At 37.6% G+C, this 72089-nt stretch overlaps 1 protein-coding gene and 1 long non-coding RNA gene across 2 annotated transcripts in view; both read left to right on the plus strand.

Annotated features, from left to right (window-relative positions):
- The window catches only part of LOC135155846 (uncharacterized), a 9328-nt gene extending 5775 nt beyond the window's left edge, over window positions 1-3553 (plus strand). Inside the window, exons 2-3 of the long non-coding RNA XR_010294972.1 lie at window positions 1150-1269; window positions 3486-3553. This is a non-coding gene — a long non-coding RNA (uncharacterized LOC135155846). The remainder of the gene's footprint in view (window positions 1-1149; window positions 1270-3485) is intronic.
- Window positions 3554-33613: 30060 nt separating this feature from the next.
- LOC129269848 (uncharacterized) lies at window positions 33614-37921 on the plus strand. The gene is made up of 2 exons (XM_054907311.2): window positions 33614-33915; window positions 34377-37921. Exons 1-2 carry the CDS (start codon window positions 33766-33768, stop codon window positions 35379-35381), a joined length of 1155 nt encoding a protein of 384 aa, XP_054763286.2. The 5' UTR covers window positions 33614-33765; the 3' UTR covers window positions 35382-37921.
- Window positions 37922-72089: the final 34168 nt, after the last annotated feature.

Here is a 72089-nt window from a genome sequence, read left to right on the forward strand (position 1 = left end):
TCTGGTTCACTCTGGCATCAAGCAATAAGCATGTATGAATTTGATATAGTCACCACATGTACATTAACAAAAGTTGACATAAATACCAGGAACAACATGACATCAGTTTATCAAGGTAAACTAGCAAAGATGGCTGGGTTTTTTTATTTACAAACTTGACAAATTTAGGAAGTATATATGATATTATTAAAAACACAAAAAATTTAAAATACAATGGCCCGTATTCTGAAGTCAGGTTTAACTTAGACCATGGTCTAACTCTGTGCTAAAATTATGGGGAGCCAAAAGTGTCAAAATTTTAATTTAGTTCTATGTTTCTTATGTTTACTGTGCTCTTTCCTGATTCATCAATGGTGAAGACAATCATCTATCTATACTTCATAGACAATTATGAACGATTTGAGAGCCAAATGAGCTGAAATATGATATCTCTACTGTTAGTGATTTATGTAACAACTGGCTATCCATACTTAAACCACAACTTTAAACAGATTTTCACTGATCTGTTTTGATGCATGCAAATAATCCCATATTCTTGCAGTGACATGTACGTGTACATGTATGAGCCTGCATAGATCTGTACTTTGTAGGTTGGGGCAATGACCAGCCTGAAGTGTAGAGCATAGCTCCAGCTCTCCTGTCTCCATTATAAAACCAATTGGTTTAAAGATGCTACTTAATACATGTCGAGTCACGGAATTGGCGTACGCAAAGAGTTCAAGTACTCTTTATAAGTGGATAGGAAGTCGGTGCAAGCCGAGAGATAAGTGCAGAGAAAAGGCATGAGGAGAAACCAACTTTAGAAGAAAGAAAAATGTTGAAATGAAAACTATCTGAGGTTGGCAGGACTTAACATGGAACAAAATATGTCTGTAAAGAAGCGACTGAACCTTGCATGATGATAACCAAAAGAAAAGATCAAGAAAGATTAAGTGAGACAAAGAGAAAGTTCAGATGTTTCCATTGTTAGAAAGACTATGGGGCTTTATTCATAATGTAACAAGGAAGTTTGGTGGGATTTTTATGTTAGACAGACTGCTACTGTATGAATGACTTTAAAAGACAGAATGGTATCCGTCTCGGAGGTAAGACAGATATTACATACACGTACACACTTGCTATTAACCTCACTATCTGCTCCACTTACAGGCTGTTTTTCATGTGTGGATGAATATGATGGAACCAAGATGTTAACCTTCAGGAACACCGACCCTTGTAGCAAAGGACTATACAGGGGCTGTCCCTCTGGTGAAGAAACCCAGTTATAAGGTAAGACTTTACACAATAATAGAATTTCCTTGTTTTTGTTATCCAGAATAATCACAAAATTTGGTTTTGCAATCATTTCTTTTGGTGGGAAATCGTGTTATACATGTAAATCCTATTAAAATAGGGAATGTTCCGAAGGGCTGACCCTCTTGTATTGGAGCAATTGAGCTTCTGATAATCTATGTACAATGCATTCCCTGATTTATACCTGGTGTTGTTTTCCTTTATTCATTTTCATTGTTTTGGCTACCAGGAAGAGAGGGGCCCAGGGGGGCATACAGACTTTGTACCAGACGTCAAAATGTGATCCAAAGCACTATTAGAAATAGATAAAATAAACAGATTCTGAAACAAAACCATTTGGGTCATTGACAGAAGAGTTTTGTAACATTTCAAAATGTTTTCAAGCGTTGAATTCATGTAAACCTCAAGAGTTTGTCAGAGGCTTGTCAGACATGGCAGTGGTGTTTATGAGTTTAATACATGTAACTTAGTTTTCAGCATTGTAATAATAACTGAATGCTTTCTCATAAATAATATTTTTCCAGAAAAAAAACAATTTGAACTTATTTTCTGATATCCTTGTCTACATTGTTTAATCTGTTAATGTATTGGTAAAATGCAATGTTCATTTTACATGCATGAAGTTGTAGGCTTTTGGACAGCATCAATTTTGTTAAAGCAGATTTACAGACCTGTGTATGGGAATCAAGTTTTTAGAATTGATTCAAGTTGATTTATTTTTTAATAAGTTCTATTTCATCGCAGATCAAATGAAAGAATATAATATAATGTGTGAAAGATGCAGTCCCAGATGCATTATTTAGAAAATTGTAATCAATCATCAATGCTAACAAAATTGTAATGATCGTAATCCCAACAGATTTTTCGTTTTTGGTATGAGCTCACTTAAAAAGCATAAAATGGGACAAGAGTTTCAGGATATAATTATGAAGCCTACATATATTGACATTTGTAGGCCAATTACATAATGTAGAATATACTGTAAAGGCTCTCTTTAAAATAAACTTGTAAAAAGTATGCCATTCTTGTAAAATTCAAATTTTCATGAAGAATCTTTCAAGGAAAAATGATTTTTGAACTTTGTAACATAGGAATGAAAGTCCAATGTACAGTAGTTCACATTGAACCTTCATAAAAACAAGCTTCAGTATCGAGTAATGCAAGATTTGAAAAAAATGAACTTTGATGCTCCAAACTATATATACGTCTATCTACTTTGTTGATACATGTACTGATGTATAAAAGTCTAAGGGACTTTTTTTTAGGTTTTGCCAAGTAATCTTTGTTGTTTATATGCATATTAATAATTGCGATAATCTCACACTCTTCAATAGAAAACAGACACACATTTTCCTTGTGTTGCATATATTTTGGAAGATGGAAAATAGTGTTGTCTGTCTTGATATATCAACTCTTTTGGTATGAACATATAATGCAGATCTACATCAACCTGTTATGACTCTTGAGTCTTGAACGATGAACAAGATTAATATTTACCTACCCGATTTTAATACCTGTACATCTTCTGCACTAAACAAACATTGTCGAAGGACAAACTCTAATCAGGAACATGCTTCAATATAACACCATGCTTTGATGGTATTTTTTTTCAACAAAGAGGAATACCAATCATATTTACTGAAAGCTTATGTTAGATCAGGGCCCCGTCTGACAAAGAGTTATGATTGATCCAATCAATCGTAACGCTATGGAAATCCATCAGTGTCATAATTTTTTCTACAGAAAATTTGCACAATGTCCTTTGTAAACACAGAGAAGCATAGTGAATTTTCAAGAAAACATTGAATGCATGAATATACATCATAGTTAGAAAATATTTTGAACAAACGTACATAATAGATGTTGACGTTGCTGGCCGTCCATAGTTGTGATTGATTGGATCAATCGCAACTCTTTGTTAGACGGGGCCCTGATGCCTATAAAAGCTAGATGTGATGCACACATCTGTAGGAAATGCATGATGGCGATGAGCGATTTTGCCCTCATTATAGCACAAATTGCCCCTACAATTCTTAAAATGCATGCTTTGATGCAACTTTTCTTTCTAGAGTCGCCCAATGACCTGTCACAAACAATATTCAAGATTATTTAGAAAACTAATATTCTAACTATGGCAGAATAATGATATTTGCTTTTTCTGCATTTTATTGCTTTTTACCCCTAAAATGTAGCCCTTATGAGAAATGGCCACCAAAATCTCGCATTGGGCTCAGCGTGGAAAAAATACCCCCTGAAGGTAAAAATCATTTTCTACCCTGAATAATTACAATATGATTTGTATCTCACATCACAAATAATTATATTTTCAAAATCATAATGGATATTGCATATAATATGAGCAATTCATTTGTTTTTCCTGACCTAACAACACAAGTACGCCTTTCTCTTTCTGTCTATTGAAGTGTTTTAAAAATAAAAAGGGTCATTGCAATAGAAATACAATTAATATGAAAAATGTGTATTGTACAATACATGTAGGGCCTACATGTATAAAAAGCCTTTTTATTTTATTTTTGTGCAATGTGCACTCAGAGACATTTGGACGTAGATATTTTAGATACTTTTTATTTTGAATCAAAATGATAAATATAACTCTATATAAAGGAAGTATGGGATAGAGTGACACAGAGGAAGGAAATAATGTCTCCAGATTCAATATGCAACACACATCACACAAAATATATCTTGACTTTGTTTACAAATTTTAGATGCAATGTTTTACCCAGGGGGCTTCTTCAGGAATATCGGATCAAAACTTTTGCCACAAAGTTTTTGTCTCACCTGCATAGCAGAGTGAGACTATAGGCGCCGCTTTTCCAACGGCGACGGCGGCGTCAACACCAAATCTTAACCTGAGGTTAAGTTTTTGAAATGACAGCATAACTTAGAAAGTATATGGACCTAGTTCATGAAACTTGGCCATAAGGTTAATCAAGTATTACTGAACATCCTGCCTGAGTTTCATGTCACATGACTAAGGTCAAAGGTCATTTAGGGTCAATGAACTTAGACCATGTTGGGGGAATCAACATCAAAATCTTAACCTAAGGTTAAGTTTTTGAAATATCATCATAACTTAGAAAATATATGGACCTAGTTCATGAAACTTATACATAAGGTTAATCAAGTATCACTGAACATCCTGCATGAGTTTCACGTCACATGACCAAGATCAAAGGTCATTTAGGGTCAATGAACTTTGGCCGAATTGGGGGTATCTGTTGAATTACCATCATAACTTTGAAAGTTTATGGATCTGATTCATGAAACTTGGACATAATAGTAATCAAGTATTACTGAACATCCTGTGCAAGTTTCAGGTCACATGATCAAGGTCAAAGGTCATTTAGGGTCAATGAACTTTGGCCAAATTGGGGTATTTGTTGAATTACAGCCATAAATTTGAAAGTGTGTTGGTCTAGTTCATAAAACTTGGACATAATAGTAATCAAGTATCACTGAACATCCTGTGCGAGTTTCAGGTCACATGATCAAGGTCAAAGGTCATGTAAGGTCAAAGAACTTTGGCCACGTTGGGGGTATTTGTTGAATTGCCATCATATCTCTATAAGTGTATTGGTCTAGTTCATAAAACGTGGAAATAAGAGTAACCAAGTATCACTGAACATCTTGTGCGAGTTATAGTAGTTTTCAAAATCAGCACTGCTGCTATATTGAATTGCGTGATGCAGGTGAGACGGCCAGAGGCATTCCACTTGTTATATCAATTGTTTGATTTATTGTTTAGACTTAAACTGTGCAGAACTTTTTTTGTAGGTTTGATGTTGTTTTTAGGCTGAGACCTATAAACAATATTGAAAAAAATACAGGTAAGCAGTTGTACTCACAAATAATGCAACATTTATACCACTTTAGTAATACAAATGTTATAATGCTTCAGGGTGACCATCTTTTCTAAAGCCACCTGAGGTCCACTCACTGCGAATTCAGTAGTACATCATTGTAATATTCATATTTAGACCTTACAGTGTAATTCCTGTTGTGCAAAAAAGAAGCCTTCAAAATGAACGAATTACCCCAATGTGAAAGAAAATTAGCCCCTAAATATATAGAAATTGGTATTCTACCCTGATTTGTAGAGTCTGATGCTGGGACATGCTCTGAAATTGAATCCCTTAGTGGCAGTGGCGTAACAGGCGGTGGGGGAGGGGCAAGCTGCCCCCCTGGCAGATTACACAAGGAAAATAAAAAGAGAAAAGGAAAGAAAGAAGAACATGTGACAAAGAGCAAAATCACCCTGAAATACTAACATTAGCATGATTGGCAGGAAAGGGATATAAATTTAAGATGAAAATTGGCACGGGAAAAAATGGTGGGAAAGGGGGGAGGCAAAAAGACAAGGGAAATGAAGGGAGAATAGACCGAGCCAAAAGCTTAATTGGAAAATGAAGAAAAGGGACGAAAAAAAGGAAGAACTTATTACCTGGCTCACAAGGATTGAAAATAAAGAACGGGAAGAAAGATGGATGGTGTATAACTTTGGGTATGAAATCCATTATACGCTTGCTTAATTTTATGCAATAATATTCGCAATCAGGACAAAAAAGTCCTCAGCCAAGGACGAGACATACCCTCCTAATACATGTTATGGTCAAAATTGACTTAGGTGGTTTTTATAACCATCGGATGAAAACATGGTTTATGCAGATTTTCTGTATGCATCACGCTTATTTACCATGTATATTAAAAAATGTCCAATGCTGATGGGTAATTTTGTCACAGTGCGCCAAATTGACGCATGTTGCCATGGTTGAGTCCGCTATTTTATTCATGAGTCTACTATTTGAAGAGTGGACTCATGTTGTGCAAAAGATATACTTGCTATTTGATTAAAAACAGCGGCCATCAATAAGGTTTAAAATGGCTTGGTATCAAGCAGATATTGGTATCAATACCGGACCCTACCAGCATAGCACTGGCGTACTGATGGAAGGGTTTGGCTAATGGCCCCAAATGTTCTACAACCAACAACAAAAAAGGAAAGGAGGAAATTAAGAAAGACAAGGAAAGGAAAAGTTTTATATGATATTTTCTGAATATCATGTCAAGATCTATCTCCAAGTTAGATTTCTCATGGGAAGGTGATTTTTTTCTCACTCTCTTCGCTCGCTCGAACCCCTTTAAAATCAAATTTTTGCTTAACACGCCATGCTGTACCCCTCTTTTTATTTTTACTCATCATGCTTCTGCCGCATATAGAGCTTCATCTTAATGCTCGCGCACAATCTTAAAAAGATCCTGTTCGTACCATAATTATGACTGGAAAATTTTTGGCTCTCCCCCCCCCTCCCTTTCCGGCCAACGACCCCTGTTACCCTGTTACGCCACTGCTTTGTGGTTTCTTTGGTACAGTAGCTCGTCAGAAAAGTATTTTTTGAAGAAAAAAAATGCACCTTTATAAGCCCTTAACCCTTTTTTCGAAAGTGGCAGCCTTATCAACTGGCCCCTCGTTGCCCCCCCCCCCCACCCCACCTCCAGTAATGTAAGTGTATCATGCACATGTATGTAGGACTCTTCTAGACATGGACAATATAATAGTAACTAAGAAAATAGAAATACATACAGTTGTCTGCTTGGCATTGGAATATAAGAACCACAATTGGTTATAGTAGGATGCCATCAACTATAAAATGTAAATCGCAATTCCTACTTATCTCATGCCCCTTCACAAGGTATTCTTGGAGCATCAATAAAATGCCCTATTGCTATTTATGGTTTGTGAGCATTCAGCATATTATGTTATTCGCGGAGCTGTAGCTTTGAAGGGTCAGTTTCAATCTAATGTGTATTGACATCGGTATGGAGGCTGTCAGGTTCAGCTGGACCATGAAAGAAAGACAGGACATCATCTGGTCATAGACAGACTCTGTGCATGAATTATCATAAATAAAAATAAAGTAGATTCGTTCTCTCACACAGTGAATGCCTTCATGTATGAAACAACACTGCCAATATTTCATGTGTACACTCTGGGGGTGTTTCATAACGCTGTTCATATTAAAGTTATGAATGAGTTTTTTTATGACCTTTTTATGCCTCTTTCTGGGGTGCAATCACTATCTGACCTAGCACCTATTAAACATGTTCTAGTCATGCATGCGTAAAGTCATGTAGCTTTTTATGAAACACTTGCTTTATGAAACACTTCCCTTATTTCTATAACATGCAAAGTGGGGAGATAGTTAACAAATATACCAGGCTTTGAGTAAGTATATTCATAATTATTCATCCAAGGTTGGACTGGCATTACTATTTTTCCCGAGGGGCCGAGCGAAGCCCCGAGGGAAAAAATGTGATTTTGCCCGTACAACCGAGGATGAATAATTCCCTCTACTTTTGAAATAAAGTGACATCAATAATAGAATAGTCAACTATTCCATCATTGACATCACGGAATAGCACATTTTCTTCGGTGGGCGTTTCATTTTCAGTATCATCACGAAATAGTGAGAATATGTTTGGTCACATGATGCTATTTAAACCAATCAGCATACATGTTAGGACATAATATTAAAAGTAAAGTATAAGTGAATTGATACATGTAGATAAAGGAAATTGATAGTGTCTCTAACCAGTGATATTATTGATTGAAAGCAAAATCATCGCAATGGGTGAAGGTGGTGAGAATTTTTTTTTTTCAAATTTGATTAAAAAGTCATTACATACAGTGTACATATATAATTACATTCATTATACTGTAAAAGAGATTCGCTGTAAATTGGGTTCGATGTTGAACGGTTTTCTCCTCATCCCTATTAGGATAGGGCACCTACATGTAATGCTCTCACTTCAATAATAATAATAATATTCCGCATTTATATAGCGCTTAACACATCGGAACGACGTCTCTAAGCGCTTTACAGATATATTATTACCCCGGTCATCGGATCCTTGCATGCCCGCATACAATGTATGCACCTTCTCCACTCCCTGGGGAGCATTCCAACAAGAGTTCCAAGACTCAATTGCTAGGCATACTACATAGGCTTTCGCATCCTACCGGGTACCCATTTAGCACCTGGGTGGAGAGTGGCAAATTGTGGATTGACGCCTTGCCAAAGGACGCTAGGCCATGGTGGGATTCGAACACACGACCCTCTGATTACAAGGCGAGAGTCAGAACCGTTACACCACGGCGCTTCAAGGCTACGTTGATGCGCATAGCTATCATATGGAAGCAACCTTCTCTTTTACATTGTACTTTCAATTATCTTTTAGTATAAAATAGTGGTGCTGTCAGTTGACAGTTTTCTACATTTTCTGTATTGCGAGCAACTTGCTTTCAATACTCTGTACTCAGGAAGTATTTCAACTGTAAAATGCCTGTATATAAATAATGTATTCAAAAGGAAATACATGTAACGTTCACTTTGGTTTTAACAGGAAAATCAGAACAAAGCTGATATATTGCATTCAGAATGAAGCATATATTGCATTCTAAATGCAATACATAAACATTTCTTATTTCAAAATTCAATGCTTGAATGGAACAGATTGGTGCTGAACATGATCACGGGGATGTGAGCGCTTTGCAGAAAAAAATCTTTAAAGAGGCACTGTGAATTAGAAGAGGAATATGCTCCCATTTTGTTTTAATTGGAAGAGGGGAGGGTTTCAGTCTGCTGTGATCCCCCAAAGCAGAAGAAAAACGTCGCAATGAAAAGCTGTTCATACAGTTTCTATCTTCCAGGGTAATAATGTTTGCTCAACATAATTTAAGTTTTTTTTATTGTCTGCTCTGCTTCCATCAAATTTCTTTTCATGTAAGTTACTGTACACGGTTGCTTCGCAAATTATTTTCTCTTTGGAGTTTGCCTCCTTAATATCCAAACTTGTATCTGATAGAGTTGTACCAAAATAACATGTACTGTACTGTCCAGTATATGTACATGTAGAATTTGTGATCCATTTCACAATGGTTGTATGATTTTTTAAATGTAAATTGGAATTACAAGAACAAAATAGAATATTATTTATTTATTTTTTTATTTATTTATTCATTTATATATTTGTTTATTAATTGATGAATTAATGAATTAATTAATTAATTTATTTATTTTTTAGACTAGATCTGTTTCCAATACATATCCCTATTTGCTCTACCAATACTTACTTTTTCTCATACTCTTGTACTTGTATCTTTTAATTAAGTTTGTTCCTATTACTTTCAGTTTAATCAAAGTACTAATAATGTTTTGAACACACATTTACTTCAATAAAGAGAGTGAAACTAACATTATTCTTTCTGTCAATCTGCTCATTATCCCTTTGAAATACTGTGCTGTTGGAATAATTTGATTATTAATAATAATTAATAATTAATCAAATTAATAGTTAAACCGGTTTAGTAGTACATACTTGTACATTGTATATATTTTTGCATTTTCAAAGTATTTCTTTCCACCTTAGCTTTTTCGAGCAACAAGTTATAAGAGGAATCGTCTTGTCAAGTATGAAGTGATTCAAATTTATATGTATACATCTACAATGTATAAACTACATGTATTGTACATTTATTGTGGGGGGGGGGGGGGCGGTCCTAGGCATTTTTATGTTATATGATATCATGTATTTTCATGAATTCATGGATGGGGCTTGGATGTGAATCAGTTGGGGGTTATTTATCAAGTCTTGAATGGTCAAGGACCAGAAAAAGCAGCATTTTTTAGTTCTTATTTTAGGAGGAAACAAGCCACACTCGATCCGAATCGAATCCCTCAAACATATTCGACTTTGCATGAGTCTGCAGAAATAACTCTAAACACAGGAACATTCCCATTCTGGAGAAAAGTGAAAGTACATGTAGTAGGCGTATATGTTTTTATTCATAATACATTGTAGATTACATGAGGTGGTTTCAAATCGCCTCAGTCACAATGATTTTATCAGGCTAAAAAAATACTCGATAATTATTTACGCATTCACACCACCCTGAAATAACACCCTCGGGGAAAGTTCTGAAAGTTACAAACATGCGCAGTACGTTCTGATAAGCAGGCAAGGCGCAAGATTGAAAATCGCTAGCTAAGCAGCCACGCATGTAGTCTAGTTCTAGACGATTTTAAACGAATCTATTCGCACCGCGATGTATACGTTCTATTCCGTGCGTACGCCCAGCCGAGTGTGCGCGCAAAACCGAGAACCTGTACTCCGAGGAAAAATCGTCTAGACCAGTTGCTCTGCGGTGACGTCACTCCCTCAGATTTTTGAGGGAAAGTCGTTAAAAGTGGACACGCCTCCCGTTCAGCCGCTAGTCTTTGTTAACAGCAGGGAAGATTACTCGGTTGAGAAATATGGTGTGATCTACCGATAAAATGAATATCAATTACCTTAGAAAGGACTTTTTGTTATAAATAATTGATAAAAGAAATCAAATTAAACACACAAAAACATCAGAATTGAATCGTATCGTGTATGTTTCCCCTGATACCTACAATAGGGTTTATAAGCGTAGACTATCGTATATGGATTACAGAATCAATCGGATCGCACAAAGCAGCACAACATAAGCCATAGATTTGTGTACTGTATCGTGCTGTTGTATCAGGGAGACTCCCTGGTTGTATTGCGTATTGTATACTGCGCGCGGTTTCCAAATTCAGTTTTTGCTTGTTTACCAAATCAGCTATAGTGTGCATACAGGTCTTAATCACTTATCTTCGTTTTTTTTTATATGGTGTGATGGCGACGGATAATGAACGTCATTCTATCAGAGATTCCATCCTGCATAGGCCTATGTCCAAACAGTTGGGAACAACGACTTTGATAATCCAACAGAACAAAGTTCTCTCGAATTAAAAAGTTTCCTCCGAGGCCACGATGTCTTCTTGAGTGTTCCTACTGGGAGGGTAGCAACTTTTTATCCTTCAAAATTGACCATCCCCCTTGATTTGGGTTAATTATGTAAGCTCTTCATGATGCCAGTTTAATTGAATTCACATGGCCCCAAGTATCTTTAAAAAAACAAGAAATTCTATATTTCCACATGTAAAATGACAATGACAATTTTACTCATTTCCTCATAAACTTGTTCCACAGAGTTGCTTCCTTTGTTCACATGGCAGTAATATGGCAAAGAAAAAATTGATTTTAATAAATAGAGAAAAATCAAACATGAATAATGCTGAAAATTTCATCAAAATCGGACGTAAAATAGGAAAGTTATGACATTTTAAAGTTTTGCTTATTTTTCACAAAACAGTTCTATACTCAACTCATTGAGTTGCAAATGAGAGAGTCGATGATGTCACTCACTCACTATTTCTTGTGTTTTTTATTGTTTGAATAATACAATCTTTCAATTTTTACGAATTCGACAATTAGTACCCCTTTGCTCGAACCACAAAATGTGAGAATAATGGAATTACATGTGTTCAGGGAGGAATGAAACTTTGTTTCACAGACAACTTTGTTTCACAGACAATGACGAGAAAATCAAAATATTTCATATTTCATAAAATAAAATACAAAAGAAATAGTGAGTGAATGATGTCATCGGTCCCCTCATTTGCATACTTACTAAGATGTGCATATAACTGTTTTGAAAAATTAAGCGAAACTTAAAAATGTTATAACTTTCTTATTTTACATCCGATTTTGATGAAATTTTCAGAGTTATGTTTGTTTGATTTTTCTTTATCTATTCAAGTCAGCTTTTTGTTGAGGTGGACTTGTCCTTTAACTGGCAAGTTTGATCTGAAATGTACAGTTTTTTCATAGTATGGCTGACCAAACAATAATTGGCATTTGCAGTAGAACAAGAATACAGTAATTGTCTCAATTTTGCATATGTTGAAGTGGACTGAGTAAACTCTCTCTGGAACAAAAAAAATCATAAAGAACCATGACCTGAATGCGGTAAAACAAAACTCGAAACAAGTCGGTCATATTTGTACGTACAGTATATCACTTTAATCACTTTAATCTCGGTCAGTTTATGTATAACTATAACAACAACAACCTCCCAAATGTATTTAATTCAATGTTTCCAAAAAATCAATCCATTCACAACTATCCAACAAGGCGATTGGGTGAATTTCATTTACCACTTTTAAGAACGTTGCGGGCTCAGAACACATTTATATATGATGGACCGAAGTTATGGAACTCACTTCATAATGATATAACAAATGCAAAATCTTTGAACTCTTTTAAGACTAAATTCAAATTATCTCTATTAAAACCTTATAATATACTCCCAAATTAAGTTTAATTCATCATCTCTGTCAAGTCATCATTATTACTTTAAACTACAATTAAAACATAAAATAATTATTATCCTTTTTTTATTAAAAAAAAAAAATCTGACACAAGTCCTTCTCAGATGTGCTCATTATTGTGTATATCCTCTCCTCTATTTTCTCATCTCCTGTCCGCTTATCCGCCTTCCTACCGGTTATTTGTTTACGGCATCAATCATATTTTTTGTGCATTATATTCTTTCCAGGTTATTTTATATATTTTTTCTCCTTTTATACACATCATTGAATCCAGTTTGCTTGAGGCATGTGTTCTATCTACGTACAGCAGCACCCATCCATCTTCTCAGGGCATTCTCCCCTTTTTTCTTCTCTTTTTCTGGGGGGGGGGGGGTGGGGAAGGGTAGATATTGAGGACGGGTTGTTTTGTCCTTTATCAAACTATATATTTTTGATAACTTTGTATTTATTTTGTGAGTGTTCCCTCTCATTTATTCATTTTTTCTCATTTGATTATCTGTATTTATACTTTGTTATTTTGTTATTTGTTGTGTTATCTATTTCTTGAGGGGCCCACATTGTACAAGCATTGCTTTTTAGTGGGTCCCTCCATTTCCATCTTAATTTAATTTCTATTGAAAAATAAAATACATATTTAAAACCTACAATGTGTTGCCCAAATTGTCTAAGTGTTTTTTTCACAACAGATGTATCATTAATTTTGTTTACAACGGATACAAAAATTTATGTTTATATATGGTACACAATTTGTTTTTGTTTGATGGAAGTGAAATAAATAAATTTGAATTGAATTGAAACAGTGGCGTACCTAGAATTTTCCACAGGGGGGGGGGGGCAAAAAAAAAAGTATTCAATCACCGTGAAATAAAGAACTTCGTATCTGAAAAAAAAATTGACAGGCAAAAAAAAAGGGTCTTCAAGCTCAAGCTCGTCAGGGGGGGGGGCAATAAAGGTCTTCAAGCTCGTCAGGGGGGGGGGGCAAAATAGGCCTTTCAATCTCGTCAGGGGGCCAGGATACGTCCTTTGCATGGGTTGTGGCTCGTCAGGGGGGCAGACTGCCCCCCCCTTAGATACGCTATAGTGACTTTAAGATATTTACTTCTTAATACTACAGCTTCTAAATAAAAAAAATCACAAACCAGTGGCGGATCCAGGGGGATAGCGCAGGGGGCGCGCTCCCCCCCTAAAAACATAAAATAAAAGTAAAATAAAGAAAAGGCGCTGCTTGAAAAAATAAAAATAAAGGAAAGAAAAGAAAAGGCGCCGCTTAAAAAAAATATACACTGATATAATATTAGAGACAGTAAAGGAAATACTATCCCCCAGCAAAGCACAATAATGTCATATCATCTTCCTTATCTTTTCTTTTAACTACCCTTTTCCCAACAACTTCGCCGGTAAAAAATTATTAGCTGTGCGCTGCCAGCATATAACTGGCACCAATCAAGAATAATCAGCGCTACCTAAATCTAAATCGGCGCCGGACAAGAATAATCACCGCCATTTGGTTATAAATCGGCGCCAAGAAAAATCGACGCTACCTGTGTTCTTAACCGGCGCCAATCAATGATAATCAGCGCCACCTAAATCTAAATCAGGGCCGGACAAGAATAATCAGCTCCACCTAAATCTAAATCGGCGCCGGGCAAGAATAATCGGCGCCATCTGGTTATAAATCGGCGCTGGTAAAGAAAAATCGGCGCTGCCTGAGTTCTTAACCGGCGCCGATCAAGGATAATCAGCGCCATTCTAAATCGGGGCTGGTCAAGAATAATCAGCGCCATCTGATTATAAATCGGCGCTGCCTGAGTCTTAACCGGCGCCGATCAAGAATAATCAGCTCCACCTAAATCTAAATCGGCGCCGGACAAGAATAATCGGCGCCTCCTGGTTCTAAATAGGCGCCAGTCGATCATTTGCCGCTGCCTGAATCTTACGTGACGTCTGGACGTCGGTAAAAATAATCAGCACTACTTGTTCTAAATCGGCGCCGGTCAAGACAAATCGGCGCTGCCTTTGTCTTAACCGGCGCCACCTAAATTTAAATCGGCGCCGGTCAAGAATAATCAGCGTCCCCTGGTTCCAATAATTAGGCGCCGGTAGAATAATGAAGAAGGGCCTATTGCCAACCAAATCTAGATCGGCGCCGGTCAAGAATGGTCAGCGGCACCTGGTTATACATTTTATTGTTGAATGGTCATAACAAAGCTTATCACATGCCCTTACAGAGTGGACTGGGGCGGGGGAGTTTCACACAGATGTCATAAAATCTAAACATTTGTTATTGAAAAATATCCCAGAATCATACAAAAGCGTAGAGCAAATCCTTTAATTTTGATCTTATTTTCCAATGCTTTAATAAAAAAGGTCAGTCACTTTTCTTCTTTACACATTCCACGTTGTGCCACCTGTATGGCCTTTAGTGTAAGACAGCTACTAAAGTGTTTTATGAAGATGATTCGATATTTTAGTCCAAAACTTTGCTAAAACCCGTTGCTATTACAGGTGTATACAGTGTATAATTACGCAACCAGACGTATATTCGTTAGACCTTAAACCACTAAATATCATTTTCAATGTATTAATACAGTTTGTCAATATCTTTGTTTTAACGTTTAAATGTTTACGCCACAAAATTTGATTTATTTTCATCTTCCATTAAGTTAAATATTATTCATCTGATCACTCAGGAAGAAGTTCAAAACAAAGATAACGATACCTGTAAAACAGGAGAACTATTTCCAAAGCTCTGTCTTGAAGGATCTCTTTCTGAATTCAGGTCATAACCATCATATCCAGTTTCATCAAATTAATTAGATAAAATTACTCATCATTACAAATTGCATTAGATTTAGTGAAAAGCATCACAATATATACTAAATTCTGTATTTAGGCCTATACATCATGTACATGAAAATTGAATGATAATATATAAACCTGGATTGGTGATGTATTCCGAATGATTCATGATGTAGTATCATTGTATATACAGAGGCGTCGATCATATATCGTTTTGCCCACCCCCTCCTCCCCCAATAATTCCGCATGTACAAAAATAAAATAAGATGGTAATGTTACACAGAAATCAGCAAGCAAGATTGAGCTACACAACTCGTTCTTTGTTTAAAATCGTGCTCAAATTGTCCGCTTTTCAGATTGCAATATAAAAATTTTCAGCTCGCGCTTCGCGCTCGTACCATTTCTGTAGCAAAACCCCATACTTTTCATGATTACATAGGTGAATAGAATGTCCCGTTCTCAGTTCTAAACCTCAAAAGAAGTCCCGCTTCGATTTGCAATAATCTTTTGTTGGTTTAATATAATCTTGTTCTTTTTTAAAAACGTCCATTAAACTCATTTTTTTCAGATCGAAATAATAAAATTTTAAGCTCGCGCTTCGCGCTCGCATCTATTGTCTTTTTTAGATACAGTACCAAAATGCATATTAGATATCAAGCTTTCTGGTCAGAATATAAAGAAATTTCAGCTCGCCCTCGGCACTCGCATTATCTGTGTAGTGAGATATGTATTCTCCTCATGAGTTACTATACAAACAGTCTTTAAAAGGCACCTTTTTCCTGTTTTCAGGTCAGTATACTAAAAAATTTCAGCTCGCGCTGAAATATATATATATATATATATATATATATACATATGAGTGTGTGTGAGTTTGTTTTGTGTGATCGAGCGCCTTTGGAAAGTTGATTCATGATTTTGCCCCCCCCCCCAATCTGAAAAAAGGATCGACGCCCCTTTGTATATATAGTAAAAAAAAACCTTGTATCTCAATTAATATACACAAGTATTTGCCTCATCGCAATAAAAGGGTTAGTACACGAGATTTTGAAATCGCACATAACATGCATAATTTGTTTGTTTCTTTCTTTAAAAAGTTTTTCAATCTCTCTCTATATATGTCTTAGAAAGATTATATGTTTATATTCATGTATATTTTCTGTTATAATGATATATGTTTAAGTGGACTTCAGGGAATGTTCGTACGCAGCAAGGGGGAAGGGGGGGGCAAATTCCCGATCAGTTGTTGTGAAAACACATTTTTTCCCTTAACATTTCATGAAAACTATGAAAAATGTGCAAATGTGAGATGTGCACCAAATAATTTTATTACACTTGTAAAAAAAATAATCGCCCCATTGAGCAGCTCGGTCCGTTTACTCTATCGTTTTTATTTTTTATTTTTTCAAAAATATGTTCGAGTTCCCCCCCCCCCCCCCCCCCCCCCCCGGAAATATTATCTGCGTGTGGTCATGCAAAATGGCATGACTGAAAATCCTACATTTTGAAAAGAGCATTTGACAGGGTCAGACTTTACCCCTTTTTCAACATTTTCTTTTATGGCGCCGGTGAAGTGCAAAAATAATTATGTGCGCCGCTCGGCAGTGTGCCCCCCCCCCTTTCGCCAAAAGCTGGATCCGCCTATGCAAACTACATGTAAAACCTACACTGCAATGGAATAGTTACTAGCAATTTAATTAACTGGCAAGTTACATGTAGATCTGAACACAATGCTCTTTCATAATGGCTGAAAAATATATTTCATAAATACTGTACTTCAAATGTAATGAGAAAAGGTGCCTTTATTTATCGAAGAGGCTTCATGTACATCATTGGCAATATCATTTCCTGGCTACATGTAGCTAGATTATAATGTAGCTGAACAACAAAAATAATTGTACGCATTATCTAGATGTTCATGTAATAAGTAAATAAATAAACTAAAAGTTCCAAGGACAACTGCAAAGATTTTCTTCCAAAATCTGATGCACTGCACGCATCAAAATCCGCATACAAAATTTTTGTGAGCCTGAGATTAATCTACTTTTAAAAATCATTAATGATTTTTATTCTGTTTTCCTTATCCCTTTCACAGCTCTGTACAAAGTACATGTACTTCTCAACCCTTTTTGTCATACTCTCTGACAGTGAAATATGTGAAGAAGACATTGAAAATGATATATTTACAAGTGCCCACAGTCAAATGTACCGTGATGTGATCCATTCACAAGAATGAGAGTTTACATTTATGAGTCTTAATTTTCAATACCCATACTAAGACAAATTACCTCTATGTAATTACATGTGTAGATGAAGAAGAATATAAAATATATCATTCAAACTTGTATATTAATTATTCCATCTGAATAAAGTGGAAAAACTAGTCTGTATTGTTTTGAAGTTTGAAATTTGGTACATTAGCACCTTCTTTCATATATCATGATGGTAACATCATACCCACAGATTTAACCAAGATATGCACATTGAGTGAAATAACTATAGGCCTATGCATGTTACAGTAATTTCCCAACAATGAAATGTCTATTTGTAGCCTTAAAAATAATGAACTATCTCAAACTTTCGTATGATACGTGTACATGTATTCATATCACATAGATCTACTGAGTATTACATCAATCCCATGTGTACAATGCATGCACACAGCTGATAACACGTGCAAAACGTAAACAACGTTGCACTGTTGTTCGGCGCGGCGAGATTGACAAGTAACTCATGCATATTTATGAAGCACTCGTCCATTGACCTTTGACCTCTGACGTCACCGCAGAGCAACTGGTCTAGACGATTTTTCCTCGGAGTACAGGTTCTCGGTTTTGCGCGCACACTCGGCTGGGCGTACGCACGGAATAGAACGTATACATCGCGGTGCGAATAGATTCGTTTAAAATCGTCTAGAACTAGACTACCACGCATGGCGCCCGCGCCCCTGTACAGGCAGGGATAATAAAGTTCCCGTAATTTGCTTTCACACTGCCAAAATATCAGCGACCTAGGAAAAATTCCCGGCGAAAGTTCTTGTAATTTCCACAAGTACCTACTATTTTAATAGTGGGTATTTTCTTTTGGAGATACTATGCGTAATTTGCTTTCACACTGCTAAATTTACCTGGTATTTTCTGATCAGGGTCGAACAGGGCAAATTTCCGGCTGAAACTGACAAACTTCAGGGCAGTATGAAACCACCTATAGATGGTTTTCTTTTTTTTCAGTTTTCTTGGTTGGCAGGTGCTTAAAAGATTGTATTAATAGAGTAATTCATCATTTCAGTAGAGGTTTTGAAGTGTAATTATGGAGCAGTAATTACTCTCGGGTAGTAACTCGCGTATCATAGTGAGTGTGGGAAAATAACCTCTACATCACTCACGCTAGTTCTCATTTAACAATAACATTGAAAATGAAGTTTCCTAAGTGGTTTTCTCATTCCAGGAGAAAGCTGTTTTTTTTTTCAGGCTTTTTAAAAAGTTTTCACTTGTCCATTTTTTTTAAATAGTTCATGTTCACTCTGGCAAAAAGTTGGTTTACTGGTTTTATAGTCAAAAGAAGAATGAGATTCATATAATATGAAAGGTTTGGCAAGTATGATAAAATATGATAATTTGTTTCTAAATTTTCAGTTGGTGACTGTCATACTGTGCAAGCAGGGTAGTAGTAAATGATTTGTATTTTTCAGGGGCTATTTTTCCACATTGGGGCGATCACTGATTTTTGGGGGCTATTTTTTTAGCGAAACCAGCATATACATGTATGTGGACTGTGGTTAGTGCAAATATCATTTTGCTGTATTGTAGATTGTTAATTTTCAAGATATTCTTGAATATTGTTTATGATAGATCCTAGGAAACTCTAGAAAGGGTTGTCGTCCCAAAGCATTCTGTTTGGGGACTTATAGGGGGCCTCAGGGGCAAATATCACAAAGGCAAAATTGTCCATCGGTCTCATATCTCTGTGCAAGCAAACAAATAATCTAAATTTGCCCCTTTCCAAGAAATCAATTCTTCTTGCATTCAATACATGTAGGCGTACATATAATGAAAGTTAAAGAATGCAACTCACTATTTCATACCTGTAGGGTCAGAAGCCCCAACCCATTAAAATTGCAATGACTGGTATAGAAAGACGGTGGGAGCTGCCCTCTTTTGAATCTTGCAGAACTTAATTCATAACTCTGTTTTAATATTCAATGGTGGATTTTTGCCAAATCCTTCTTGATTTCTATTTTAAAGTTTTTGTTGTTACATGTATATTAAAATCAACTTGAATATTCCATTTTTAAGAACATCACAGCTATACATTGTAAAGGGCCATTCTTGGTCACGTGTGTGACCGAAATTATGATCAATCTTGACTTTTATTAGTTATGAAATAATTTTTTTTAGAGATTTAATAGTCATTAGGTGGTTTCAGACCGCCTCGAAGTTCGTCAGTTCCAGGTATTCTCTGATCGGGAAATTATCGGGAAATTTACCCTGATCAGAAAATACCAGGTATTTTGGTAATGTGAAAGCAAACTACACGTAATTTCCCCGAAAGAAAATACCCGCTAAATAGTAGGTACTTGGCGAAATTACGAGAACTTTCGCGGGGATTTTTCCAAGGTCGCAGGTATTTTGGCAATGTGAAAGCAATTTACGGGAACTTTTAGCCCAGCGTGTCGTTGGGCGTGGGCGCAGTGGGTGGCTGCTGGGCTAGTGGTTTTGAATCTCGCGTGTTGCCTGCTTATTCGACCATACTGCGCATGCTCCTAACTTCAGGAATTTATCCCGAAGGGTATGTTTCGGGGCGGTGTGAATGCAGGAATAATTAATGGGTATTTTTTAGCCTAAAAATGTTCTCGTAATTTAACAGGGATTCTTGTGATCGAGGCGGTTTGAAACCGCCTATTGAAAGGTTAACATGATCTTATTCAGCTATCATTTGGAAATCTTTGTTGCTGTCTCTGATATATGCAGGTTCAAGGACAGAAGAAGTGGGACATGTGTGTGACTTTACACAGAAGCATGAATTTGAAATTCCTGTGAATTCAAAATGAAATTAAACTTTCAAAATCATCATAATTAGTTAGAAATCTCTAAAAATTTTAGATTTATAACTAACAAAAGTCAAGATTTGACCAAGAATGGCCTAAAACTGAAATGTAGCCCCATCTTGGGCCCACTGACTTTGTAGAGGGGTAGACTCCAGGGATCAAAATTACACAGGGGCTCTTCTGGGCAAAGTCGCCTCCAAAATGCCCCAAATAGCCCAGGAAAACTAAAAGAAAGAGCCCCTGAATTTCCCATACACTCTAAACAAATTGGCAGAGCCCCCATTCTGTGATAAAAGTAAATTCATGCCGTACATTGAGACTGACAGGCCGTTCAGACTGTCCCCCGTCACCCGAGGGAAGCTCGAAGGAGGAGAGAAATCTTATCTCTTTACGACCGGCCGTCCATACATCCCCCGGTGTCCGGGAGATTGGCACCGGGGGATGAGTGGGCTAGGTCATCGGCATGGTTACGTAAGGCGCGCCCACACATGATAACGCGGGAAATGCAATTACTTGCAGCTAGCCGAGCACTAGCGCAGTACTGAGCAGAAGCAGTTCTCTTGACACCACATTTCGCGCATTTATGATTAAAACAGGTGCGCGATCTCGGATTACGAGCCAAGGTCACTCTTCCTTCGAAAAACCCAGGGGGATAGAACCGGGAGATGGGGGACAATCCTCCAGACTGTTGATTTTCCGGGGGATGTCCCGGGTACCAGGGGACAGTCTGAACAGGGTGTGAGTGTGAAGTTTTGGGAATATACAGTATACACACATTTGGTCAAAATGAGTTGGAATCTCAGACAAAATAGTGACTTGGACTCCACTCAGTTGTAATGGTCCACAACATGCATGTTTGCATTTTAAGGTTTTACCCTAATCTGTATTTGTCAGTGATTTAAAAGTCTATTTTAATTTGGACTTTATACTGCATATGCATGTAGACTTATTGACATTAAATATTTATTGAATTGCAATATTCATGCTGAAGTGCTATACTGCACAATATTTTTATGAAATATGTGAAAATGATCTCAAATTAATTTTTTTTTTTTGGGGGGGGGGAAGTCCCAAAATGTAGAAATTTATTTTTTTAGTGCTTGTAGTGGTAACTTCAAAATCAATTATTGCTTCCTGATAATTCACATTTCCTTGAGGTCTGAAGAAAAAAAAAACATTGATTACCTCATTTTGTAATGTTATTTTTACCACAAAATTGAACCATTTACTTGAAGTTGAGATCATCATTTTTATCGGGAAAGTGATCATGATACAGGGGCAGATCTAGGATTTTCCAAAAGGGGGCATTTTGATTCAGAAAAATAATGAAAAGCAAAAAAAAAAGGAAGGGGGGGGTCTTCACTTGTGTATTATGCACAACACTTTCCACTTTATGAATGATTTTTTATAGATATCAAAGGGGGAGGGGGCGTGGTCCAATATGAGTAAAACAAATTGTGAGAAGAGTTGGTATTTGTGAAAAGAAGACTGTAGATACAGTATTTGAATGAAACTAAAAATGCTAGCAAAGTATGTGTACATGTTCATGTCCATGTATTTTTCTTTTTTTTTAATAACTGTATGTACTAACATGTAAATTCATATATGTTTCATAAAACCGAAATTTGAAATAACTAATACACACACAAAAAACACAAGAAATACAAGAGACTTTATATAATACAAGGTTTTATCAACTTTGTAGTAGCTGTAGTAGTAGCAGTGCAGTGGTAGTACACTTTAGATGTAATAGAAGTATACATTGTACAGTAATAGTAGCAGCTGCTGCATTGGTCCATGGTCATAACTCATATATGTTTGTAATTTATATCAAAATTTTCTTTTTTTTAAATACATGTATGAACTACAAAATGGCTTTGTAGTTTTTGGAGAAGTCAACACCTGCAAAATGAATAGGCAGGTATATTTGGCATATGAATCATTGTTTTCCAGAAAATATGCATCCGAATATTAAAGATAATATCATGGACCATTAAAGGGATGGTCCGGGCTGAAAGTATGTATAGCTAAATGAATAGAGTAGAATTCACTGAGCAAAATGCCGAAAATTTCATCAAAATCGGATAACAAATAAAGTTATTGAATTTTAAAGTTTAGCAATATTTTGTGAAAACAGTCGTCATGAATATTCATTAAGTGGGCTGATGATGTCACATCTCCACTTGTTCTTTTGTATTTTATTATATGAAATTAGGTTTATTCAAATTTTTTCCTAAAAGAACTAGAAAAATTGGATCGACAACTGATTTAGTGCATTAGATATTTATTGCTGCAACTTATTTCATTATAAGGGAGACATATTCTTCACATAAGTATGAAATAAAGAAAAAATTATGATTTTATGTAATAACATAAGAAAACAGAAAGTGGAGATGTGACATCATCAGCCCACCTAATGAATATTCATGACGACTGTTTTCACAAAATATTGCTAAACTTTAAACTTCAATAACTTTATCATTTGTTATCCGATTTTGATGAAATTTTCGGCATTTTGCTCAGTGAATTCTACTCTATGTATTAAGATATAAATATTTTCAGCCCGGACCATCCCTTTAATTATGGTCGGCGTTTTCATGAGAAAAAAAAATGCCCTGATGTTTTTTTCTAAAAATCTTCTGGTGAAGAACAAGCAAAGGAAGCAAAAATTTCTCATGCTACAGCTTTAGGAAGGATATAGGTCAACGATTACAGGAAAGCCAGACACTCTTACATGTACACACGTGACTCTACATGTACTGCTCTCTTACCAGCGTTCTATTGTATGTATGTAATATTGTACTGAAATCCTTCGATTACAAAAATGGTGCCAATAATTTCTGTTATGCAACTTCGTAGGAAATTATCCAGATTTTTTTTTTGCATATTATTTTTCTGATATTTATGACTGTTCAATACAAATTTTATCCATTATATTAAATCATCCCCAAAACAATATTTGTAAAATCTAAAAAAAAATGAATTTAAACTTTACAAGTTGCTTTTATAGGCTATTCTACCCTATAGAACCAAACAATTGTTTGCTATATGTATATGCTATCCCCTGTGCTATAGCAATATATTTTAGAAGCTGGAAAATAGGTACTGACTACCTACACTGAAATGAAATCATACATTTGTAGATATTGGGATAGAAAGAACTGCGTAATCGATATTAGAATAAAGAAAACTTTTTAAAAATGTATTTTATTGACACTTTCCCCGTTAACAAGCAGTTCAAATTTACAGCCTGAGGTGTCACTACTATCACATGCTTTATTAAATAAATCTACATTTATCATTGTATACATGTTATGATGTAGTAACTTCACATGTTGAAGTAACATTTCACCTAAAATATAGGTGATCAGTGCAGCGATGTATAAGACATCACTTTGCACTGTCAATGTGCATTGAGTCTGAGAGTGATCTGCTGCCATCTAGTGTTGAAAATAAGTAGAGGGTGAGGAGTAATTGGATGTCTGCTATATCACACACATCCACACATGTTGTATCTGACTATTCAAAAGCATTTTAAGGTGTTGTGATTTTAATAGTACACACCTCAAACTGTTAATTGTGTCACACACGGGATTTTGTTTTTGTTCTTCGTTATGAAATACAGAGTTGCCAATTACCTACTCATTATAGAATGGACTGTTGACATAATTACAAGTACCGGTATTAGTAATATCTAGATGTGTTGTTATCAAGATGATTCTGTTTAGTGTAACTGAAATTATCATTTCAAATTCATAATCATAATCATTTTTATACTGTCACTGCTGTGGGTTTACATACATGTTCATCTATCTTTTATGGTTGATGTATGTACATACATACATTGTTCAGCTCTCGCTTGAAGTTGAAGCAAAAATATATTCAATATTAAGGAATTATGTCAAAGTTCAGGTCTGATAATGAAGGTCGATTATAGCCAAGGTCAGGGCGACCAATCAGAATTCCTCATGGTGCGTAAATTAAGAGTAATGATAACACTACGGTCGGAGTCCATCACTGCACAATAACGAGTGTCAGATTGGTTCGACGAGTGCACAGGGAAATAGGATTGATGAACGCAAGTAGCATTTGACAAATTGAAAAGCCTGCAAGTGTTTGCGTATGTTGATGCATGGTAGTTGATACTCTTGTGCCAGAGTTATGGAGTGGAACATATTAATTGCCAATCGACTTACAGATTGTGAAGTTGTTAGGGAATATTTGCGATGTTGACCTATATATTTTTTGTGTTTTTGCATTCAACCAGAAGGAGGTTAGCTCCAAATTGACTTGATGAGTTAATGCCCTTCTTGTCTTTCACAATTTTTTCCCATTCATTAACTGAGTCTCTCAATCTTACACAAAGGGGGAGATACTGATGGAGATTGGGAGGAGGAGGGAGGGGGCAGGGAATAAAGGTAACGACAGCCCAGGGTGATGTTGCCCCTGAAATTCTTGAACAAGCCCTGAAAAATAAAAGAAAAAGAGCCCTGAAAAATCCCCATTTACTGCAATGTGAAATCTTCTCCAATATTGCAGAATATTAAAGGCAGTAGGTTGTAAAAAAGTAGCCCTCGAAAATTTGAAAAAAAAAATAAATAAAAATGAGAGAAAGAATGTCAGGGAGAGAGAAGAGATAGAAAATTGAGTGAGTAAAAAAGGGATGAGGAAGAATAAAAAGTGGAGGATTTAGAAAGAAAGTAAGTGTGACAAATGGAGAGGAAAATTTGAAATGGATCAAAGTTGACCCCCCCCCTTGTTAAGAAAAAACTTTAAACTCTTTATTTTAAGATATGAAGCCAATTGAAAATTGAAATGACATTAAAATACAAAGTAGAGAAATGAAAATGAGGATAGAGACCTTGGAATACGAAAAGAAACATCAATCGAAGAAGATAACAAAACTAATAGTAAAGGCAGGAATGCATGCCTTGAATGGCTACCCCGGGGCTACCCCCCCCCTCCCCCCCCCCCATCCCCAAAATGTTACAGTTATTAAAAAAGATTTTTTTTTTAAATCAATATTTCCACTAGAGTCAGCCTCCATTAAAAATGAGTAAAGAGGCAAGATTAAAAGAATTTGATGACCTCTGCATTATGACAAAGAAGGCGATTAAGTCAACTGCTCACCATTAAAATGCCCATCTCAGTTTTAAAGTTAGACAACAGTTGCAAAGAATTCTGGTGTGTAAACTTGAGAATGGAGTGGAAGACATTCATGGTCTTCTCTTGTGGTAAAACATTGGCCTTGATGGAGAAACAACTGTTTCTATCGTAATTAGGTGATGATTGACTTGTTTGGTATGTTGTGGGGGGTCATGTCAAAGAGGTTTTTTTTTGTCTGTGGCTATTGCAGCAAGGAGAGGGGGTGCATGGAGCATGATGAATGTTGAATTGTTCACTGTGAATGTCCTGTATTTAAACTGAGTTCGGTTGTGCAACGTCAGATATTAAAGAATTATGGTTATACTGTCCTTATGGTCTGCCTTAGTTCTAAAAAGCCTCTTGTAATCGTGTAAATAACATTGGACTACTATTCTTACGTTCTGTGTGATGTGTGGAAGCGTTATGGGGCAGTGGTTCTGACTCTTGCCTTTCAATCAAAGGGGTGTGGGTTCGATCCCTACTCCAGGCATCCTTCAGCAAGAAATTCGTCCACATTGGTCGCACTTGACCCAGGTGAGGTGAATGGATACCTGCCAACCTGGTCGGATTCCTTTCATTCTTTAATACCGATAGTAGTGCCTATATGGCGGCTCAGCTGCAGCCGGGGTAATAATGTGACGCCAAGTATAAAACAGGACAAGTTGTTATTTTAGTTGAGATAAAAGCAAGAGATCAAGGCAAGTTTACTTGTTAGGTCCTTATGAAAACTCCATCGACAAGTACATGTAGGTATAGTGTCCACCTTGTGATGAGAGGGGCCCCTTTCGAAAGTACCCTTACTGTTGTCATGTCAACAAATGAGTTTTTTTTTAATAGTTGTGCCATGGAGGCCTAGCTTGTAGCGTTAGATTTTCCATGATTCAATTTCATGACCAGGGTCCCTTAACACAAATGTTAGCGATAAATCGCTAAGTTGAAGGAACAATTCTGATTGGTTCCTCGTCAGGGTACTGAGCAACATGTGCATTCAACGATGATCTTGATTGGCCGTTTCATTTAGCAACAGAAATTTCAAAAGAGTGTATTGAACTACCAATGTCATTCACCCTCTGCTGGGGTTTTGGGAGTATGAAAATGCGGGGATTATCCCCTTTTTACAATGGTTTGAATTCATGATCGATAGCCAGATCAGGCGTATCTCCAGCCTAATTTATCTTGCCATTGGACAAGGGTGTTTGTGTCATCAGACATTCTAGTTTACTGGAATTCCTCAATTCCCAACTCATCAGAGTTGATGGAGCTTGAAAGAGAATGGAACAAGTTCAACCCATTTTAAGGACAACAGAGGAGACAGAGGGATGGGTATCATGGGGGGGGGGTATGGGGTAGGGTGGGGTACAATAGGGGAAAGAGGACATTAGGGTTAGGCGAAATGGTAGATGGGAAAGAGGATGGGAGGACAGAGGGGGTAGGGGTTATGGTAAAAGAGGGGGAGTGGATGGGGGGGCAGGGATGAGGAAACCTATTTGGGAGATTTGGGAGAGGATGATAGGGCACAAAATATGTATTTGAAGGAGAGGAGGGTACAAATGGAGGGAGGGGAGGGGTCGTGGAAGGGATGAAAAGGAGGAGGAAGATGGTGAGAACTTGAGAAGGGGATGTAGGGAGGAGAATGATTGAGGAGGGAGGGTACAGGGAGAAGGGGGTCAGGAGGGTATATGGATCAGATGAGGTGATAGATTGAGGAGGGAGGGTAGAGGGAGGGGAAGGGGCTCGGATGTGAATGAGGAGGAGGAAGATATAGGAGAAAATGTCGAGGGAGAGAAGAAGGTTAAGGTGGGGGTAGGGGTCAGATGGGATGAAGGGGAAGAGGAGAGAAATGGAGGGAAACATTGTGTGTTTTCTCATACCCCTTTCATAAACCCAATAAAACCCAATTATGCGGCTAATAGCAGCATAATTTGGTCGTAAAATCAGAGGAGGACAAGAGTTATCCGCATTATTCTGATGCTGCTATTATCCGCATAATAGCGGCATCGGGACAAGATTTTGAGTTTATGAACGTATTTCCAAATAATCCGGATAATTGCCATGGTGCGGTCACAAGGTCACCCTTTTCCAACACAACCGCATCGGAGGGGGTGTGTCTAGTTGTCATGACGATTATCCGCCTTTTTCAGGACGGGCGCTCGTAAAAATAATGCGGATAATTTTCGGAGTTTGTGAACGCAATTTTTATTGAATTATCCGCATTACTCTTAGGCGGCTAATTGGAGGATAGGTTTTATTGGGTTTATGAAAGGGGTATCATACACCAGAATCTTTTTTTCTTGTTTCTCAAAGTTATCTTTCCTCATAGGTTTTTATCCTTAGTTACAAATATAGAGGGGTGGAGTGTCAGTGAGGAGAGGGGGGGGGGTATTTGAAACATCATCTAATACATGTACCCAGACTTGAACTCTTCTCAAAGTCTCCAAAGACATTTCTCTCCATAGCATGGAGCATATCTCAGAAGTAATGATAAACACTGCGGTAATGGTAGGATGGAAGCACAGATAAGGGAAGATCATGCAGCATGGCGAAGAAAAGAATGTGAAGAATTACATGTTTATGCCATTTCTTAAACTGCTCTCAGTCCACATTGCCAAGTGCATTCTTTCTCCCATAGCTGTATGATATATTTGCAAAGCTTTCATATTTCTTTAATTTTCTGTATTCCCTTATTTTCTTGAAAGGACCCAGTCTTATGATCCTTTTCAAGATTATCGTAGTTTATCAAGAAGGTTCAATTTCTCCTTGGTTTGATTTCAATTTTTTTTTGAAGAAATGCACACGTACAGTATGTAGTACCAAGAAATCGTATGTCATTTCCATTTATTTGAATGTAGGATAAAAGAGCACTGCTGACTTATTTAATGTCTTGCTCGCCGGCATATGTGCTGTGGAAGGGGACCGAACTCGGGACCTTCATGTTTCTCATCGAGTGCTTTAGACCAGGCCACAGCACCACATGGCCATGGCACCATCTTGGTTTGATTTGATATGAAGATGATTACTTGATTACTGATCATTGTCATCAATATTGTCATCATCATTTTCATTGGAATGTCATTCTCCATAATTATAAGCACATCATCATCTTCGCCATCATTGTCATTATCATCATTTTCATCATCACCACAACTTGTATTATCACCAACATCGCCAACACCACCATTATCATTATCGTCTTCATCTTCAACATCATCACCATCATCATCGTAGTCACCTTCATCAACCTTACCAACGTCATCATGACTTACTGTTATCTTTCTTTTAAAATAAATGCATAAAAGAGTTTTTTCAGCATCACTTTGAGACTTCAGACCTGAAAACCATTTCTGCCTCCTACCCTTTATTCATTTTTTCAAAACAATTTCGTTTCCGAAAAAATGTAGACAGTAGAATGGAAGTAGAATTCTTGATACAATGGACCACCAACTGGAGCTAATTTCCTCTGTTTATATTAGTTAATAGTATTAAACCTGCGTCATGTAGTGAAACTTGAAAACCGTTTAGTATTCTATAAATATTTATGAATGTTTTTGTCAACTTAATGATGAATGGCGTAATTTTCACATTCTTCTTTTCCCTTTTTTGATATCCATCTTCAGAAACAGGAAAATGAGTAGGATTACTTTTGAAGGATTGAGACCTTATGAAACAGAAAGTGTCTTGCCATGTACTCAAAATAATCTCAGATTTACTTTGTAAAATTAAATTTCATATAATTAACATGCATACATGTACATGTTTACATATTTTATGCTAGGAGCTTTTGATGTATAGTATGTACAGCATCCCCCAGCTTCAGCTCTCAAAGCCCAATAGAAGGGGAAGCTTATTTCAAAGAAAAAAAAAATGTCTCACAGCCCTCGGTCAATGCAAGCCCCAAGCCCTGTTGCATGAAAGTTACTTTAATGGTAATTAACATGGTAATGCAGCTCAATAGCCAATCAGAATCAAGGATTTCAGGGGAAACTACCATTGGATGGCAAAGTTAATATACTTTTATGCAATGGGATGCTGATTTGCAGAATACTGTAGTCATGATTTGAAGAATTTCCTTTTTTATATGAATCAGATGTAGTATTGGTTATTGATAAGTTTGTGAGGCTCAGGGTAGACGTGCTCTGTTAACTCGTAACACACTAACGCCATCATTTGGGACCACATCATGCACAAAAATCCTATCGAACTGTGATCCCGAGCATGCTAAGAGTTAATATCCCTGCACTATTAAGTTCATTGTGGTGAAAAGAAGATGAGATACAGGTTGAAAGGTTTAAGAAAAGATTCTAATACCATTCGATGAAGCTTGGAACTTATGCCTCTTGAAATAAGCCCTAAATGTCACGCCTGGAGATCGGTTTTAATCATCTTCCATGCTCCTCTACGTCGCACTCGTTTTAAATGAGTTTGATGGAGAAGAGGCCAAAGTTAAGTTGATCATGACAAACACGATCAAATTTAAATGTATTCAGATGGAAGGAAGGGATTTTAAAGAGATAATGATCGGGGTGTTTGTACATGTAATTCAAATAAGTAGGGGGCAAAACCTTCCCCTTAAGCAATTTTATAGACACGCTGTCCTTCCCAATCTTGCATTGTTTGTCTCTCGTCAAGATCTACAGCATTTCTTTCTTTGAAGTTCCATTAATTGACGCTTTTTATATTTATTTTATGAGGAGGGTTACAGAAGCCACTGTCAAGAACATAATTAATATGGTTTTATTTATCTCATTGTGTCTATTTATCTGGAGGTTCATGGACTTGCAAGTCCATCACATTATTTTCTTATTTAAATTGTAAAAAGAAGTATGGAATGAATGAGCCTGATATCAAGGCTAGCTCACAACTTGAACTTCAGTGAAGCTGGCAGCACACCTCGTAAATCCCCGCTCATCTCAAATGGAGCAAAGTTTTTATTGACAGCGGGACACGAACAGATGATCGAAATACGATTTGGAAGTTTTCTATAGGCTCCCAGCAAGAATTTAGATTGATTTCACGTTAGGGGCATGGATTTCATAAATCTCCCTCTCACTTCTAACATGTAGTTTGTCTTTAGACGTGTTTATAGGGGGATACCATCGGATTCATAAAACTCTACTTCATATCTTATCCCCGTAATGAACATATATTTTGTCAGGTGCTGTAGATTGTTATTCTAAGAAATCGTAGTATAATAGTCACTGGCCTGTATCATGCTGGAATGAAAATTACATTTTTAGCTATGATTTGTTTTAATAGTTAAAGGAATAAAAGGGGAAAACTCCAACAAGCATAACATTCAAAATTTCATTTAAATTGGATGTACATGTAAAATAAGAAAGTTCAGACATTTTAAAGTTTCGCTTAATTTCACAAAGCAGTTACATGTATATGCACATCCTGGTTGATATGCAAATGAGCAGACTGATGACATCACCCACTTACTATTTTTTTTGTACTATATTATATGAAATATGAGAAATTCTAATTTTCTCCCCATTGTCTTATGAAACAAAATTTATTCCTCCCTGAACTTGGAATTACTATTATTCTAAGTTTATGGTTCAGCCAAGTTGGTCATTGTCAGATCTGTAAAAAATGAAATATTGTATAATTCTAACAATAAAAAAAAAGAAATAGTGAGTGAGGAACATCATCGACTCTCTCATTTGCATATCATTGGGTTGTGCATAAAACTGTTATGTGAAAAATAAGAAAACTTTAAAAATGTCATAACTTTCTGAAATTTTACATCCGATTTTGATGAAATTTTCATTGTTATGCTTGTTTGATTTTTCTTTATCGATTCAAATCACAATTTTCTGGGGTGGACTTGACCTTTAAGTTTAATATAAGATGATTTTCTCTATCACCCATCATACCATGGGTTTTAAAGCTTCCATGCAGTGTAGGAAATTATTTATATTTTTAGGGGCTACTTTTTTTCAGCTTGGGGTGATTGGTGAACTTTTGGGGCAGTTTCTTATTTTTCAAGGGATTATTTTTTGGACAGTAACAATCATTCAGGTAGTGCAAATATTATCTTGTCTGATACCCCTTTCATAAACCCATCCTCCAATTAGCCGCCTAAGAGTAATGCGGAATAATTCAATAAAATTGCATTCACAAACTCCGAAAATAATCCGCGCTATTTTTACGAGCGCCCGTCCTGAAAAAGGCAGATAATCGTCATGACAACTGCACACGCCCCCTCTGATGCGGTTATGTTGGAAAAGGGTGACCTTGTGACCGCACCATGGCAATTATCCGCATTATTTGGAAATGCGTTCATAAAGTCAAAATCTGGTCCTGATGCCGCTATTATGCGGATAACTCTGGTCCTCCTCCGATTTTACGACCAAATTATGCTGCTATTAGCCGCATAATTGGGTTTATGAAAGGGGTATGAGGTGAAGAGAATATTGACTTTTTTTAAATGATCAGATCGATATTGCTTGTGGCAGATCTTGGGGTGAATAAAAAATAGGTGGTTGCCCAAAAGCTTCCAATTTGGATTTATTTTTAGGGGCAATTTTGGCAGTGATGGGGGCTTAATTGCCTGTTGCCCTCACATACTTCCTTTACTGCTTCCATGTTTATTGGAAGGATAATAATAATAATAATAATAATAATAACGCAGTTCTTGTATAGCGCATATCACATTATGTCATAACGTCCCTATGCGCTTCCAAAGGACTTGGATATTATTACCCTGGCTTTAGCCCCGCAGCCTTTTACAGCGTGGTGGCATTTCAAGGAATAAATTCCTGCCAGGTGTAGGTACCCATTCGTCTCACCTGGGTTGAGTACAGCACAATGTGGATGAATATCTTGCTGAAGGAAATTATGCCATGGCTGGGATTCGAACCCACGACCCTCTGTTTCAAAGTCAGAAGACTAATCCACTGGGCCACAATGCTCCACATACACGCTTCATGGAAGTATGTGCTTGTAACATTGACTAAACATAAATTGTAACATTTTAGGACAAGGAATTAGTACAAATTGCATCCATCACATTGAAGAGGCACAAAAATGGAAATATCAAAAATAATTTTGAACAGCAAAAAAAACCGTTGTGGTCTGGAATGGGTCATTCACATTGTACCCCCCCCCCCTATTTTATGAAATCAGAATACCGTAGTGCTCTTGACATATATGTTGCTTGAGACCAGGGACTATTCCATCAAGTGATTTGTAATTTATTTTTCATTGGTAAATGTTATAAGCTACTGAAATCTCTATATGATTGGCTGAGAGTAAATTTGTCACTGACAAACATCATACCAGAAAAAAAAAGGTTCTTCATGAGACACTTACCATATTTCCATGTAAAACAAATGAGATAATTAGAAAGTCATTATATTTGCCTTTCAATATAGGTAAACCATAGCCAAGGGTTTACACTTTTATGAATATCAGCTTAAGAGTAATCCCACCTGGGCACTACAGACCATAGCAAGATATTGATATATTTGCCACTCTCCACCCATATTTTAAATGGATAATGTTTTGAAAGATTCCATGTGCATTGAATAGCATTGACCACCTTTCCTCATGGATGTACTTTGCATCACTACGCAATTATATCATATGACATCTTCTTCAGGTATTTAAATTATAATACAGATACTATGCAACAAGTATGGGGCTGCATATTATTACCCCTTCTTTTAGATTAGCATGGCTACCCTGATCATGTGCTCCGCCATTTAAAGAATTCCTTCCCACAGGGTACCCGTTTACTCCACCAGGATGGAGAGTGGAAAATGGAGATTAATGCCTTGCCATATAAAGCAAGTTTCATGATGGGATTTGAACCCTACACCTTGTGGTTCGAAGTCCAAGACTCATCCACTGAGCCTCAACGCTACATGTCTTGCATTTTTTGTTTAATATTAGAATATAAATATACAGTCGAACAGGTCTTAGCAGCCACCTGTCCATCTTAAAAACATCTCTTCAGTGGCCACCAAAATTGTTTTCCATGTCTGTACAGGCCACCTGTCTAGAGTGGCCACTTTTTCTGTTTCCATTCACTTGACTTTAATGTTTTTTTTTCTTGATGTCATCCTGCAGGTATTGGCCAACAGCATTGTTTGATCTCCTGACCAGTGTGTCCCGTGTCACAACCCACCACCACCAACCACGCCCAATCCAGCCTAATTTCCATCTATCTGGGCATCTTTGTAATCACCCACTCAGAAGTCAAGCCTCTGTATAGCTAGCATGATGGAGGCCCTCTCGCCGATGGGCGAGACCGTGATGGAGACGTCGTCGGTGCTTCCGAGCCCTCAGTCCTCCAACCTGATGCTGGGGGTGGGCGAGGAGTCTATGGAAACCATGACGATGTCGCCCAAGGCTCCAGAGACACAGGAGGTACAGTGTAGTAAATAGTAGTCAGGGGCTGGTTTCACGAAACTACCATCTAGGTCTAAGTGCATTTAAATTTTGCAAGAAAATTTTAGTGTCAATATCGAATATATCTCTGACCCTAGATTTTTTAATCGCTCGTCATGATGAAGGAAGGGGGGGGGGACCATGATGGTGGCAACAGCATCATAATGTACTTGCATACTTGCACTTGTATGTTCAAAAGATACGAAATGTTACAAAATAGACATTACATTTCTTAAATTACATGATAGGCATTCCAGGTAGTGATTGCTGGTTAAAAGTCATTCCAGGTCAATATTACTTTAACATTTGGCACTTCAAAGTGTCGATATCATTATAAGAAAAGCCAGTTTATGTATTAATACAGGACCTAAATTCTCCTTTAGTATTACTGATACCGATTCTTGTTGTTCCTTTATTTGTATAATTTGACATTGTTCTAGACAAACAATGAGAGGCTACAACAGATACCTGCCCCAGTCCTGTCAACAGATGGCACACTTCACAGCCTAAACACACCATTTGCCGGAAGCCTCTCCAATTTGGTGCTACCTGGAATTCCAAACGCAGCAGCCGCTACAACCTCCTTCTTCCTTAACGCAACAAGCCCTACAACAGTGGCAGCGCCATTCCTGCTTAACCAGTCTAGCCTGACAACGGCCACGGCTGGTGCGCCGCAGTTCTTGATGAACGGAAGTCCAGGTGTCCATCCCAATACAACGTTCTTGTTGAACACCAACCCAGGGAATAGCAATATGCAGACATTTTTGCTGAATCCAAACATGGCAGCTCAGGGAACGCCGTTAATGGTGCAAACTCCACAAACTAATACTGCCTTTTTAGTGAACCCAGGTGTCCTGAACACAAGTGCAAACACGTTATTGTTAACGCATCCCGGCTTGGCAGGATCAAATGGTGCCCTCATGTTGGCTGCTAACCAAGGAGCAGCTGCATTACCGCAGGTCCAGCCACAGCTCCAACAGCAGGTCCAGCCACAGTTCCAACAGCAGGTCCAGCCACTGCTCCAGGCACAGGTCCAACAGCAGGTCCAGCCGCAGGTCCAACCTGCGATGACTCCTGCACTGGTGGAAAACACAATGGACGCTTCATCAAGCGAAGTGCAAGCGCAGCAACAGACTGCTGCATCGGACACAAGTAGTACTTTACAATTACAGACGTTGCAATTGCCCATTGGGACGTTACCTGGGGCTTTAATACAGACTGACGGAGCACAGAATGTAATCCTGCAGCCGAGGATGGATCCAGCCGAGAGTGACACTTCTTCCATTTCAGAACTGTCTCAAGGGGTGGTGGAGGAGAACTCAATAACTGAAAACATCAGGGAAAACAAAGACAGTAAGTACATGTTCTTGTCATGTTTTTATTTTGTATTTGTGTTGTTTGATAGTGTCTTGACCTTCCTGTCAATCCAATTGTATTCTTATTAAAACACATATTCAGATTCTGACAAGCTTTTTGCGATTCTCTTGGTGATATCCATTTCAGACTTGTCCTTGATCCCTGTCAAAGAGGACAGTATTTTGTTTCCAGTGCTTCACACATCCCTACAAGTTAAAGCATGATGGACAGATACTGAAGTCATACCCCTTGTAAATTCAATGTTTTTATTTATTTTTTTATTTATTAAAGAAATAAATGCAATCAATCAATCAATCTTTTTCTTCATGTTTCAGTCAGATGACAAGATAAGTGACTTGAAATACCATTAAAAAAAATAGAATCAATAAGCTGAGATGGCAAGAATTATGAATAAGTAAAACTGCATAGAGTCTACAAATTTTTTGTGTTTATTTATCTTTATTTTTAATTCTTAAATCTAAATATTTGTAGGTATATACAGATTGTTTTTGATTCATTACCAATGCATATGTACATCCAATGTTGGGGACAAATCTAGATGACAAATTGAATACAACATATTCTCTGATCATAATGCATGCATGAACCCCTAGCAGCTCCAACTGTTATTTGTATCTGGCCAAACTATGCAGAAAGCTATAAGTTTATACACAGGGACAAACAATCGGGAGACAGATCAGTGCAAATTTCATCGTTGATGAGGATCAGCATCGGCCAGCTGGCCACCGATGTAAATGTCTTCGCCATTCTCAGGCAATGTTACTCAATTACAGCTAATTGCTTCTAATGAAATGTGATCAGATGAGCAAGTAAGCCAGATGCGGGTTGCATCTTGGTGTATGTATCACCCGTAGTTGGTGGGTGGCTTGGCTGTGGATGCTGGTGAATCGCGACAGAGAGGGGCCTAGTCAGCAGTGGCATACCTACTTTCAGAGACCACAGGCATTTTAATTGTGTGTTACTAAAGATGATACATCATTGATTTTTTTGATGAGCTGCTTTCATTTTTTTCTTTTTTGGGTGGGGCTAGGACAGGAAGAATATCCTAGGGTAGTTGCATAAAGTGCTTTGGTAAAATTATTCTATTGATTTTTTTTTAATGATTTGAGGTGGATCTTTACTTGTCACTTTATACATATTCATCTGTTTGTTATTAGGTTGTGTTTGCCTTTTTGAAAAGTGAATTATGGTTATACCTCATTCAAATTGATTTTGCACTTTATAGTATTTCCTTTTCATGCTTTGAGGGAAATGTCCATGGGCACTGAGTAAAGCAGATCAAAAACACTATTTGATGCAGAAGGATATTATTCCTTGGGTACAGATATGTTCCCTTTTCCCATTGGAGGATCGAAGATGGAACAGGATTATCTATTTATAATCTCTTCATGTCACCAAACTCCAGCCCTCTTTTATTCCCCCTCCCAATGTATATACAATGGAAGTGAGAAGAAGAGCAACATTCCTTCATTTTGGTGTCCTTTGGGGGTAATGAAGGTCCCCCTCTAGATAAACAAAGTCACCCTGAGCGGTGATGATGGTCTTAACAGATGCTGGATGCATTCCCATGGGTTTCCATTGGTAGGTTTCGTCGCCGTGGTGATGGTCAGTTATCCACGCAGCGGATACCACTGAACCTCAGTCACGTTCCGTTTTCTTGGTGATTGAGGGATGAATAAAAAATGGAGATATGGAAGACACCAAGAAACGGAGAAAGAAGGATAAAGAGATGGATGGAGAGAGGGCAGCAATTCTAAGGAAATGTGAGAGATTGTGATAACATGACAAAAGAATTCAGATTTCCATTTCTTTTTTCTTGTTTGCAATCAATCGCTAAATACCAATGACCAATCAAGATCATCGTTGCATGCGCGCTCTGTTTAAAATACTGACCGGGAACCAATCAGTGTGGTTCTTTCATATTTGCAATTCATCGCAAACCTTTGTGTTACGGAACTCAGAATCTACCATCATCATTCCTTGAGGGTTTTTTTTTTTTGGGGGGGGGTGTTTCTTTTTTCCATTTTTAAGGGGGGCGTGGGTAGGGAAGGAGAGAGAGAGAAAAAGAGAGGGAGGAAAAGAGAGAGATTAAGTAAGAAATAAAGCTTTCATGTTGATCTCCAAATGTATGCTGTAATCTATATGAAGTTCTGGAAATGACCCCCCCCCCCTAAATTTTTTGATATTCTTTTACATGATATTGAATGATACAAGCAACGGCATGGCATGCCATTAATTTTAACAAAGGGGGGGGGTGGACAGTTTCAACTGAAATGTTTGAACTTGATACAAAGTAGGCTATTAGTTTGATATGGAACAACTCATACTGTGCTCTGTCCTGAATACCTTAATTAATAAATATGATTGTTTCTCGACCATCCTTGACTGCAGGCAGGCAGTCACAGAGTGGACAAACCTCCCCATGGGGTCTACCGATATACCGGCTGATCAGAAACGGGGCGGAGCTAGAGTTCTTTGGTATGGGTTAATATTGAGTTAACTTTTAAAAATCTGAGTTGCAAGGTCTCATTTGTTACCAGTGTCTGTAATATGTTGGGCTAATGAAGCCCTGAAAAAAAACGCACCTTAAATCATTATTTAGTGCTTTAAAAAATTGAAGAAATAAAGTGACCAAAAACAATATCCAAATTTTTACTCCATATCATACTGCATGTGTTACAATGAGGCAGTTGTTATGGTATGTAAAAGTCAGTGAATGAATTTGAAGAAGAAAGATAGTGTCATTAATTGTACTGAAAATATGTTTCTTGATTTGGATATTATGACCAAAGACAGTACGACATTGATACCACCTTCATAATACAATTGATATTATAGAGGGCAGTAATAACTGCCCATTCACAGCGTAAAGAAAAATCGTAATTTGAATGACAAATTTTTAGCACGTGTGAAACCAAACTAGAACATGATTAGAATCATGAATGTTACATCACAATCACGAATTCAAATTGTACTCCGGAGGTGAATTCCAGTTGAGTTACACTCGAATTATGGTACAAATTTTGCGTGTGAAAGGCTTGACCTCCAAAACATCTTTTGGGCGGAGCTTATGTGACCTTTCAAGCACTTCCTTAGATAATACACGTGTCATGCACTCATCATAGTTTGTATTTGCGATGCAGTGCTTTGATTGACAAGTCACCAAGGACACATAGCGCATTTGCTCGGGAATATGAATTCAAATCACAGTTTTCGAGCGAGCGTGTGAAAGGTCTGATGATTCTAAAGATGAATTGCAATCATCATTACAATGATGATTCAAGATTCATGTGTTAAAAGGCCCTAAGATTCACAGTAGAATGTACCTTTGGAATAGCTCTAACACAAGTGTCATTGTAATTTTTCTATTTCCTGAGCAACATGATGATGCATTAATTGCTTTATGAATTAAAGATAGTGCTTAAGATCCTTGTTATAAATTGAAAACCATCCTTGTCTCACAACAACGATCGGTCAGTAGAACTAGTCATTAGTATAAATTATCAGAAATTACCTCTTAATCACTGAAATGAATGACTGGTCACATGATCAACTGTTTTGCCAATTATATCATTGTGTTATACTAGTTGTTTAGTCAATTGAATAGGCTCAGTGATATTTGATTTTATCACCTATTCTTTCTATAATTTATTAAGATGAGATCAATGACCCTTCAAGCAAGTGAACAAAGGTCTAGTAACATGCAGTGTGACACGTAGTAGCCTGCAATCTTCCACCACAAGTTGGCAAGACGAGCTCGGGCCAAATGCTTCAATGTTTATTAATAGCTACATTAATGACCCGCAAAACACTTGCCAATTAAAATTTCTGCACCGGCCATCCAACACCCCCTGACACATGGGATGGCGGAGTGTTGGGCGTCCCGTGGTATGGCTATCACCAACGGCCATTCCCAGCATGGTGTTCAACGATGGCCTGATGTGCTACTCAATTGCTGTTACGTTTGGGGTTAATCAGCTGGCGTTTGCCTGATCAATCATTATTATTTCTCGACAGTATTTACCCCCTTCACGCAACCCTCGCTCCTATCCATCATATCGGAAGAAGATGTGAGAAAGTGTGCGGAATCTAGTCACTAGTGGAATCTGACCTTGACGCTACTCTAAGGAGTGAAGAACGCAAATGTAATCAACAGATAGACAGAGAGACAGAGGGAGTGGTTATAGGAAAGCACTCTCTCACTCTCTCTCTCTCTTTCTTGTGCTCTCTGCCTCTCTGTCTCTCTATTCCTCTTTAATCAAGAAAGTAAATTAGCAGAAGGATTAGAGCTGTGTAGGTTAAAGTTGACCACAGAAATTCACCTTCTCCCTCGGCTTTCGAACAGATTTAAAAGTGCTTGACCTTGAAGTATTTGCTCTGGTTATTAACGATAAATCATTTGCATTTCCTATTAGAACTGAATTCTGGTGGTATGGCGGTGTTATCATCTCGTGCCCAAGAATCAGGGGGTTATCATCTCTATCTCAGCCGTTCAAAGTTGAGATTCCTTGGACAAGATATAAAATAAGAATCCAATAGGTTGTCTTTCTAGATGTCATTGAGGCCGTTCTCATTACGCTTTCTAAAACTAGTTTACTGGAAACCGATTCAAGAAACCAGTTTGGAAGATCGCTTTGCTAGCATTCCCACTTGATCACACGAGAGTGGTTTTCAAAGTCACTTCACGTAAAGCGATCTTGTTACTATGGAAACGCTCTCAGTGTGGGGTGACACGTTTCACTCGAAATTCGAACCGCAGCGTAGGCATTCTACACCTGTCGTATGGAGTAGCTCGCTCAAAATGTGCGAAGATCGCTTCCCGAAGAACGGTTGTGTCCTCACTTATGCTAAAACCAGTTTAACGAGGCACAGCGATCTTGAATACTACATCGCGAGGTGGTTTTCCGAACTGGTTTGGAAGATCGCTTCCAAGACCGCTTTGACCGTTCTCACTATGCATTAAACTAGTTTCCACTTAGCTAGTTTTAGGAACGTAGTGAGAACGGTGTCATTGACATTCTTTTTAGGAGTAATGATGATAATAGCAAGATGGGTTTCTGGATCCCAGGAAATGATTCAAGGTCCATATTCATAAAATCTTCCATAGCTGCATGGTAACAAATCATATTGGCCATGGTGCAACGAAGATGACTAAACCCTTTAATGTTTGAATGAATATTGGTCCAGGGGGGCGTTTCATGAAAGGACTTGTCGGACGTTTTATCCGACAAGTCCCATTTTATCCGACAGTTACCATAGGAACAGTGCCTCTCAGCCAATCAAAATCATGGAAAGATGTCAGATCTGACAACTTGTCGGATGAAAATGTTGATGAAACACTCCCCAGGTGTCCATGAAGTAGGAGTAAATCTCTGACTTAAGCCCGCTGCCATGAGATCCAAAACTGCACTCGAGGTATAAGATTGTTCCCAGTTCCCATTTTCTACTCTTGGGTTGAGAGAGGCAGATGCATATTGATCTATTCTCAGTGGTCATTAGTGCTACAACAAGACTGAACCACCACCATATGATCCACAACAATTCTTTGATGACCAACTGCAATCTTCCTCTTTAATTGGCCTGAAGACACCTGAAATTACCTCTCTTTTAGGAAGTATGATGAAACAAAGAAATATAAAGGTTATTGAAATACTTCTGGTTTAATTCTAATATTTCATCTATCCTTAGATATTTACATCCATCTCTGATTTGTCAAAAGCTATAATTCCAGAATGGAACTTTAAATTGCTGGAACCCTATAAATTGCCTTTAAAACACTTTGTTATTGACGTCTGGTGGAACTTAATGTGAAGGTTACAAAGTCTTCTCATGCTCGTACATTGTAGGTTGATTCCATCGTTATACTTATGTATTTCTAATTTGTCTATTCCAGTATGGTACTTTTTAGCATCAGGCCCCCTAATTTGCCTGTAAAACACTCCCACCAAACCACAAACTCCTCTAGTATGCATTTCTTAACAGTGTCAGCTGTCGCCTAGGACTGTAACAGTGTTACCAACTTTAAAGCATGGACTGGGTGATGGGAGCTGGAAGGTGTTGACACGTTTGACCCTACTAATTACCAGAGGTCACCCATTAATGCTTGACCTGTCCCACCTATTAATCCACCCATGCGTCATTGACGTCACCAGTTAGATGTGTGATGGGATGGACATGCTGGCAGCTGACCAGGCAGACTTGTCTTACACCAAAGAAGCGGAGAATTGATTGACCGACTGAGATGCTGCAGGACCGAATCATCTTGACATCATTCATTGTCTATTGCATTTGAATTACATCCGTGCGGCTTACGTAGTAAGCGTTAATTAGCCTCTGTTCATAAAGGAAATTAAGTAGATTCCATACTGAGGTTAAGATGTGACCTGATATACATTTTCAAGTTCAATGCGTGTGCCCTATAGTGAGGTCAAAAGAAGTGAAGTGCATTCCGTGGCATGCATTCAGTCTCGTTCTTCAGTGAGACTCAGTTCTATTCATGGCTTGAATCTCTAACCCATCACTATCAGTCCAGCGCACCACACCTTCGGTATGCAATGAATATGTAAATTTCTATGCAGGGCTTGAACCTCTAACCTATCAGCACAGTTCCTTCCATTCGAACCACACCACACATTCAGTATGCAATGAACATGCCAATTAGAGGGATATCTACAGCTTGATATGATATGGTGGTTGGGCAGATTATGATTGTGATGCAGTGTCTATGGCCGTGTTTATGCTTCCACTTTTCAGGCCAGAATCAGCGTTTCCATATGTGAATAGTCCAAAACACGGTTGCGTCCATGCTTACTTTCATTTAAAACAATGTTTTAAACGCCGATCGTAAAATCACAAAAAGGTGCGTTTGTAAACGTCATTTGACCAGAATCAGGCTTTCTGGGGAAGTATAAACAGAACCATGATCGTAAACATGTTTAAATGACGTCATTTGGTCCATGCTTCCGGTGAGATGAAAATCCGCAGGCAAATACAGTCGCATTGCTCCATGGTCGCATGTTACCTCCACGTAATAACAACACTCAGAAAAAAAAACTTTCGAAAAAAGGCGCGCCCAATTTGACCTCGCTTTCCTGCTCAAGGAAAATTACGATGCGAAACCAGCCGGAGATCGTGATTTCACCTCTGAAAAGTTAAGCATAAACAGCACTCCCAGAACCACGTTTACGATCGGCGTTTTGAATCGACGTTTGAAAACGCTGATTCTGTCCTCGCAATGGAAGCATAAACACACCCTATGATGAACGTAATTGCCCCCAAAATGCTGTTATGCACATAACAATGTTTTTGTGAAATAACAAAAAAATCACATCACCTAATTTGAGTTACACCAAATTTTAAGCTGCCTATATTCAGTTTGACCTTGATGGATACAGTCATAGGTCATACAATACATTCACATCTAGGTAAGATAAGAGTAGGATGATTACAATAGCTTTTTGTCATAGTCTTTGAAACTGTTTCAATGTGCCACAAAGATCATGAAGCCTGGGGATTGGGTTAAAGGTCTGCATTGCTTGTTTCCTTCATTAGGATACATTATATGTGTCTGTTGAGATATAACTAGGTATACTCAAAATATTGTTCTCCCCCCCCCCTATGTTTCTTTCCCATCTTCTCTTTTTCTTTTTAATGGTAATGATAATAATAATAATATTAATGATAATAATAACAATAATAATAATAATATTTATAATAATAATAATTAATAATAATAATAATGATGATGATGATTATAATAATAATATTAATATTAATATGTTTAATAATAATTAATATTAGTGATGATGATGATAATAATAATAATAATATTAGTAATTAATATTAATGATAATAATGATGATGATGATAATAATATTGATAATAATAATGATAATGATAATAATGAAAATAACAATGACAATAATGATAATAATAGAAATAATAATGATAATGATAATAATAATAACAATTAAAATAATAATGATGATATTATAGAAATAAAAATAATGATAATAATAATAATGATAATGATAATATCTCTCTCTCTCTCTCTTTGCTCTCGGTCTCTTCACTCTGTAGATCTTCCATCTCTTTATCTCTCTAGCTTTTCCCTTCTGTGCGTCCTTCTGCCCCTTCCTCTTCCCTTCTCTTCCCCTGTCAGATATAAACCCAATAAGGAGTTTAAGAGAACATCTTGGAAGAAGATTCATTATTGATGGCTTAGAGGCCTAGAGTATCATGCTACACCTAACCTAAATATGACCTGATTGCTAAATGTAATATCAATTATCACAAACAAATACTCTAGTACCTGGGACTAACACAGATGAGACTTCATTTATTCAACATATGTATCAGGGTGATGCACTTTATTATGATCATGAACAAAAAATATTTGGTTTACTCTGGAGGCCTAGATGTGGCAAAAAGGTTCTCACCTGTCTATTGAAATTAAAATCTTCCAGATTCACACTGGTGGATCCTGATGCTGTAGTCACATTTCCCCTGCGATGCCCGCACGCAGACCTGCCAACCAGTACGTTTTAGCCGTATTTAGTACGTTTTTGCAACCAAAATACGGCAGTACGTGTTTTCTTTGAAAAATACGTTTTTTGTAAAAAAAATAATAATAATATTTTTTTTTTTTTTTTTTTTTTTTACTAAATCGTAATATATTGAGAAAAATAATCTCTATATGTCTCTATTTCATAAAACGTACACAAATATGGTTAATAGATCAATGTAATTTCAGGTAACTTTTTTTTTTCAATCATTTTGTTAAAACCAGTGTGAAGATATACACATGTTTTAATGTTTTTTTTTTCATCTGCAAGAGCAGTGCGCATTTTAGCTTGCATGCAGCTTGAGCGCCGCGATAAGCGAGTGCGCCAAGCATTTTATTATGAAATACACTTTTTTGGGGAAAAATACAGTTTTTTTTATCACAGAATACAGTTTTTCATTCCTAGAGGTTGGCAGGTCTGCGCACGGCGAGTCCAAAACAGTTATTTTGTTCATTTTTATTCACACTAGCTATTTGTAGTTGGTACAAAAATGTTCAAACGGCTCTTTTCAACTCACCATAGGCAAAATATGACTGCGCCATTAGCGTCATCTTTGAATGACTTACCCAATGTTCTCATTGAATACAAGTTATGTTTTGATAGATTAATGTTTGGTGGTGATGGTGATTTTTTTTTACCTGACTGCTAAGAAAGCATGAATGCCTGTAAGCAAGCAACCAGAGGACCGTCGGCTTAAGTTCCTGTCCGAGGGACCTGGTAATGAGGATAAATGCCCTACCAATGGGCACTAGAGCACCAAGAGGGAATCAAACCCGGGTCACCGGAATCCTGAACTCCGGCTCTACCGACTGAGCCATCACGCACATACTTCTTTTGTGCATAGTTTTGGGATACCTTAAGTGTAAAAAGAATCTTTCCTATCGTTTTAAATGACACTGTAAGAAGCAAACTTTGCATTAAGGATCTTAACTTATTTGAGTAATCATACTTCTTGATGACAATCTTCGTTGATTAAGAAAACTTCTACGTGAATTATATCAAGCTGCCCAGCAGAGCAACTATACTCTTTTGATGACTAAATGACCAGTCATCCTTTTTAGTGTTGTACTGTAGACATATTCTCAGCGGGGATAGCTACATCTCATCACTCTATACTCCTAGATGGAGAATAGAAGATAACCTCCCCAGCTGGTCTGCCAAACTGTATCCGTGGCGATGAGATGCTGTGACTGGATTGTATCCCAGCAGCACCATCACCAGGGTCAGTGCTAGTCTCAGTCTCAGACCTAGAATCGTCGGTCGACTGCTTGTACTCGGAAAAAAAAATCAACAGGAGCTGAAGTTCATGCGACTTCATGTAATAGCACTACAGATTCAATGATTATTTAATAGCAGATCTATTGGAAAATGGAAAGCGCCACTTATTTATTTGCATATAAAGCACACAAACATGACTCTTGGTCAGTCGTTCATAAAGTTGTGCGTAACATTACACCCTGATGGGTTATTATAGTGATGCTATTGCCATCAGATATTAAAATTAGAATGATTTTATGATTCTATTTTCCCTTTCCAGATTGATATAATTGGTTCCCTGTATTATGTTTCAAAGATAAACAAATTTTTGAAGAAAGCATGGATTGGAAAACTAATGTGCTTGGAATTGTAGACTATTTCATGTTTGAATGTCATGATATCATTAGGTTGTTAATGGTGGTCATCATGAAGCTTTGGACTTTGGAATATGACGAGGAGGAGGGGAATAATGCAGTAGAGTAAGGACAAGGTCGTAGTCGAATGAACTTGACTGAAAGGAGAAGCATTTTTTGTAGTTTTGTTATACTCCATTGAAAATATGAAATTTGTTGTGTTTTTTGTAATCTAAAAGTAATGAGATGAATTTAGGTGAATGAGGAGAGAGAGAGAGAGAAATGAAGGAAGGAAGACAGAAAGATAATGAAACGAGAGAGGAAAGTGGAAGAGAGATGGAGAAAGATGCTGGTGTGTTGAGGAGAGAGACAGAAAGAGGATGGAAGAAGAGAAGGAAAATAAAGCAAGAGATGAGAGGGAAAGAGAGAGAGTGATACCGCTACAGTGTTTTATAGTCATCTATTTTCATCCCAATGTAAAGATGAATGCAGGCTATGGGGTGACACAGTAAAGGTGAGAGAGAGAGGGGAGGGGGATGACAATAAGAGGAGGGGGAGGGTTGAGACAAGAGAAGGGGAAGTAGAGAAGTAGGATGAAGTTATAGGGGAGAGGGTATAAGGGAGATGAAGATGTTGCCAGTACAGTGTCATTGTATCTATTTCCATCTCTCCGTAAAGATGAATGTAGGCTATGGGGTGATACTAAAGATGAGAAAGAAAAAGGGATGAGGATGAGAGGAGGGGAGGGTTAAGGAGGGGGAAATAATGGAAGATGAGGATGATGAAATTATAGGGGAGAGGGTATAAGGGAGATGAAGATGCTGCCAGTACAATGTCATTGTATCTATTTCCATCTCTCTGTAAAGATGAATGTAGGCTATGGGGTGACACTAAAGATGAGAGAGAGAGAGAGGATAAGGGTGAGAAGAGGAGGGGGGGGGATGAGAGGAGAGAAGGGGAGAGAATGGAAGTAGAGGAGGATGATTTTACAGGGGAGAGGGTGTAAGGGAGATGAAGATGCTGCCAGTACAGTGTCATTGTATCTATTTCCATCTCTATGTAAAGATGAATGTAGGCTATGGGGTGATACTAAAGATGAGAAAGAAAATGGGATGAGGAGGGGAGAGAATGGAAGTAGAGGAGGAGGATGAAGTTGTAGGGGAGAAGGGAGAAGGGAGATGAAGATGCTGCCAGTACAGTGTCATGGTATCTATTTCCATCTCTACGTAGAGATGAATGTGGGCTATGGGGTGATACTAAAGATGAGAAAGAAATAGAGGATGAGGATGAGAGGAGGGGAGGGTTAAGGAGGGGGAGAGAATGGAAGATGAGGAGGAGGATTTTATAGGGGAGAGGGTGTAAGGGAGATAAAGATGCTGCCAGTACAATGTCATTCTATCTATTTCCATCTCTCTGTAAAGATGAATGTAGGCTATGGGGTGACACTAAAGATGAGAGAGAGAGAGAGGATAAGGGTGAGAAGAGGAGGGGGGGGGGGATGAGAGGAGAGAAGGGGAGAGAATGGAAGTAGAGGAGGATGATTTTACAGGGGAGAGGGTGTAAGGGAGATGAAGATGCTGCCAGTACAGTGTCATTGTATCTATTTCCATCTCTATGTAAAGATGAATGTAGGCTATGGGGTGATACTAAAGATGAGAAAGAAAATGGGATGAGGAGGGGAGAGAATGGAAGTAGAGGAGGAGGATGAAGTTGTAGGGGAGAAGGGAGAAGGGAGATGAAGATGCTGCCAGTACAGTGTCATGGTATCTATTTCCATCTCTACGTAGAGATGAATGTGGGCTATGGGGTGATACTAAAGATGAGAAAGAAATAGAGGATGAGGATGAGAGGAGGGGAGGGTTAAGGAGGGGGAGAGAATGGAAGATGAGGAGGAGGATTTTATAGGGGAGAGGGTGTAAGGGAGATAAAGATGCTGCCAGTACAATGTCATTCTATCTATTTCCATCTCTCTGTAAAGATGAATGTAGGCTATGGGGTGACACTAAAGATAAGAGAGAGAGAGGATGAGGATGAGAAGAGGAGGGGGGATGATAGGAGGAAGGGGAAAGAGTGAGAGGAGAGAAGGGGGTGTGGTAGAGATGATGCATTCCAATGACCCAGTGTTAATCAGAGGGTTGGTAGCTGGAGAATGGAATGCATCATCGGTGGTGGTGGTTGATCTGTCTCCATGTGCTCTTCAGGATGGGTCGATCGTAAGTCTCTTACATTACTATTCTATAGTGGACATTCTAGTCATTGGCATGCTTTCAGTGACCGATTTCTATCGATTCATCAAGCTTCATTCCCTCTGTAGATAAAACTTCTCTTATTCATGTTGAATATTAACTAGATCATCTGTAAAATCATAAACTAGAAATAACACAATCCCAAATGTCTTTTGCACCTTCAAGACTTCCATTCGCACACTGGAAAGAACTGAGATTCTTGTTTGAGGTTAGTTTCCTCCTACGTTACCAGAAAATTATTAATAGTTTTAGATCTTTTCCATCCATGGTGTGATTTACATATTGTCAGGTTTCATATTGAGCTGGAATATTGTTTCGGACGACTATTTACTGCCACAACTTCTTTTCTTGTTTCATTTGTTGTACAACATCATCGACTCTCACTTCCTGAGCTTTGAGTACAGATGGATATATTGAAATTTAAAAAAAAGAAGTCTGCCCATTTCGTCAGCATATAGTTTCACAACTCTCTTCTTTGAAAGAGGAAGTTTATTTTTACTGAGGTTGACTTTGCTACCCTTTCATTCTTTGGTTTCAGTTTTACTTCAGATTATACATGTACAATAGTATTATATATGCTTGTCTTTAGGACAGTAGAAGATTGTTTAGACTTTTTACTTTAAAGGGATGCTCCAGGCTGGAGATATTTATATCTCAATAAATAAAGTAAAATTCACATAGCAAAGTGCTGAAAATTTCATCAAAATCGGATAACAAATAACGAAGTTATTGAATTTTAAAGATTTACATTATTCCGGTAATACAGTTCTAGGCATGTCTTCATGAATATTCATTAGGTGGGCTGATGATGTCATATCCCCACTTTTGTATTTTATTACATAAAATAAGGTTTATTCAAAAATTTTCTACCAAGAACTAAAACAATTGGATTGAAAACTGATTAAGTGCATTAGTTATTTATTGCTGCAACTTATTTCATCATAATGGAGACACATCATTTACACATGTTTGAAAAAATGAAACAATTATGATTTCATGTAATAGTATAAGAAAAAGGAAAGTGGGGATGTGACATCATCAGCCCACATAATGAATATTCATGATGAGGTGCATCTAACTGTTTTCACAAAATATTGATAAATTTTAAGATTCAATAACTTTGTTATTTGTTATCCGATTTTGATCAAATTTTCAGCATTTTGCTCTGTGAATTTTACTCTATTTATTTAGCTATACATATTTTCAGCCTGGAGCATCCCTTTAAATATGATGTGATGAATGCATTCTAGCATGTGGCTGTAATCAAGGCTACATATATATTTATATATATTCTTAAACACTCGGATACTGTGAAGATTTCTCCAAGATGTAGGCATTCTGAAAGATTAAAAACGTCTAACTAGAGAAAAAAGAGAAAATTTCCTAAATCGTGAGTGAGAAATCTCCTTCAACACTGGAGGATAAGAGTTGTTATTTCATTTATTTAGCTCATTCTATCAGTTACTAGATAAATCAAGAAACTTTCACACTATTCCTTACAGCCAGGAATCTTTTCATTTTTATATATCCACAAAATTTGTCAAGGTGTGATATGGGGGATGCTTTTATTGTACGCTTATCTTGGAATTGGTAGCCATAATTTAGGACTAATTGACAACAGCATGGGGGAGGTTTGTTACTATTAAATTCAAATCCTTTGTCTTTATCACTCCATAAAATACCTTTGAAGGTAATTTGTGGAAAGATGATGTTATTGCGGATGCTTTCATGCTTTTTTTTTCATTATCCTGTAGGTCTTGTTATGCTTCCATGATATGGTTGTTTTGCGGTTGATGCGCCGCTTGTGTTTCACATAAAAACATGTATTTAAAAGTAGCACGTGTGTAACAGATGTCGTGTTACAAAATAATTACATGGGGGCTTGGGGCAAATTTGCCCCCAAAAGGGGCCTAGAATTTTAATAAAGAGCCCCCGAAATGACAAAAAAGTTTTTTGTTTAACTATATTTAAGTAAAGTTACATGTACCTTTATCTTCTTCCAGTTCAAACACGTATTGCATATATATACACTCTCAGGCTGACCTTTACTTCCTTGGGTCAAACCCACTGATCTGTAACAAGTTGTGGGTGGGCTTTAAAAGAAGGGGAAGCAGTGCGATTGAAAGCTCTTCCGAAAGAACCAAGATTTGCGATCCTTTTGTGGAAGCGTTGTGGTGTAGCGGTTCTTAGAACTCTTGTTCGGATGCTCCCCAGGGAGTGGAGAAAGTACATACATTGTGTGCGGGCATGACAGGATCTGATGTCCGGGGTGATAATATATCTGTGAAGCGCCTAGGGACGTTGTTCCGATCTGTTAAGTGCTCTATAAAATGGAATCATTATTATTCTCGTTGAGAAAATTTTAATCGAACCACCCCTACATGCACCTTACCCATCCTCTTCAACCCCCCTCCTGTAATCTGACCTTGAACGTTTTCATCAATTATAACATTCCCCTTCAGTGGGACATTTTTGAACTAGTGTAATGACACATTCCATATGCCCTTCAAACTTGTTTTGAATCACAAACATATTTTGATGTAAAATAAGGCCCTCTTGATGCTCCCTGTGTTTACAATAGTAGGGGAGAGAGGGGGATAAATAAGATGAGAGAGAGAGAAAGAAAGTAGAAAAAATGTGGATAAAATCTGATTTATTGTGGGATTGAGTGTGTTTTGAATAGTCGCGTGGATGGAGGGAAGACATCGCTTGGATGGGAGTCAATATGTCATATTTTTTGACAACATGATGTACTGGTATGTATGTGATGATCATGTGATTGAAAAGATGGTAGGGGTATTAAAGAACATGGAGATTTTAGAAAAAGATGCTGGGATTGGGGAAAGGTTTGTCATAAAGAATGAATATTTCAATGATAAATAAAGACAAAATGCAGTTTAAAATCTCTACATGTATAAATGTTAAAGCGTGAGCAATAATGATGTCACAATTTTTTTGAAAAATAGATAGATGTCTAAACTTAACCATGTACATGTATATCCCTTCTAAACTATCAGACAGATTTTATTTAAAGATGCAAAATAAGCAAGACACCTACTTTTAAATTACACATTGGTGTCTCATTTTGACCCACAATGTATGGCCATGTTTAAAGTTAAGCTTGCTCCATGTAGACGAAAGAAATTTGGCATGATCAAAGTAACCCATGATTAAACTTCACTTTCAAGTTAAACTTCTGTCAAGATTAGGTCTTCATTTTGTACATTGACACCCCCTCCCCTCCCCCTCCAGCCTCCCCTCCCCCTCTCCTCCCCTCCCCTAAGAAACATGTATCATTAGCCTGTCATGATCCAACTTATTTTCTTTCTTTTAAAGGAGAATGAAACTCTTGGAGCAAGTTAGCTTTTGTGAAAGCAGAAAAATCAAAGAATAAGATCAACAAAAGTTTGAGTAAAATAGGACTAGCAATAGAAGAGTTATGAGCATTTGAATGTCGAGATCACTAATGCTATGGAGATCCTCCCATTGGCAATGCGACCAAGATCTATGATGTCACAGATGAACAACTCTCCCCTTTTGGACACTGAAAATATACCCCAAAACATCTCTTTTTGCTCATTCTAATCATATGACAAACGATTCATCAGTGATATAATGTTGTGAAACATCTGTACTTGTCCTCTCATAAAGAGAACACCTCACCTTGTGATAGACTCTATAAAAGTGAGAATATAAGTGAAATAAGTACTAAAGTAATGAGGGAGTTGTACGTGTGTGACATCACAGATCTTGGTCGCACTGCCAATGGGAGGATCTACATGGCATTAGTGATCTCAATATTCAAATGCTCATAACTTTCTTATTATTCATTCAATCTTCCTCAAACTTTCAACAATATGTTTCTTTGATTTTTCTCTTTGATATGGATTCAGCTGGTTTTAAGAGTTTCATTCTCCTTTAACTCAAAGCTGACTGTTTAGTCTGGCAGTCAGGAGAGAGGACCAACTTGGACGGACATTCTCCGGTAAAAAAGGAAAAAAAAAATGGAGCTATCATTTATGGTGGATCATCCTTGGAAGCTCCTAGTTGACATCAGGGGGCAAAGTTTTTGACTTTTAATTCATCAGGATTCACTGCTCATGTTTTTGGCTGACATATTCCATCAACATCTCTTTCAGAATCCATTGCTCATGGTTCCGAGCAACAACAAAAAGGAAGAAGAAGACAAATGTGATTGAGAAAAGTAAAACATAAATTGAATATTTTCATCCCTGCCTCCTGCATAGTTTTCTCTCTTGAACTTGAAGTTGTTGAAATCACTTTTTCCCCAAATCTTCCATGTTGTTGATGAATGTTTGTTTTATTTGTGGTTATTATTGCCTGCCTGTCATCGGGAATGCAATTTAATGAAATGTAATTTCACTTGCACAGAATTGGGGAGGAGTGCTTTGGTGGCAATGTTTCCTTAGCAGGGGTAAAGAACACAAACAGAAAAACAGAAGACAGAAGGGCACATGACGCACAATAACGATGTTCACTGGTATCGCAGCGGGATGGGTCTTCTGTATCACTGTTGGTTAATGTACACTTCAATTGTTACACCCTGCTCCCCAACCCTACCAATTTCCTCTTCCCCCCCCATTACATCTTCCCTTTACACCATCCCCTTTCCTTTACACCCATCTATTCCTTTTGTACCCCTTCACTCCCCCTTTGCGCACTCCACTCCACCTTTACATCCCTCCCCTTCTCCCCTTCCCTTCATACCCTCCACCCCCCCCCCCCTCTTTATACCCGTCCCCTCCACTTCCCCTTTACACCCCTCCACTCCCACTTTACACCCCTTCACTCCCTTTACACCCTCCACTCCCCTTTACACCTCTCCACTCCCACTTTACACCCCTCCAAATCCCTTTGTTACCCCTCCTCTTCCTCATCCTACCCTTCTTCAATTCATGTTACATCCATCTGATATGAACACTCTGATAATTACTCCAAGAACTTCAGGGCCCCATCTTACGAAGCGTTACGATTGATTCAATCAACCTCAAATGTATGAAAATCCATCAGTGTCATATTTTTTTCTACAGGAAATTTGCACAATGTCCTTTGAAACAGAGAAGCACCATAATTAAGGAAAGCAACGAATGTATGAATAAACAGCATATCTAAAAAAAAATATTTTGAACAAACATACATTTTAGATGTTGATGTTTCTAGCTTTCCATAGTTGTGGTTGATCAGATCAATCGCAAATTGATGTCTCTCAAGGATAATTAACCAGATAATCATGTTTTCGTTTCGAATAAATAGCCATATAATCTACTTTAAAGGCCCAAATCACAAGATTCGTTAGAACATGGAGGTAAAATGATGTAGTCAACTGTGTGAATATGGCAGAGAGACCACACTCTCGTTTACCTCCATCCATGGAAAGACAAAGATTCACCCATTTTAGTGAACTCCCTCTGCCCCCTGAACTCATGCAGATGATACAGTTTTACTGTCTGTTTGTACCTACCAAGGAGGTGTATCACTTTGGGAGATGTCCTTGCGATGAGAGATATACGATACGGTCTAGCCCCCTCTAGAGACCACATTTGATATTGTGATGAGGAAGGAGTATCTTGTCCAGACGCACTCTGGTCACACTTTATACCCCAACTGGCACGTGGCAAGGTGCTGGAGGGATTGGTGGATGGGTAATGATGATGGTGGTGGTAGTGGTGGGTGTGGTGGTGGTAATGGTAATGGTGATGATGATGGTGGTGGTAGTGGTGTTGATGGTGGTGGTAATGGTGATGATGGTGGGTGGGTGGTAATGGTAATGATGGTGGTAGTGGTGTTGGTGGTGGTGGTAATGGTGATGATGATGGTGGTGGTAGTGGTGTTGATGGTGGTGGTAATGGTGATGATGGTGGGTGGGTGGTAATGGTGATGATGGTGGTAGTGGTGTTGGTGGTGGTGGTAATGGTGATGATGGTGGGTGGGTGGTAATGATGATGGTGGTGGTAGTGGTGTTGATGGTGGTGGTAATGGTGATGATGGTGGTGGTGGGTGGTAATGGTGATGATGGTGGTAATGGTGATGATGGTGGTAGTGGTGATGATGGTGGTGGTAATGATGATGATGGTGGTGGGTGGGTGGTAATGGTGATGATGGTGGTGTTGGTGTTGGTGGTAGAATACGGGCACAGGGGTAAAACAACCCTAAAGCTGAAGGGATCAAAGAATGAGATGGGGGGGGGGGGGCTCATTTAAAACATGAGCACCAGTTTATTTCACAGATCCAGAATACTTACATGTTGCAGTGCAGCATTTCATAGTATTCAATATTAGGAATGAATCAAACTGAATGGTCCACCGGTTGCAATTTCTTCCAGACCGGTGGACCGCTAAAAATAAAGAAAAACATAAATTCAATGTCACAAAAGACTATGCATATATATCAACCACTCTTCATGCCTCTTTTTCCTTGTCTATCGACACTTTCACATGATACTCTATTTACGGACCTTAAATCCACCAAGCAGAGCTATGAAAATATTACTACTGAGCAAGATTTCTATATCGACTTGAAACATCATAATCCAAGTCGCATTGACCATGGTCCATGAAGCTTTGGTAGTACTATAAATATGTAGTCCACATCTTTTTTCCAAACATTTTTATAATTGTTTTGATGGGATAACGACCACTAGAATTTATCTATGCCTGTAAATACCAGGTGAAATGATCAAAAGAGATAAGATTCAGGATTCGTAACTTTTTGCGAAATACATATCATTGAAATGCAATGATTATATACCAGGAACTCTTGGTTAATTTGATACCTCTCGATGGCTGTCATGTAATAGCCACGTATTTGGGTCAAACTTTAAATACACACATGCGAGTGGTGTTCTGCAGACAAGGAAATCGGGTGTAAATTTTACACAACTTGTATTTATAGTTATCATTTAACAGAGAAAAAGGTTATAATTGGAATATAACAATATGCTATAGCCTGCAGTTGTATCTTTTGCTTGAAGGCTTGTGACAGTATGACAGACACTGGAGGTGGAATCATCCAGTATATTGAGCAGAGAAGCAATGTTTGAAGTGAATGTTACTAAAGGTCTTTATCCTCCCACTCTGGCATTCCCGGCAGAAGGGCATGAGAAAGGAATCGCGAAGGAATCCTGCGGTTTAAAAGTGAAAGCGATGGATATTACACATTATCAAGATGTCTTTGATACCAATACAAACCTTTGGAAACTTGGGGTGCATCTCTGAAGGGAGTCTTGGTGAAATGGAAACCAACATTTGGACCAAGTGCTGAAAGGGGGTTATAGAAGAAGGATGCTAAGATTTGTTACGACTATAAAAACACAGCGCTGCTGTATATATTCCCATCCAGGAAATTTCACACTATGTATTCCTCTTGAAAATGCACCCTTTGCAGCATCCATTCTGTCTCCCGAGACATACACCATGAAGAGTGAGTCCAATCCTTCTCTTACTTTCAGTTATGCCTCTCAAAATCTTGATAATATAAAATATTGAGGATATTCAGAAATTAGTAAAGCCTGCGTTAATTGAATTGTTATCTACAAATTTTGATGCAGATGCAATCGTTTTCAGGAACCTTTGAATATAATTTAAGCATGTCTGTAACATACATGCAAGACTTGACAAGATTTGTTGGCATATAGTTCTGGTGAATCCATGATTATACTTGGAATAGCAAGATTCCTTTTAGACAAACTAAACTTGTCTTAACCTATTTCAGTCAACTCCTTGGTAGTAGTCCTTCATGAGGCATCTTGTCAGCAAGTTTCACAGACAAATATGCTCTCAGCCAATCAGATGCGAGGATTTCAGTAGCTTGTATCGAATGGCCATGTTTCAGTGAATGCTCTCCTGATGTCATCCAGCAGAGGCAGGAAGGATGGATGGATGCTTTCCCTTTATCGCCATGGCGACATCATCATCCCCCGCCTCTAAAGTGAAATACACAGGAAACTACCCCATTCTGAGGTTCAGCGCATGCAGGAATGCGGGCCATCATGATCCTCGCCAAATACTTGTCATTTTTGGGGCCGTCAGCAGTAATACGATTGCTATGTTTCTGAGGTTTCTCCAACTACATGGCCTCCCCATTACCCTTTTCCCCAACTGTCCATTGTGCATCGGATCCATTCTTGTAGCAAGTTTATAGATATACCATTACTCCATTAAAAATCAAATGATGATTACCATGGTGATGATCATGATAATCCATATTGCACTTTTGAAAAAGTGCAATCGCAGAAAACATGCATATTAATGCTCACTAATCTGTTTAATATTGAGTTACTAATGTATTGTTTTTGGTTATGAGTGTTATTAGTTGTCTTCTGTTTGAAGGTATAATAATGATAGCCATTTCTTTTCTCCTTTTTTTTTTGGTCTTGATAAATATGACTTTTAAATTCTATTCTCTTACCAGAAAAAAGGCAATAGTTGCATGGTCACTGGTCTTAACATTAGGTTACCAAGTATTTAACATCATGACAAAAAATGCTGGGACAACTGTCTTGCCATGAAGGCCAAAGTACCCCCTCTTTGAGAGATAAGACCCTGTGCTTCCACCGACTACGCCCCTGGTATCAGAGACTGACCAAGTTTATGGTTGAGCTCGAGTGTGCATGATCTCAAACTGTCATGTTCTTTGTCTGTGTTTACGAGTGAGGGGGCGGATGTCACATTAAACATGACATTCCGTAACCCTTCCACCGGTGCATCCACGTTAGCATCACCGTTTGCATCACAGTTTCAAAGAAGAAGTCTAGGGAAGCATTTCTTGAAATGAATAGTCAGTGATTTTCAACGACAACTGTTATAAGCTACTGAAATCCTTGTCTCTGATTGGCTCAGACCAAAATAGTCATTGAAAATCACTGACTGTGTGTGCTTCATGAAATATTCCCCAGATTTTCTCCAGCCATCCTTTTACTTGGTGAGATGGGTCTACCTCTAGGGCTCTTTTCATAAAACTTGTTATTATAACAAATTTACAATAACGGTTAAAAGCTACTGAAATCCTTGAGAAAATTTGTTTAAGAAATCTTCCAACAGGACCCTGATCTTGTAGCATTATTTATTATTGGTGCATCATGTCCAAATCAAGTCTAGCAGAAAATGAAGCAAATGTGGCAACTTTGTAGACGATGTGAGTTGTGACAGTGACATGGAACACACCTAGGATTTCTTGGCCTAGTCAATTTAAGAGCCATTTATTTTTTTGCTCAGACATCCACCACTGCAGATCAGCAATGGTTCATGTTCATTTCCTTGACACTGAATAAACAGATTGTGGTCTACATCGGGCTGAATTCACAAATACTGCTCTTCTTAATTGCGAGATGCCCTTGAGTGATGCAATGTTTCCAAATAACATTTAAAATAAATTATATATATTCTAGCTATAAATCATTCGAACATTACATGGTGTTTTACTTCTGCATTAAATTCTGGTATTGCTTTCAGAAGGTTTCCTGATCGTCCCAATGTATTACCAATAAATATGATTCTTGAAGCAAACGTCTGATATCCATTTCAAATTCTTAACCATAATGGGTGAATGTTGGACTGTGAGATAATATCTCAATGAATTTAAAACTTCCAGATTTACTGCAATGATGATAATAATGTGACTTATGGGACATAACTTTCTTACTTTAAATCCGATTTTGATGAAATTTTCAGCATTATTCTACTTTGATTTTTCTCTATTTATTCAAATCAACATTTTTATGCAGTGGACTTGACCTTTAATGGAATGACCAACTTCAACCCTGGATTTAACATTATTCCCTATCCTAAACGCAACCCTAAACCTAACATGATAAAACTCTTAGATGAAATAAAGCCCATATCAATTGTCGCCGGAGCAAGTGTCGTGTCACCCAATTATCATTATGTAGCTCATTTCTATGTTAGGTTTCATTGATTGTGTATGATCAATTGTATTAATTGGCCCCATGATCAACCGTAAAACTTTATGATCAGGGCCCCCGGGTTTACAGAAAATAATAGTGATGACCTATCACCCCTTTACACCCATCTGGTATACTCTTTCACATCTCTAGGATATCTGTATATTGATAGTGTGATTCATCAGCATACATACATGTAGAGGATCAGGAGATCTTGGGAATTCAACAAGTACATCTGTACTTGTGCAGATATTCTCGTACCACTTTTTCCTGATGGATGAGGTGCAAGGAATCATCTTAAGGAGAGTGTTTTCACACGAGTGACAATTGCAGAATCAGATTTATTTCGGGTTATACCAGTGATGAAATTGATTGTATTCTGTTTGTAGTGCATTCATATTGCATTTAGAGGGCAGAATTCGTGAACAGAATTTCTTATTCAATTAGTTGTTAATTTATTAGAAAATGATTAATTTTTTCCTTACCATAGTTGATTTTCAGGTAACTTTCAAATCTCGCAAAGCATTACCTCTGAACCATCATTGAGGTGGGAGAGGCTTCATGACATCTTTTTATTGTGATCGGCTACAATACTGTGAATTATCTTGACTAAGTATAGATTTGTGTTTTCGTCATAATCATTGATGAAGTTAGGTTATTTGCTCTTGTGTGAAAACACTCATACGTATTATGGGTAATTGATGGTCACCATCTACTAGTCCACTTTTAACCAGTGATAATGAGGTCATGTATTCTGTAGATGTAGGCCTGTGTCATGATGAACCTCGTGTCTTCATTAAACAAAACTAGAAGTATCCAGTCAAGGGGCACTTATCAGGCCCCCAAAAACAAATAGTTTATGTTTTTAAGGGCTTATTTTCACAACCAATTGCCTAAATCTGCAACATTGGATAAGGTTTTTGACATTGCAATGAACAGGGATTTTGGTGTACTCTTTTTTTTTTTTTTTTTTACTTTCCAGGGCTCTTATGAGCATTCGGAGGGGGAGGGGGGGGGGGGCGAAATTGCCCTTCATCCCTGTGTAATTTTTTCCCCTGGCCCTGGCATTTATTGACTCTTTATTTTCTTTGGTTACTTTTATTTTATTACTAAACTTAAATTTCTGGAGAAAAGTCATTAATAAGTGCAAGAAAGGTGTAGGCTGAAATCTGAATACCTTACTCTGTACACTGTGGCCTGTATTCTTAAGTCGGGTTTAAATTAAACCGTGGTTTAAAGTTGTGGTTTAAGTACGGAGAGCCAATTGGAGCATAAATCCCTAACAGTAAACATTCAGTTTATTAACTCATATGACACCCAAATTGTTCATAATTGTCTGGGAATTATAACTGAAGTATTTTCTTCATTATGAAAGCAAAAGGAAACAAAATATTACACATAAGAAATATACAATGTAAACTTAATTTTTGATTTCTTGGCTTCTCATAGTTTTAGTACAGAGTTAGACCGTGGTCTATTAAAGTTAAACCTGACTTCAGAATACAGGCCTGTGTGTTTTAAAACCTATAATACAGCTGCCATGAAACTCATTTTACACCTATCCCAAGTCAGTCATTCCCAGGAACAATCTGTGTGGCCATGCAACACCTCCTGCACTCGCAACGAACCTGGACAAAAAATGTGAATCGAATATCCGCCGGTCTCATAACTTGCATCACAACGGATTTTCCATTCCTAACCAACCCCCTTAGAAGACAATACGAACCCAATATCTGGAGTTTCATATTTTGCATCGGGACGGATTAATGTCCGAGCTCGAAGACGATTGGGGTAAGCCGATCCCTGCAGAGCATTCCGACGAAGGCAGTAGGTTATGCTCTGCATTAGCCGCAATCATCGTAGCAATTATTGGACATTCATTTGGACAAGATATCATTGGGGCCATAGTAGTGGTGGAATAGCTTGATATGACCGTCTTGATTATAAGTTATTAGCTGTCAGTCTGTGGTTATTAATACGTGTATGGTGCACCATACTTCTACCATATTACCCTGCTCCTAAACTGTTGGAAGTGGGCGTTTGCTGAAGTTGGTCCAGGGAACTGCTCGGTCCAACGTCATAAAAACTTGTTTTAACAAACGCACAATAAAAAGTTTCTATAACATTACAAGTTTGTTGTTAGCCATTCAAATTGAATTATTTCAACAAGATTTTGCATGAGGTGAAAGAACGGTACCGGTACTCTATTTAATGAGGCACAGCCAAGATGAAGATTGCCTCCCTTTCACCGGCCCATTCTGCCTCCCTGTTTACTTGCATACACCAACCTATTAAAATGTAGTACATTGTTAATTATCAAGCAGTTATCATTCATTACCAAGTTCACTTTTACATTATAATTGGTGAACTTTGTTGAAATTGCCAAGATTATAAAAATGAAAATGAAAATGGCAGATATGATGATATTCATTAATTCACAAAAATGTATTTGAATTAATGATCAAGAGTGAGAAATTTTGTTCTGTTAAGAATTTTTTTAAAATTAAACACAAAAATTAAAAAGTTTGGTTCTGTTTACTTTGTTTAACAATAAGCAATATTGTTTGTATTTTGCCATCTTTCCTGTCATATTGTTTTATTTTCTCTGGACATTCCTGCTTGGAACACAAACAAAGCCTAGTATATCACCTAAAGATGCTTTGTTATCTAGTTGTGTCGTTAAAGAGGAAGAATTCAGTGAATATGATTGAATCTGTATTTACATGGTCATTGCTCGTTCTAAAAGCATACATCACTCGCCTCTGGTCAGCCACAATCAACATCATGCTAGCCTCAAATCCAGCCTTACGATATTCTTTGAATCAGTATTATTACGAATTTGCAAGTCAGTTATCTTTTCAATTATTTTGCCTTTGTTGGGGTTTTGAACCCTCGAACCACAGCCTTAACAGTTATGCATGTCTCTTTATAGAGCTACACAACCATGACAACCAGCAGCTAAAGTAGCTGAAATGTACAATGCTTTAAAGCAGATACGAACCAATAGCGCCATCTCGAGTCCTCAACTACTCATACCTGGCCAGTTTCCTGACCCACAATGCTAGAGTAGTCTAGTAATATAGACCCACTTGAATAATAGCATGCTTATTAACTACTCAATACATTTATACCGCAATAATTATGTTACCAAGTAGCAAAACAATTACTTTCCCTCTCAAAACATTTTAGTTTCTCTATATAAGTACAATTATAGATCAATTTATTCTCTGTAGTATTAGTAGATATCTGAAAATGTATATTTTAAGACTAAGTATTTATAACATACAGTCAATGAGAGACCACACACAGTTCACTCCCCCTTTAATAATACATCTTTGTGATCTTGGGGAAATTTCAGGAATAAAAAAGGCGGCATAATTTCATGACGTTTATTCTGACTCCTATCATGGACCAGTGGCGTACCTAGGATTTTCCACAGGGGGGGGCAAAATTGGCCGCCAAAAAAATTGACAAGCAAAAGAAAAAAAAAGGTCTTCAATAAAAAAATAAAGCTTTTCGTACCAGAAAAAAATTGACAAGCAAAAAAAAAAAAAAGGTCTTCAAGCTCATCAGGGGGGGGGGGAATAAAGGTCTTCAAGCTCGTCAGGGGGGGGGGCAAAAAAGGTCTTTTAAGCTTGTCAGGGGGGGCAGGTATATGTCTTTTGTATGGGTTGTGGCTCGTCAGGGGGGGCAGAGTGCCCCCCCTGCCCCCCCCCCCCCCCCCCCGTAGGTACGCTAGTGTCATGGACCTATGCTCCTATGCAGATGTCACAGCACTTTCATGCCCCATAATTACAAAATTAGCATCTGTGCCTTGATTGAGACTACCCTGACCCTGGTGTATATATTATATATACGTTGCACGAGCGTTGTAGCATCGGCTGTCTTTAGGCACCATTGCTACTAATACCTCATCATTGAGCATAGCGGGTCACTTCGCCACTAGCGGGTTATCCATCATAATTACTGTGTACTTGAGTGTCAGGAGCCCCACCCCGGCCAGGTTCCTATCGCTTCCAGTCCCTGGACCAGCTCCCATCCCCCTCTTACATTCAGGATAAGTGTTAGATGAAGCACAATTGCTCCCCAGGCATCTTAAAGTATTAAAGGCCTGTATTCTGAACTTGAAGTCAATTTCTATTTAGACCATGGTCTAAATGTGCCTAAAGTTATGGAAAGCCAAAAATGTATTTTTTAAAATTACACTGTATGATTCTTTATGTTTACTTTGTTCTTTCCCTTTTATATGTCGAAGAAAACTTTTTCGATTACTATTCCCAGACCGTTGAGAATGAATTAAGCATGAGAGATTGCTCAGATTATCATGTTTTTGATGTCCTTTAACATTGGGGGCCCCGTGCATGTAAATAAATTATTTAAAAAAATGAAATGATATGTTATCGCATGTACCATTTGTAATCCGTCTAGATGCACATACAAACAAATTCATATGTCAGCGCTTATTTGAGGATTTAGTATCAGTACACTTTAACCAGAACTGTCATTTTTAGTGGCGACCTTTTTATATATTTTTTAATTGATTTTTATCATTTGCTGTTTTGGATATTTGTCACTCCCCTCCCCCCCTCCCTGTATATCTACCCCGCCCATACCACCGGTGCCAGGCATGATGCAAAGTTGTTGCCACGCCAGCTTGCATTCTGCTTGTCACGGGACATCATACTCTTTCTTCACTTATTTTGAAACTTTCTGGCTGCAGGGGACTTGTTGACAAATTACTTCCTATTTTTATTTCAAGAAGAATGCCCCTTTCTCATCGATATTAAGTGCACTTCGTACAAAACCTTTTGCAAGTATGTTATAATATGTATGAGGCAGGAGTTACGTCAGCATATTTTGATCCAACTGTCGGCATATTTCCAACCATAAACTTTACCCCCTGCACATTTTTGTTATTTTTCATTAAAAGCATTTCTATCACGTTTTTCTTGAAACAGATTGAAGAAGATTGATGACCCAAAGTGGTGTTTATGATCCATAGCTCATGAAAAACAACTATTTTTATTATTACCCCAATGAAAATTAAAGAAAATAAAGTACAGTTGAGCATTTGTTATCTAGTGCACCTACACATTCCAATTGCAATTCTGCAATAGACAGGAAATCACTCTTATGTTTCTTTAAAAAAACATCCAACATCGTGAAGTGTAAAGTAATTAGTACTACTTTTATTTGGTGAAAGTTTCGGAGACACAATTCCTGCTTCAATTTCCAAATTAATGAGCAGAGATCACAGCCAGATTGCTCCATTAATTAGATGATTTGAATTAGCGATAAGAAGAAGCTGTTGTAAGTTTCCTGTGCATGAGTTCAGTTCTTGAGTATACAAGAGTGTAAAGAAACTTGGTATTTGGTAATACATCACACTATAAAAACTGGTGGGCATTTTATAAAGGTATTCATTAGGTACGAGCAACTTAACTAACGACTGGTGACCCTATCTTGGGAACTAAATCAACGTTTTTAAAAATCTAACATGTATCACTTACCACAAGAAAGGATCACCAGTCGTTCGTAAGGTCGCTCATAACTTACAAACAGCTTTACGAAAGACCCACCTGGGGCGTTAAAACTGACACCGTTATAATGAACTTTTTTATATTTACATTTTTTAAGGGGTTCTATTAATTATGTTTTTTTGTTTTGAATTGTGTATTTATGTGCATTATTTGATTAATTAATTTCCTTTAAGTTCTTATGCTCTTTGGAGGATGGGGTCTAGCAAGTGTGATATACTTAATGATATTTCAAGAATGTAGGATTTTAAAACTATTTTAACTTCTATTGAACTTCAAGAAAAGTCATTATTACGTATATACTGATGCAGTAGTTAACATTTATTAAGACTTTATATCACACAGGGTCTTAAGTTGATTCCAAGATCTACCAATTCATATTTCCTGAGCAGTTTTAGAGGCTTATCTTCCACGACACATACTTGAACCCGCCCCAACGTCCCATGACAAACTAGCAGTATGTCATCATGAAATCATGCCCCATTTCTGCTCAAATTGGAGCAACATGTTCCGTAATGAGATGAAAATAAATGCCGTGGCTACGCCAGAGTAGAACTCATTGAAGCATTTGATCCCGGTTTTCACCAAGCTCCTTTAGCATTCATGTAATATTGGTTTTCCTTTCTGTTGACACAATTTCATTAAGGAGCAAGAGATCTGTCAGCTCCTCCAAAAGTCTGGAAAAGGTCCGGTCTTTTTCTTTTCAGGCGGTTCATTGGGATGTGAGAGTGTGTTTGTGGAGCGGCTGTAAAGCAGTGGTAGGTATATCATAGAGTATCACAAACTCTTGTGATTAATCCAACCCGTCGCAACTATGGAAGGCCTTCAATGTCATAATTCCTCTTAAAGGAAATGCACATACTGTGTCCCCTTGTAAACAAAAGAAGACACAGTCGAACATGCATTCTAAATAAATGGACACGTTCAGAAACCCATACATTGGAAGATCTGCAGCTGCACATGCATGAGTTGCAAGAAGTATTCGCTTAAAAATCTTTTTGGGAGGTCTCCTCCAAACTCAACAGTCACCACATCAATTTGTTTGTACTTGATCCTGATGATAATCTGCAAACAGTTATACTGTTATATTGGTACAGTTATATCTAATCCCTTATCATGGAAGCTTTGTTACCCCTTATCTGCTTTTCTTGGGGATTAAGATGGGTGTTGGTGTGGTGATAGACTTCAAAGAAACCAAGCCAAGACATCCAAATAATCCAAGGCTTTGACAGGTGAAGTTGCTGATAGAGTATAAATTCTTCTTCATCTCTTGAAAATTGTCCATGTAGGTATCTTTGCAACACCTGCAAGGCGCAAATAATTTGACGGTTTTCAGGGTACCTTTGCCTGTACACTTGAGATGTTGACTAGTCTGTAACTTTTTCATGTCATTCCCAAATCTACAAAGGCAAGAGGGAATGGGCTTTTGTCCATGTTGTTGTGCCATCTCTCTGGAATTATGCCCCTTTGAGAATATGAGACTGTGCTTCATTGAAAAAGTTACTTGGAGACTCGTCTATTTGTCGTTTTCTGTTCCTAAATGTCCTTTATTCTTGCCTTTAATTTCTTCCTGTATGTATATGTTCTTCTTTCCTTTTTTCCATCGTGCCTTGACTTAAAAAGCCCATCACGGTTCCTAAACACTTTCATGCACTCTAAAAAACGAAGAGCTAATTTAGCTCTTAAATAGCGTGTATAGTGACTGCACTTTGGGGTGCTGATTTTTCGAGTTCAAATTTGAACAAGAAAAATCAGCACTCTAAAGTGCAGTCGATATACACGCTATTTAAGAGCTAAATTAGCTCTTCGTAGAGCTCTTTGTTTTTTAGAGTGTAATGTTTTATGTAATTTTAGAATTTAGACCCTCGTTAACCACAGATAATAATGGAATATTTGCAATCTTTTTTCCTTTAAATGATGTGAAGATATGGTGCAAATTTATCTCAAGCTCTCGCATATTGATATAGCTCGTTTATTTCTCGTTTTCTCATTTTCTTTGTCATTTTCCTTAACGTTAGTCCAAATTGTTCTTGACACAAATGTAAGGGAAACAGGATTTTTTATCAGGAGTACACCCCAGCTTCTTGGATGACCTCTACCCCTCCTCATCGAATGTGATCTAACTCCTCTACCCCCATGTACCCCATCGGCCTATCTCTTTTGAATCTGTCTGGGATGTGCTTAGTCTTCGGTGGGTTAAACGCACAGCTTGCCCAACATGTGAGTAATTGGGTGATGTGTGTAAATTGATGGCTGAACTTCAAATCATGGCCCAGGGGAGCAAGCTTTAGGGGGACTCTCATTTCTTAGAAATTTTAATGATTTTTTTAGTCTAGCCCAGGGGAGGTGTGATTTTGGCAGGAAGGTGAGAAAATGAAATGAAAAATGATCTTGGGCTTGGCCATTTTTTATAAAGGAAGAAATTGCTAATAAGCTTTGTGTTACATAGGCCTGTTTCATAAATATTTGTAATAGATGATATTGCACAATTTTACTATTAGCCAATCAGATTGAAGGATTTCAGGAGCTTTAAAATGATACTTGGAAATTTGTTATCTAAACAATTTTTGTGAAACGGGCCCCTGATTTGCAGATGGAAGCAAAAAAAAAATGGGTCCGATATCAGTGTTATTAATGTAATCAAGTATTTTTACTACCAAAGCTGTTAAATGGTGTCTAAATTATAAATGCAATAGTTTAATTTTTGCCAGCAAAGCAAAAAGAAAAGGGTTATCACTCCTAAAGGGGTTATTATGAAGAAGGTGCAATGCCATTATTTTTAGGGAGGCACGTACATGCTCTGGTTTTGTCTATATAGCACCAGGTATCAATAACCCAACTAATTCGAAAAATTATTAACTTTACCCTTTAATTAAAAAAAAAGTTACATGAGACTTCAAAGTATGAAGGTTCATTTTTTTTTTGAAAATCACCAATAATTTTGATAACAATAATAGTTCTTGTATATTGCATATCACAATATGATATTACATCTCTATGCATTTCCAAAGCACTTGGATAATATTACCCCGGCTTTAGCCTTGCAGCATTTTACAGCATACAAGCCTTTGAATGAATGAATTTTTACCAGGTACCCATTTGCCTCACCTGGGTTGAGTGCGGTAATTAAAAAGTAATTAATTTTGTTTGCAGAGTCAATGTAAGTTGTGAAATCGTGTTGGTATGAGAAAGGTATGCAATAGTGGGTGATATCTTCATGAGATAACAGACCATATATCAATATCCCTCACTATAGGCGTATTCAGACCGACCCAATCACCAGAATACCTGTAAATTCATGAGATTTGTTTAATACCCAAAGATTGTAGTTTTACGCGTTCATACCGACCCGATGCACATCCTTTCGCGGGGTGAGCTCTCAAAGTTACAAGCATGCACAGTATCGTCTCTTTACCAGATTAGGCCTCAGCTATTCGCTGGATGGAGAAAGTTCCTGTAAATTTCTTTCACACTGCGAAAATACCCATGACATTGGCAAAAACCCCCTGTAAAAGTTCTTATCTCGGAAAGTGTCTACTATTGAGGGGGTGTTTCCTTTCAAGTATTTCATAAGTAATTTGCTGTCACACTGGCGTAGATACCTTGTATTTTTTTTACGGTGTAGATCAGTGTACATCATAGAATACCTGGTGTTTCTGAAACTCTGAGTCGCTCTGAATACGCCTTATGGTGTTAAACGCAGATCTTCTTCTCACACTTTGGCAGGCTTTAATCTCAAAGGTCAATTTCACTACCAGCATGTGGTCTTTGATTGATAATTAATCAACTGAGTGAGAAAGAAGATAAAGAGGAGTGAGGAGAGTGAGAGAGAGAGTGAACAGAGAGGGACAGAGGGGGGAGGGAGAGAGAAAGAAGTTGGGGAGAGGGGGAGGACAAGGGGAGCAAAATAGGAGGGGGAAATGAGGAGGAGAAGAAGGATTAGTGGACAGGAGGGGGAGAGGAAGAAGAATGAGGTAAGGAAGAACAGGGGGAGAAGAGGATGAAGAGGGGAAGACAGATAAAGAAGGGAAGAAAGAAAGAAAGGGAACTGGAAACACTTCATAATTTCAAATTTTCAGCACTTGTATGTTCCATTAGATGATGACAAATTATTGTTGTGCAAGCATCTTGGATGTATTAAATTGAAGTGAAATTAGATTAAGTTACCTTAACGTAGTGAGGATATAATAACAATGAGGAAAAGGAGTTTATCAATGTCACTTTTTATAAAAAGCTAGTGAAAGTGAAAATATAGTTCAATGTAAAATAAACCAGCTACAAATGAGCATGTATTTTTTTAGTTATTAAAAGTTATATATACAAGATGATGGAATAAGCCAACATTGCATTACATACATGAAGAGTCATTTGTCATTTGTGAAACATTGGGATAAGGGAGAAAATAATGGTATTTTCTTGTCATGGAGTTGTTGTGATACTAATAGCAGAAACTAATATTATTTTGTCCCATGATCAAGACATGATATGGTAAAACTAGAAGAAGCCTGAAAATGACAGAAACCCAAACTCCTGGAGGCAAGCTGTTTTTCACTGCCCCTTGAGGTAAACCTGTACCAAAGCAGCAATTGAGTATTCAGTCATCATTCAAAAAGATATCATTTGTTGTGAAATATTTTCATGTTGCGCCAACAGAGTGTGACAGTGTTTGGTCTGGCTGCCATGACGATTGAAGTTGCCATGATAAACCCTGTATATGATGAACAATGGCTGTGTTCACTTCAGATATTAATATAAATAATAGGGCCATTTTGAAATAGGTTTACTTTGAAATATAGATAAAGATGGGTTCATTCAAAAATTCATCCATCTATAAATTCATAGCAACCAGTGAGAGTTGAGAGAGAGAGACAAAGAAAGTCCTTCTTTTTTTTTTTGGGGGGGGGGGGCTACTTTTTACGACCTACTGCCTAAATCTGCAATATTGGATAAGCTTTAAAATGGCAGTGATTGGGAATTTTCGGGGCCTTCCCCTCCCCCTTGGCTCTTTTGAGCATTTCTGGGGCAATTCGCCCCAAGCCCCTCTGTAATTCTCTTACTGATGCCCACTGATTATTTTATTCCATGAATAGGATTGGCAACAAGCCTTAGAGACATTAACTATGGCCAACTGAGTTTCATTTGGTTAAAGTACGCTTACTCAAGTTACATATTTACCTGACGTAGCGACATACTCAAACTTTTCTAATAAATCTCTGTTATTGTCAGAGTTGTAGCCAAAGATTAGGAGAGCTTTATAAACATAAAGAATTATTGTGTTTGAGAAAGGTTTAAGCTAAATTTTGTATGTAATTTTGATAGGTGTCGCAGTTTCTCTGTTTCGACTGTGTAGAAAGTTTTATGGACACGGCCTGTATTGCCCCCTCTTTGTCACAAAGGTGCAACGAGTTGGAATTTGCAAAATAGTTGATAAGCATCACATGCCCCTAAAACGTTACTGTCGCCACAGCTGTTCAATTTGTGGATTTTTCTCTCTGTAACCCCCAAAAGATAATTGTCAGATTATTTGAGAAATACCTTCCCCCTTAGGAGCTGAGAAGGAGCTCCTGGAAAGAGCGGAATTTTAAAAACCCTTGGTAAGAATGCGCAAGAGCAAGAAAGGTGATTCTAAAAATAGAGGAAATACAAGTTTCCTCAAAAAAACAAAACAAGTTAAAAAGACCGGCACATGAGCATCCGACGTTCATATCAGATGCGGGCATTTTGACACAGGTTACACAAAGCATTAATGTTGCCCGTCGCGGAACATCCAAATCAAAATTGACCAAAATTATCTTTTGATAAATTGCCTGGAATAGATTCAAGATGCCATAAATCTACTCAATTTTATCCCAGTCCCAGCTACAGAGAAAAAAGCTGGTACTAGCACCACTCAGTTGTCGCATTCCATGCTCAAACTGTATTATGACGTCTGTCTTTCTGCTACTTCTATCACCACAAAACTTCAGGAATTTTTGGGGTGATGGTGAGGAAGAGGGAGAGAGTGGCAGAAAAAAAGAATGTTTTAGCCATGGTTTGTTTTTATCCAATCAGGACGAAGTCTACCATCCTGGCTGTTACCGGTTGCCATGGTTACTATGACGTGTGAGGCAGAGGAGACAGCTTGAATTAGGAGTATGAGGAGGGCTCTTTGTTTGGGTGATAAGCGGCCAAAAATCTAGCTGGAATGATAGTAAAAATGCAGAGGGAAAATATATCATGAGCACTCATATTCGTTGGACTGTTATAGGATGAATGAGGCATTTCATGGCTTGGGCAAGATGAACTGCAGTTCAAGAAATGAGAAGAGGAACATGAACTAGAACATACTTTATTAAGTTTGAAAGTTTCAGAAAGTATTTCACAAAAATTGAAACGTGCAGATTTTTAAGTTTGTTTTTCCTGTTTAGAAACTGATCCTGAATATAAAAAGTTTCAGTAAGTATTTAACAAAACTTTAAAAAGATGCAGAGTATTGTTGTTTACTTTCCAGTTCATTAACAATACATTAATAAAACTGAAAATGAACTTGATAAACTTTCTGAAAGTTTCAAATAAAACTTGAAAAGTGCAGAAGTCTCAATTTACTTAGATTTTGTATTGAGAAGTCAGGTGACTCGGAAGGTATTAGAAGCTATGTGATCATTGAATAAGAATAGATTTGAAAATGGAAATTGGTGTGAAAACCTGAAAAACTGAAGCTAATAGCTGGAAAGTACTGTACATGATCATAGAAATACTATCATATTGTAATTTTTCAACGAAGAAGAAATAGTGGGCTAGTAAAGGTTTGAAATAGTCCTTTACTTAATGAGACAAAACCCAAATCATCATTTTAAAAGAGAGTTTACAAATGAGGCCACAACGTTTTTTGTTTATTTTATATAACAAGATCATGATGAACCACATAAATAATGAGTGAATAATACCTGAAAGCATTCACTCCGATGGACACACTGGATTGATTCTCCCCATGTCACTAACAAATCTCAAAATGAAGTTTCCGAGGTATTCTTTGTCGGCCATTTGTCTATTTCCTCTTCTCCCCACTGTGCCAATTTGAGTATGGAATGCTCTCTGTTTGGGGATTGTCGTAAAAAAAGAAAAGGGAGAGGGATCCGGATTTTATCAAGTCAAATGCCTTTGATGAAACCCTGTATCTGTCTCGTCACTTTTGTGTTTGAGTTTTATTTTTAGATCGATATTGGAGCATAATGTCCTCAAGCTGTGTTTTCTTCAGGTGAAGGTCATTGTTTTAGACCAAACATTGCTGAAATAATATCAAATAACCATAATGCCAGATTTTGTAGATGTAATCAAACACTGGCACTCTCTTTTTCTCTTTGAGTATATCAGTACCTTTTAGATGCAGTTGAACCCTGGTGTACCTTGTGTTTACTTCACTGCCAAGAAGCAATTGACCATGGACCATCAGCTGTGATTCCTTTCCTAGGGACCGTCGAATGTGAATGAATGATGAAAGCTCCAAAATCAAATTAGACTTTACCATCTGAGATATTCTGTACTAAAAAAAAAATACAGTTAAGCATCCCCCTGCAAAAAGAGAGAGAGAAAATGGTGATTCCCCCTTTTTATTTTAAAAATAGTCCCCTTGGGTTTGCAAATTTATTTTATCTTAAGCCCCCTTGGCCTTGGGTTTGCAAAAAAAAACCTGTTATTTGTTATTGAGTTAATTTCAAGTATATTTTGGATCAAATAAAAGTAATAAAACAGTTCCTATGCAGAACCCCCCCCCCACCCGCTAAGCATCCAGCCACAGTCATATTCCTATTGGTTATTGCAGGGGCGGATCTAGGATTTGTCGAAAGGGGGAGCTCAATTCGACCAAAAAAGAGGATTTAACCCAAAATTAAGGGGATTTCGTCCACGAAAAAAATTTGACAAGCAAAAATTAATGGTGTTTCTTCCACGAAAAAATTTGACATGCATAAAGAAAAGAATGAAAAAAATAAAAGGGTTTTAACAAATGCCCCCTCCCCCCTGGATCCGCCAGTGGATAATGTTCTTCATTCTCTGGAGATAATGATGCTAGTTATTTATTTATTTATTTTTTAAGATAACGTGAAAATATATATTTAGCTGCCTACAGATATACCTCTGTTATTTTCAGCATTTCTACCTGACCAAGTAAATGCTAACTTGACATTAGTTTATGATTCGAAGTCTACCTCCCCATCCACCCCCCCCCCCATGCTATTTATACAGTTTATGAAAGGTGAAATGAGTGTTGATTTTTCCTTTGTTTAATCATCAATCCAACAGAAAGAAGGATGGGATGAGGATAGGTGTGAAATTCAAATGGAAATGGGATGGAAGGACGGGCAGGGAGCTGTCGGAGCTGAAATCTGCCGTAAAGTGCTGAAATTTAGGGGAAATAAACAGAGTGGGAGTTGGAATGCTATGTTTGGATAAAAGACACTTCTTTTCATTTTGAGGGTTAGCTATCGCTGCATTAGCAGTGAACTTGAGGAATAGGCTGTCTTTATACAGTGCCACAAAATCATGGCTGCTAATGTATTCTTCATTGTCCAGTTTTATTACCCAACATAGAAAAGAGTGATTGATATTTGTCCAACATTTGATTATAATTAGGTACAAAGAAAACTGAAATTTTATTAGGATAGGGAATGATTTGCATGTAAGAATAAAGTTAAAGAATAATGATATACCAAAATTCTAGATTTTCTTATTTACATTCTTTTGATTACATATATAATGTATTTCATTTTTTCCTTATTCTTTGTAATGTAATCTTGGTCATATTTTACTAAATATTGATCCATGATTGTATTTTGATATATCCATTATGTACATGTATTCTCTCTCTTTATTATCTCATGATTTTTTATCAGAAAACATTCATATTTGTTGAGAGAGTCACT

The sequence above is a fragment of the Lytechinus pictus genome, chromosome 10 (genome assembly GCF_037042905.1).
Source record: "Lytechinus pictus isolate F3 Inbred chromosome 10, Lp3.0, whole genome shotgun sequence".
Lineage (NCBI taxonomy): Eukaryota > Metazoa > Echinodermata > Echinoidea > Temnopleuroida > Toxopneustidae > Lytechinus > Lytechinus pictus.

Coding starts and splice junctions, on each gene's coding strand:
- LOC129269848 (XM_054907311.2), top strand. CDS start 33,766: ATGATGGAGGCCCTCTCGCCGATGGGCGAGACCGTGATGGAGACGTCG. Junction 33,916..34,376: donor AGGCTCCAGAGACACAGGAG/GTACAGTGTAGT, acceptor ACATTGTTCTAG/ACAAACAATGAGAGGCTACA.